At 37.1% G+C, this 72,089-nt stretch overlaps 1 protein-coding gene and 1 non-coding gene across 2 annotated transcripts; one reads left to right on the top strand and one right to left on the bottom strand.

The window, feature by feature from the left end:
- Window positions 1–4,487: 4,487 nt before the first annotated feature.
- On the top strand, window positions 4,488–4,594 carry LOC127124504 (small nucleolar RNA R71). The gene has a single exon (XR_007803987.1). It is a non-coding gene; the product is annotated as a small nucleolar RNA R71 (small nucleolar RNA).
- Window positions 4,595–51,193: 46,599 nt separating this feature from the next.
- Window positions 51,194–52,747, bottom strand: LOC127121381 (cytochrome P450 89A2-like). The gene has a single exon (XM_051051881.1). It carries the CDS (start codon window positions 52,745–52,747, stop codon window positions 51,194–51,196), a length of 1,554 nt encoding a protein of 517 aa, XP_050907838.1.
- Window positions 52,748–72,089: the final 19,342 nt, after the last annotated feature.

The following is a 72,089-nucleotide window of genomic DNA, read 5'->3' as shown; positions in this document are numbered from 1 at the left end:
TGCGTTTATCATGCCATTTTTTCGTTCTTTCCTTGTAGATTCTGGCATTTTCGTATGCGTCTTGTCTAAGTTCCTCTAATTCGTTTATATCAAGAATTCGCTTTTCACTGGCGACCTTATAGTTTAAATTTAAATTTTTTATAGCCCAATAGGCCTTATGTTCTAACTCCACTGGGAGGTGGCAAGATTTACCATAGATAAGCTTAAATGGGGTTGTTCCTATGGGAGTTTTGTAAGCGGTTCGGTATGCCCATAAAGCTTCGGGTAATTTTGATGATCAGTCTTTCCTCGATGTAGCGACTATTTTTTCCAATATTTGTTTAATTTATCTATTAGACACTTCCACTTGTCCACTAGTTTGAGGATGGTAAGGTGTTGCTACTCGATGTTTTACACCATACTTAAACAGTAATTTTTCGAGTATCTTAGATATGAAATGCGATCCACCGTCACTGACTACTATTCTTGGGACACCAAATCTTGGAAAGACTATATTCTTGAAGAGTTTAATTACTACTCGTGTGTCGTTTGTTGGAGAAGCTATAGCCTCAATCCATTTTGATACGTAGTCAACCGCTACGAGTATGTACTTGTTACCGAAAGAGGGTGGAAAAGGTCCCATGAAATCTATTCCCCACACATCGAAAATTTCTACTTCCAAAATGCCTTTTTGTGGCATCTCGTCACGTCTAGATATGTTTCCTGTGCGTTGACACCTATCGCATTTCTTGACAACAGCATGCACATCCTTCCATATGTTTGGCCAATAAAGATCGGCTTGTAGGATTTTGGAGCAGGTTTTGGATGTACTTGCGTGTCCACCGTAAGGAGCGGAATGACAATGTTGGATTATACTTTCTACCTCTTCTTCAGGTATACAGCGACGGAAAATACCATCGGGGCCTCTTTTGAAAAGTAAAGGGTCGTCCCAGTAATAATGTTTTATGTCATGGAAGAATCGTTTCTTTTGTTGGTATGATAAATCAAGTGGAACCACTCCGGCGGCTAAATAATTGACAAAATCGGCGTACCATGGTGTAACGCATATAGCCAAGGTGGTCTCTACCTGTTCATCAGCTCTATTTTCTTCCAAATTAGCTATAAGTTTATCGTACGAGAAATCATCGTTGATCGATGTTCTTTCCGGTTCCAGGTTTTCAAGTCTAGAAAGGTGATCTGCTACTACGTTTTCAGTTCCTTTTTTATCTTTGATTTCCAGATCAAATTCTTGTAGCAACAAGATCCACCTTAGGAGTCTAGGTTTAGCATCCTTTTTTGTTAAGAGGTACTTAATGGCAGCGTGATCAGTGTAAACGATTATTTTAGCTCCGACCAAGTAGGAACGAAATTTATCTAGTGCAAATACTACTGCTAAAAGTTCTTTCTCGGTCGTGGCGTAATTCTTTTGTGCTTCATCTAGAGTTCTACTCGCATAATATATGACGTGAAGTTTTTTATCCTTTCGTTGTCCTAAAACAGCGCCTACGGCGTAGTCACTTGCGTCACACATTATTTCGAATGGTTCATTCCAATCCGGGGTCTGCATTATGGGCGCGGAGATCAATGCTTGTTTAACTGTTTGAAATGCTTCTAAACATTTATTGTCGAAGATGAATTCAGCATCTTTCATTAATAATCCTGTTAAAGGTTTAGTTATTTTAGAGAAATCTTTAATGAATCGTCGGTAAAAACCGGCATGTCCTAAGAAGCTTCGTATTTCTCTCACAGTTTTCGGAGGTTGAAGGTTTTCGATTACTTCTATTTTTGCTTTGTATACTTCAATTCCTCTATTTTATATGATGTGTCCTAAAACAATTCCTTCTTGTACCATAAAGTGACATTTTTCCCAATTAAGTACTAGGTTCACTTTTACACATCGTTCTAGAACTCTTTCTAGGTTTTCAAGACATTCTTCGAAACTTTGTCCGCATACGGAAAAGTCATCCATAAAGACTTCCATGATGTTTTCGAGAAAATCGGCAAATATTGCCATCATGCACCTTTGGAAGGTTGCAGGAGCATTGCACAAGCCAAATGGCATTCGTCGATACGCGAAGGTACCAAAGGGACATGTGAACGTTGTCTTTTCTTGGTCATCAGGATGAATTGGTATTTGAAAGAAGCCTGAGTAACCGTCTAGATAGCAGAAATGAGAATGCTTGGCTAATTGTTCTAACATCTGGTGTATAAATGGTAAAGGAAAATGATCTTTTCGGGTTGCTTTATTTAGCTTCCTATAGTCAATGCACATTCTCCACCCCGATTCAATTCGTTTGGTTATAGTTTCTCCTTTTTCATTTTCGATCACTGTTATACCTCATTTCTTTGGTACTACGTGTACAGGACTAACCCATTTGCTATCGGATATAGGATATATGATACCTGCCTCTAATAACTTCGTTACTTCCTTCTTCACTACCTCACTCAGGATCGGGTTTAGTCTCCTCTGATGTTCCCTAGAAGTTTTACAGTCCTCTTCTAGCATGATGCGGTGCATACAAATAAAAGGACTTATCCCTTTAAGATCGGTGATGTTGTATCCTAGTGCGGTTGGATATTTTCTTAAGATATGTAGGAGTTTTTCGGTTTCAAGTTTTCCTAGGTCTGCATTGACTATCACTGGTCGTTCAAGTTCTGAGTCTAGGAATTCATATCTCAGATATTTGGGAAGTGTTTTAAGGTCGAGGGTTGGTTTCTAGAGGCATTGTGTAGGATCCGATGTTATTGCTAAACATTGGTTCAGTCTGTCTTCTACACGATAGTTGGATAAATCGTCATTTTCTAAATCTGTTTCTTTTATGCATTCGTCGATGATATCCATGAAGTAACATGTGTCATCTATTGCAGGTGCTTTCAAAAATTTGGAAAGAATAAACTCAATTTTCTCTTCTCCTACTTCGAAAGTGAGTCGTCCTCGTTTTACGTCTATGATAGCACCGACGGTTGCTAAGAAAGGTCTTCCCAATATAATGGGGGTAACTTCATCTTCTCTTATGTCCATAATTATAAAATCGGTGGGAATGTAGAATTGACCTATGCGCACGGGAACGTTTTCAAGAATTCCTACGGGATATCTAACGGAACGATCTGCTAATTGCACAGACATTTTAGTTGGTCTTAATTCTCCCATTTCAAGTCTCTTGCATATGGACAAGGGCATAACACTGATACCGGCTCCTAAATCGCATAAAGCTTTGTCTATGACAAATTTTCCTATGTGACAGGGTATAGAGAAACTACCAGGGTCTTTAAGTTTAGGAGGCATATTTTGGATTATTGCGCTACACTCAGCAGTGAGTGTAACGGTTTCGCTATCTTCATGTTTCCTTTTATTAGATAAAATTTCTTTTAAGAACTTAGCATATGAAGGCATCTGCGTAATAACTTCTGTAAAAGGAATCGTGACGTTTAATTGTTTCAGTAGGTCAACAAATTTCTTAAATTGGCCCGCATCTTTGGTTTTAATTAGCCTTTGAGGGTAAGGGATAAGTGGTTTGTAAGGCGGCGGAGGTACATAAGGTTCTTTGTTTTCTACGGTTTCTTTATTACACTCTTCCTTTTCCTTAGGTCTACCTTCTTCCTCAGTTGACTTTTTAGAGTTTTGGTTCTCAATCCTTGGGTCAGACGGTCCTTCTACCTCTGTTCCACTTCTTATTATAATTGCATGAGCGTGGCCTTTCGGATTAGGTTGGGGTTGTCCAGGAAATGTACCAGTTGGGGAAGCAGTAGGCGCTTGTTGTTGAGCTACTTGCGAGATTTGTGTTTCCAGCATTTTGTTATGGGTAGCCAGGGCATCTACTTTACTTACTAGTTGTTTAATTTGTTCGCTAGTGTGTACATTCTGGTTTAAGAATTCTTTATTGGTTTGCTGTTGAGAAGCTATGAAGTTCTCCATCATGATTTCCAAATTGGATTTCCTAGGAACGTTATTGTTAGGTGTAGATGGGGTCGGCTTTTGATATCCAGGAGGTATAGCTGGGGCTTGACTGGGAGCTTGACCTGGTGCGTATAAAGCATTATTACTTTTATATGAAAAATTAGGATGGTTCTTCCAGTTTGAGTTATAGGTATACGAGTAGGGATTTCCTTTAGCATAGTTCACCTGCTCTTCTTGGATTCCTGTTAGGAGTTGACAATCTATAGGAGTCTGACCTTGAATTCCACAGACTTCGCAATTTTGAGTTACGGCAACCACGGTGGCTGGAGGTGATACATTTAAACTTTCAATTTTCTGGGCAAGAGCATCCACTTTTGCATTAACATGATCAAGGCTACTTATCTCGTACATGCCCCCTTTTGTTTGAGGTTTTTCTACCATTGTTCGGTCGCTTCCCCACTGATAATGGTTTTGGGCCATGCTTTCGATAAGTTGATAAGCGTCAGCGTAAGGTTTATCCATAAGCGCACCACCAGCGGCGGCGTCTATTGTTAACCTTGTGTTGTACAAGAGACCATTAAAGAAGGTATGAATTACTAACCAGTCCTCTAAACCATGGGGTGGACAAAGTCTCATCATGTCTTTGTATCTTTCCCATGCTTCGAAAAGAGACTCGTTATCTTTCTGCTTAAATCCATTTATCTGGGCTCTTAACATAGCTGTTTTGCTTAGAGGAAAATATCGGGCAAGAAAGACTTTCTTCAACTCATTCCATGTGGTGACTGAGTTGGAGGGAAGAGACTGAAGCCATCTTCTAGCTTTATCTCTTAACGAGAAAGGAAAGAGACGAAGTCGAATTGCCTCTGAAGTGACACCATTAGCTTTAACAGTATCAGCGTATTGGACGAATACGGATAAATGAAGGTTTGGATCCTCGGTAGGATTTCCAGAAAATTGGTTCTGTTGCACTGCCTGCAACAGCGAAGGTTTAAGTTCGAAGTTGTTTGCTTCGATTGCGGGTGGAGCAATACTCGAATGCGGCTCATCTTGCGATGGAGCAGCGTAATCTCGAAGAGCACGAGCTGGTTCTGCCATCTCGGGTATCGGCGAAGGAAGGAGATTTTTGAGATCAGGAATTTCGATTGGAAGAAGATTGTTTGCAGCACGATACTCCCGAATTCTTCGTAAGACTCGGAGATATCGTTCAACATCGTTGATTCGTAAGTAGTACGGTTCGCCTTGTGAGCGAGTGTGTGGCATACAAATCAACGAAAGACAAGGGAAAAATAAAAATTACCTTAGTCTCTACAGCGTAACAGAAGAGTTACGATATCGACTAAATAAAAATCCCCGACAACTGCGCCAAAAACTTGATCGCGACTTTATGAGTCTATTGGGGTATTAACTGCAAGTGCACAGTCTAATCGTGTAGTTTTAAAAGATATCGATCCCATAGGGACTTAATGAATCGATATACCGTTTTTCTAAGGTTACTTTGTAAAGCTAAGGCGGATGATCCTTTGATGATTAGGGGGAAAAGTAAAACTAAAATTGGATCTAGATTAAATATCAAATAACACGGATATCGGTATGTAGTTTGTCGTAATTAGGGAATCAAATCTTCGTTGGTTTCTTAGTTTTAAAATAAGTCTTTTCAGTAGACACTATTAATTAAAAGTCTTTACTCAAACTATTGCTTTGTTGAATCAGACTATGACTTTATATTAACGTACGCTCTCACTATTTTGTTAAATCTAAAATCCCTTTTTGAAAACAATAGAATCTATAGAAACTCTTTTTAAGAAAATACTAACCGTTTAAACGCCCTCGTCTCAAACTCTCGCTCTGTTGACTTAGACTATATGATTAAACTTAAATGCTTAACTCTCGTCCTCACATTTAACCTTTAAAAATAATTTTTGAAAATGATTAGGATTTAATTAACTTTAAAAATTGCTTTCGCCCTGATTTAAAGTTAATGTTCAATTTACAATGTCCAATTAAAAGCTCAAACTGTCGTTCTATTGATTTTAACTTCTTTATATCTTTTACTCTCGTACAAAAACTTTGGTATTAACTCTGTAAATTGAGACCATAAAAAGAGTGACTAAATTTTGAAACAAATTTAAACCAACTAGTTTTGATTCCTTTATTCCGCTTACTTTACATACAAATATCTAAATTAATTAGTCGGACATGGCAAACACGCATAAACAATAATCATGCATAAATACAGCCATATCAAACAGACAATATATATAAACAGCATCACAGAGCATATGTAAATTAAAATAATAACTCAATTAATTAATGAACCTGGTAAATTACTAGAAATCTTGGTTTTGTTCCTAGCTTCGATGCTCGAACACTCCACCACAAGTCGGTTGGATTTGTTCTTCACAATTCTTGAGCAGACAGGTAAATAAAACAAGGAAATAAAAATAATGTGATCCGACGTAAGGTTAGATCCAGTGAAAAGTACACAATAGTTTCCGGTGTAGAAACTATTGTGAGAAAATAAATTGAATGCTTAGTAAATTAAGCTAGCAAATGAAAGAAAATAAAAAGCAAAGAAAATAAAATGCTGAGAAAATATATTGCTGTAAAACTATTGCACGACGTGGAGAGATACGACAGAGAGAGGAGAGCTTCAATTGGATCCCTTGAGGTCTATTTATATTCCTCCATAAAGTAACTGTTTCCCAAAAGTTCCTTCAGTATGGTTTCTAACGCGTCAACGAGTCAAGCGGAGAAATAGGGGAGAAGTGCTTCTGTTACGCGCGTCAAAGGCAGAAAAATAGGAGTGGGGGGTGTGACGTCCGTCACACCATGTGTTACGCTCGTAACACTAAGTAGAGGGGCGTGACGCTCGTCACATGAGTGTGGCGGTCGTCACAGGCCCTTTTCCTTGTAGTTGGCGTGGGCTGGGCTTTAGTGAAATGCTTTTCCTAGAGAATCCTCTTTTTGCACCCCTTTTCTTTCCTTTTCACACATGCTTCAGTTTATGTTACCTGAAATAAATAATAATAGAATACCAAGTAATATCGAATAATATAAAATAAATCGAATCAAATAACACTATAATTTAATTAAATCAAGTCCAAAAGTGTGATATTATTTCATGTTATCAAAAATGAAGTCCAATTCTCAATCTTGCTTTGTGTGGGCTCCTTCTGTTAAGGAGTGATCGATCAAAACCTGATCTCCATGTCACTAATGCAGTATGCAATGAGTATGACCTAATATGATGCTAATGAAGTGTAAAACATAATCCCATGCTTCCAGGAAAAATGAAGGGTAAATTTTGGGGTATTACAGCAAGAATCACTAAAGGAGAAAAATTTATTTCCGCTGCGTTTTGGATCGCAATTTTCCTTCACTAGTTGCCCCCAATTCCAACAAGATTTCGTGGCTAGCTATCAAAGCTCCATATTCAGCCTCATTGTTAGAGCAAGAACCCTTTATCCGGTACTTGAATTTTGTTGGAATTTTGTTAGGAGATTCGATTAGAACTCCAATCCCAGTTCCCTTTTTATGACTAGAACTATCGAAATATAATTTCCAAGGTTCAAGTTCCACAAAGGGTTGGGGCGTTTCAGCCATAGTATGACAAACGATAAAATCTGCAACTACTTGCCCTTTCATAGCTTTAAAAGGCATATAGGTCAAAGAATACTCAGTTAAAGCAAGTGCCCATTTCCTAATTCTACTATGTAAGATTGGATTAGAAAGAATATGTTTTATTATGTCAAAATGAGACAAAACATACATATCAACTGACTTTATATATTGGTTTATCTTAGTGCAAGAGAAGTACATCATAGGCACAATTTTTCAACCATAATATACCTAGTTTCTGCATCATTAAGGACTTGAATAAGATAATAAATGGCTCTTTCGGTGCCATTTTCATCCTCTTGATCAAGCATGCTCCCTATAGTTACATCAGATTTAGAAATATATAACCTCATACTTTTACTTCTACAAGGAGGTGATAGAATTGGAGGTTGAACAAGATACTCTTTAATTTTGTCGAATGCTTCCTGATGTTCTTGTCCACATTCGAAAACTTCCTTTGTCAGTCGGAGAAAAGGCGAAAAGGCTTGAGTTTTTCCACTTAGGTTCGAGATGAACCTCCTTAGGAAGTTAATCTTTCCCAGCAACGATTGCAGTTCCTTCTTCGTTGACGGCGCTTTCGCTTTCATTATGTCCTTGGTCTTATTTTGGTTGATTTCAATCCCCTTTTTATGGACCACAAAGCCTAAAAACTCTCCCACCTGCACATAAAACGCACACTTGAGAGGATTCGTCTTCATACCATGTTTCCTCATTCTTTTGAATGATTGTCGGAGATGGTTAATATGACTTTTGCTTAACAACAATATTGTCATTGTAAATCTGCATAAAAGTCTCAATGAAATCATGAAAAATAGAATTCATTGCTCCTTGATAAGTTTCCCTAGCATTTTTCAAACTAAAAGGCATGACCACCCACTCATAGGTGCCCAAGGCTCCTGGGCACCGAAACGCGGTTTTAGGGACATCTTCGTCAGTAATGACAATTTGATTATATCCAGAATACCAAAAAAGCATACTAAGATACTTGAAACCTGCGGTGGAATCGGCTAGCATTTCTGCCACTGGCATTGGGTATTCATCATTTGGGGTTGCTGCATTCAAATCTCTGAAGTCAATGCAAACCCTCAAAGTTCCGTTCTTTTTTATAACAGGAACAATATTTCCAATCCATTCGACATACCTTGTTCTTCGGATGAACTTACATTTGAGAAGCCTTTCAATTTCTTCTTTGATTTTTGATAGGATTTCTGGTGCGAAATGCCTTGGAGTTTACTTGACTGGCTTTTTTCCAGGCTTTATAGGAAGTTTTAACTCCATTAAATCCCTATCCAATATGGGCATCATGCCGTAATCCCAAGCAAAGCAGTCTTTGTACTCTTTCAAGAGTTGAATCACATTGACCTTGAATTATGGGCTAAGGTTGGTGCTGATATATGTTGGCCTTTTGCTTATTCCATCTCCTAAGTCGATTTCTTCTAGGGGATCCTGCGCCAAAATTTTGATGTTAGGTGTTACGGGATCCTTCTCAAAACTCAAAGGCTCATCATCATAGATGGCCTCGAGCCTCTGACTAGTCACCTCGCTGTCTCGTTTATCAAGGGGCTCTAGTTCAAAATGCATACCAGGACCTTCAAGGTGTACTTCGGTCTCTTTGGCTTCGACAACCATGTACTTTACTTCGGCCTCTAAAATATTGGGCGTGCCAATTTGTTTACATTGGATTTTGGTAAACAAGCGTTAGTCTTCCAAAATTGATATTTTGGTTACTTATAGGATCGACTAGATTGATCCTAGGACATATGTGTATAGTTTTTGTTCAAGGCTTGTTCTACTAGTACGTTCTTCGACGATAATGTTATAATTAAAAGTAATGCAAAGAAGATTTATGGAAAATATGAAGAAAGAACATAATTTCGACAGGAGGGTAAATGGCATAAAAAATGACTTCAATGTAAATAGATTGACATTGAATAAATATATGGTATTTCATACGCATATATTCTCAGAAAACTCTTTCCTCAATAACACTTAGATACTTAGAGTGGTTTTGAGTTTGATACAATATTGAACACCCTGAATCCTAATGCTAAGACTCGTATTTATACTACTTTGACAGTAACGGTAACAAACAATCTTTTCTTCAGAAAATGAAACGTTCCGGCTTGCATGTGTTTCGCCCTTCATAGGCCTCCACACGTCCCTTGTAGGATTAGATAAGGCCAAAATATGGTTATCAACCTTACCTTGGATTTTGAATCACCCTCGTCGAACTCATCTTCAAACCGTTTCAAGAATTTCCAAATCCTATAACGTTATTTCGACAATATAGCAATTTCCTTGCCAAATTCCAATCGAAAAAGGCTTTTTCTGACTCCCGTCGAAGTCAGCTTGGATTTCTTCCAAATATTCCCTTAAGTTTTATACTTAACTTCTTATATATTTTGAGCATTAGATTTACAGTTAACATCCCCATCCCTTCTCGTGCTTAAGGTCACTTGTCCGACACTTATAAATATGTATCTCCATCTTTCTTGTCTAAACAACCTTTAGAACTTTAGAGCTGAAGACACCGACATGAGTTAAGGAATCCTACTGGTAATCTTAGAGAAAAAATGGTAAATTCCTAGTAGTGTGTTCCTAGAATTCGAGAAACCCTAGAAGATATCTACGGGGATTAAGAAACACATCTAAACACCTTAAGCTTATGTGATTCATATATAAAGACTTCGAGAAATTAGGAAACATTTAGGTAAAAAGTAAGTTTTGTTCTTGGGAACTTGGATGACTATTTCTTGTAACTCATTTGTAATATTTTTTAACAACTTTTGGAAGTATTGTGAATTAGAGAGCTTGTATGATCAAACTAGATAAATAAGTTATTATGTTTCTTGTATTTTATCTTTTTCTACAAAGTTAAGTTGGTGTCTTATTGCACCGAGATTTTTTTTTGCCAAATGTCATTTATGTTGGTTGCAATTGTTCTTTGTACCCACACATGAAATTTCCTCGTGTTATTGAACCTTTCAATTTCACAATATATTTGTTTACAATGGGGAAACATAATGGAAGATTTAAATGTTTTCCGAAGACAACAATTTTAGATGTTGAAAAGTGAAGATGCAATAAATTTTAACTCAAGATAAGTTTATTGAAGCATTTAAGGGTGATAAATTGATGCCTACATGCCTAATACAAGAAGAGAAAACTAATATGGTGGATAAGGCCATAAGTGTCATTATATTGTTCCTCGAGGAAAAAGTTCTAAGGAAATTCGCTAGGAGAAGACTGTGACTTTGATATGGAAAAAACTTGAATCATTGTATATGATCCAGTCTTTAGATCATATTTTGTCTAAAAAACAACAACTTTACTCATTCTGAGTGGTAGAGAGCAAATCCATAGTGGAACAGTTGGAAGAATTTCACATGAACATTGATGATCTTGAGAATATTGAGGTGAAGTTTAAAGAGGAGGAAATGGTTCTAATCTTGTTGAGCTCATTACCCAAATATTTTGAGCACTTTAAGGATGCCCTTATTTATGATAAGAAAGGTATTATTACTTTGTATGAAGTCTAGGTGGCTATGAGATCCAAAGAATTTTCAAAGATGAGATATTTGAAGATTGGCAATAGTGGCGAAGCCTCGAGTTTCTCAAGAGGAGGAATTGAGCATAGAGGGATGTTAAAATTAAATAGGTTTGACAAATCAATGTTAAACTGATTTATTTGTCAAAAATCTGGTCAAGTTAAAAGGGATAATTCTAAGAGGGATGACAATGGATATTTTGTTCAGATTGTTGATGCCTTCCATGAAATTTTTTATGAGAGTGTTGGTGAATTTGTGGTGCCAAGTTTAGAGAATGGAGAGGGTTGGGTCATGAACCCAGGTTCCTCTTATGACATGTGTCTAAAAAAGTAATACTTTAAGATTTTGAAGCTGGAGGAAGATGGAGTGGTTCACCTTAGTGAAAATAAGGCTTGCAAGGTTCATGGTATTGGTAAAGTCAAACTTAAAATGTTTGATGATAATGAGTTTCTTCTTTATAACATGAGGTATGTTGCAGATCTCATGGGATTTTGTTTTCATCCATAAGTATGTTTAATGATATAAGCCATTGCACTAGAGTTGAACATTGTGTGTTGAAGATTTCACATTGTAAAGTGATCATAGCTAAAGCGTCTAAAACACGTGGCTTATATATTAGAAGGTTCCAATGTTGTTTTCATTCATCATCATGTAGTGAATACTTTCATAAAAAGAATAGGTATGTGATTGTGGTCAAGACATGGTGGATGCTTTGAGGTTATTTCATAGCACTTTAATGATTTTTGCCAAAGACAAGAGATAAAAAGGCATTTGACCACTCAGTTATCGTGGAGTTTTGGGGGTAAGATTGTTGGTAAAACACCTTACTTGATCAATGGGTATTCATTTACAAGAATATACTTCCAAACACTTATGGAGGTTTGGAGTAGAAACATTGTAACCTACTCTATTTTAAAGGTCGTTTAAACTTTTCTTATTGATCAACTCAAGCCAATTCGGCTTGATGGTAAAATTGTGGATTGTGTCAATAATGTTTATCCAAGAGGTATGAAGGATTATGAGTTGTTAGGAGTGAAACCTCGAGGATCAAAGTTCATCAATCACAAATGTATTAATTTCAACGAGTCCAACCAAAGAATGAAAAGTAAATACATGGGGATGAAGCTTTTGAAAACTATGGCGAATAAGACTTAATTTAAAATGGAGGTTTCTACTATTGATACTAGTAGTGGTGAGGGAAGAATTACAAAGGCCTCTGATGATCATTTGACTAGTGATTAGGTAAGGAAAGAAATTGTACAATCTCAAAGGGACGGTTATGCATGCCTTAGATGACATGATTTAATTGTGGCTGAAGGTTGTAAAACTCGGAGACATGGACCTTTAGGAAGGCATTCAAAAGTAGGTGAAGTCAAAGATGGTTGAAGAACCGTACTTGTGGACTTATTAGATAATTTAAGTAGAAAAATATGGTTAAGTGCAAGTGAATACAAGTTGTAAGATCAAGGTTCAAGCGAAGCCTGAACTTGATAAAAAATATTTAATGGATGTTGAATTGGAAAAGAGCAGCGAGATCATTGATGGATAAATTGTCATCATTATGGTTCCATGTCAAGGTGGATATTGTTGAAGTATGCCTTAAAATAAGTGATGAAGAGAAAATAAGTATGTCTCGAGACTGTAGAGACCATAAATGAGTCATGAAGTCGATGAAAGTCGACGACATGGTTGATGTGACGACGAAGCCGATGCGGAAGGGTCGTGGGAAGATTAGAATGTTGACGTGCGGCAGTAGTCGGCAGCAGTCAGACTGGTTTTGGCGGGCGATCGAGTCATGTGGGTATCATATATGGTTCATGCAGTTTTCTATATCATACTTGGTTGTTTTGGTTTGTGGATTTGTTTGTTAATTGATCATGTTTAACATTTGTTAAGTATCGTTTGAATTTTAGAATTTATAAATATGTATCTTCACGATTCTTGTCTAAATAACCTTCAGAAATTTAGAGTTGAAGTTAAAGATAAGAGTTTAGGAATCCTAGTGGTAATCTTAGAGAGTTAGAGAGATTGAGAAACACTTGGGTAGAAAATAAGTCTTTTCTCGGGAACTTGGATGACTATTTTCTCGTAACTCATTTGTAATATTTTGTAACAACTTTTGGAAGTATAGTGAATCAGAGATTTGCTCTCTCATGCAAAGTAGATCATTTAATCGAACTGTGTAAATAAACTATTGTGTTTATTGTCTTTTATCTTCTTTTATCAAGTTAAGTTGACGTTATAGTGCAAAAAGATTTATTTTTCTGAAGATCATTTATTTTGTTAATCATTGTTCTTTGTTCTCACACATCAAATTTTTGTGTATGAGAAAATCTTTCAATTTCACGAGCAAGAATGACAACCATCAATCACACATAAAGAGACTTAGAGATACCAAAGTTATTAGCAAAAACTCTTATAAAAGAACCTTCAAAGTCTCTAAAAATCCAAAACACAAGTGAAGAGTCCAGATAATCTTTTAGATGCACCATCATTGTTACATTAACCCACACTTAGGAGGAGCCAGTTAGTTAACTTAAGTGGTTTTAGAAAAAAAATGGAGCATGACAAGTATTACCAATTTTTCAGATAAGTTGGTAGATAACAAAACATTTTACTCAATTTTATTCAACACATAGCTAGATTAGTTAATATTGTCAAACCGAATTTTATTCCTGTAAATCTAAACATATTAAATAATGTTAGTAATTACCAACACTATAAAATTATTAAGTTGAGATCTTCAATTTGCATTCATGCTAGAAAAAGATTAGACATCGAAATGAGTTTCAAGAGCATCAATTCTAAATGTAGAAAGCAAAAAAGCATTCGAAATGGTTTAGATTATGGTGTAACATATATTATGGTGGTATCTTGAGATGGAAACATCATGTTAGGCAGCATGAAAAAGAACATGTCCCACATTAATTGTCCTATTCCTATTCCTTTACCTTCTCTTTATTTATTATTAGTGAATGAGTACTAAATTAAGAGATAGACGTACATTAACCTTAGAAGTAGTACTATAGCTAGGAGCCAATGGGTTGAAGTGAGTAGTCACTTTCCTTCGGCAACTCTAAGCGACGTCAAAGGTCGTGAATTGTTGAACCAACATGTACTTATATTAAAGGACCCTCACCAAACCATCCCTCTAGAATAAGCATGTGACTTCAACATGATACTATTACCATGCATCATACTTTTTTAGTTATAAAAGGTTTAGAATACTTGGGCTCCAAGAACTTGCTAGAGTTAAAGTAGATAACAAAACTCAAGGAATTCTTCGAGAAATATTTATAGATTATCGGCTAAAAATGTCCTCACATCAAAAGCAGGAATTGAACTCATAATCTCTCAATCTCTTAATGTATGAATTAGTTATTTATTTGACAACATTCATCAATATTAATATGGATTAAATATAGACATGACAACATAATCCGTATCCACGAGTATCCATTAAAATTCGTCTCGAAGTTGATGAAGAAAATCCGTTTTAAATCCGTTTTAAATGGGGTTGGGTTTGGATTTAAATTTTTTCCGATTATAAAATATGGAAACGAGTCGGATAATTGAGACACTAGTATCCATCTCGAACCCGTCTCGCTCACTTTATTATGTATTTTATTATTTAGTTTTGATAATTTAGAATATTAAATATGTGATTAATATTTTGATATTTTTTTTATTTATATTTATTATTTAAAACATTTAAAATATATGTATACATTTTTTTGAGATTATTTTTGTTTTATTATTTGTAATATAATTTGATGTTGATTTTTTTATTAAAAGAATTGATTTCATTAAATAATTTGTGACGAGACGATCCCATTTTTACATATATAGTCTCATGGTTGGAACAGATTTTGAGTCTCTTTGCAATTGTGTATGTGTGTTCATTCTCACTTTCATTGCGTCCGTACGATCCCCTTTTTACATGATTGACTATCAAATCTTGCATGATAACCACGTATCATCTCTTACACGAAAACTTTAATCTAGAAAAAGCTTTAAAAAAGTTTGGGCTTATATGTTTTGATTTTCATGGGCCACTAATGGGTTTATGAAACTCATGAATTGTCACTACCACACTTTCTCCTTTTCTAATATGTGATCCAAAACTTTGCAAAATGGAAACATTACGTGTGATTGTTGGTATTTAATCCGTACATAAATTAGAAATAAGTGGAGATGGAATGGACTTGAGCTCCGATAAAGTGGGATGAATATGTAAAGTTAACATTCAAACACCCGCATTAATCAATGAATGAGAAAATAGTTTGAATATGTCAATTAGATAATACTTAAAATGATGTATGTTGTGCTTTATATACGACGCACAATTATTAAATCGTCTCCATAAGATCCAACTTCTTTTACAGGTGGTCCTCCAATCATATGGAACAATGGAAAGTGTGTCGGAGGACGGAGTCACGTGTCCTCAATTGAGGTAAGCTCTAATCTATTCCACATATCTTTTTGTGCAATTCTTGTTGTTGGGTCTTTCGTCATGAGCCTTACGAACGACTCCGAACAATATCGACTATTCGACGTTGTGGAAAATTCAGAGAAGTCAGAAACAAAAAGCGAAGTCAAATGCTTCAAGATCACAAGAGACAAAAACATCACAACTCCATCCAAAATTTTAAGACATTAGATACTCGCATTTGAACTAAAAAATATCTCCTATAAGTATGAATCTTCGACCTCCTATAAAATAATCGAACACATGATTCGACCTCCTATCAAGCAGAACCAAAGACTTTGATACCACTTGCAGAAGAGTTTAAGAGTTAGAGCAACAATATAGCCATACTCCAGAATCACAAGAAAAGGAAAATGGCACATCTTAACACATTAATTTATAAGCCATTTCTCTTATAAATTTTCTCATATTCTATAACAAGATCAAACTTTCTTCCTCCACCAAGACAAACCAGATTTTAATATTAATTATTGAACGAATCTAGAGAAGTTGGGAGCAAAAACATGACCAAATATTTTAAGATCACGAGAGAGAAAAACACCACGTCCTTATCAATATTTTTAACCTTTAAAGTATATCTGTTATGATCCTAAATTATCTTTTTTATCCATTTGATACGTCATCTCATCTATCTATTTAAGTGTCACCTATTAAAAAATTGATGTGTCACTTCTAAAAATATGTCATTTTGTTTCTTACATATTGATATCACAATTTATAACACTTCTAATTCTTTTTTTATTACATTTTCTATCTTCTTTTTTTATTTTCCCTATCCTAATTATTAACTCTCTATTGATATCTCAACTAATTTAATCTATAAATAATATATATATATATATATATATATATATATATATATATATATATATATATATATATATATATATATATATATATATATATATATATATATATATATATATATATATATAAAGAAAGTCCGAAGCATCTACCAAAGTTCTAGATCTTGTAATGTCAGGCACTCCTTAGCCATGATGTCTATTTTATTTTCCTTTGTTAAGACAGACAAATAACAGTGCAAAGGAACAGCATATTTTTTGGAAAAAATATAATTTCAGGTCTATCTTAATTGACTAGCTACTCAACTATATACTAGTACAAAAAAAATGATGTAACTGTTGATAGATAGGGACCAAGCACAACACTTTATTGTGTCGTGTTCCAACTATTACAAGTAAGTAGCAAAATTATCTTCCCTACTCTTTCAACTATGCTCTTCCCATATAGTTTTATTTTACTATATAGACCACTACTTCATTCCCAATATATTCATCTAACATTTTATTAAAGAGACTGAACCTTAAGAGTGTCCCACATTTGTACTATAGTTTAATGGAAAGTGTTGACATGTAGTTAGTTATTAACAGATTTTTGTGACTTTGATTCTTGTTTTCCTTTGGTGGTATATGCCTATTAGTCTATAGGTTGATAACTTTTGCAGATATATGTTTAGTTGTAATTGTGAAAGTGATTTCAATTATTGATATCTATTTTGATTTTGGTTAAAGTTGATTGTTAACTTTAGAGATGAATTTGATTTTTGTAATGTATAATTTTGGTCTCTGATTGCCTAATTTTCTATTTTAATAATGAAGTGAAGTATTGTAATATATACTTTTTTTTGAGTGAGATGGTTTATGCATAAATTCAATGTGCTGCTATATTATATTATTTGTGTCAACATATAATTGTATATATCACATGTTTTTACTAACAAAAGTTTGGTTTAACAAAATGAGTTAAACTGATGAGGATGAGACTTCTTCTACATATATGAAGCGTGGAACTTTAGGAATCATAATTGTTTTGGAAATAAAATTAGTAGTGCTAATATTGGTCTAAAAAATATAGATAACATAGTTTTCAGGTGTAGGACCAAGCCTAGTCTTAGACACATATGCGTAGATTAATATTATCTTAGATTGTGGCTTTGTTTGTTTGGTTACTTAGTTGTTTGGAGGGTTGGGTCTTTTAATCGCCTTGATGTGTATTATTTTTGGATTCTAATTATATTTTATTAAAATTATAAAAGAAAATTAGACTTTTTCTAGATTCTAAATAGAAATAAAACTTCTTGATATTTGTTACATTTATTTAATTATTAGTATTTATTTTTAAATTAATAAATGCATAATAATTGAATAGAATAAGAATTAATTAATGATTAATAGGATTCAATTAATAATTTATTAGATTATTTTTTTACTCTTATTCATGATGAATAAGAATTAATTCATAATTGATTAGATAATTTTGTTAATGCCATAATGTTGTATGAATTCAATTTGTTATAAACTACTATTATTATTTCCAATAAAACTATAGACAATATAACTCCTATCAATTATGGTGGTATGTTGTTGCATTTGATAATCTCTTACTAATTTTTTTAAATATATTTTTAGTTCTGATTTGATTAGTTTCAAAATTTTATATTTATTTTATTTTTAAGATAAAAACAAGATTTTAATCATATTATATAGATGTGAATAATCTTTATCACTCTATTATATAGTTCTAAATATTTTTTAACACTCTAAATAAGGGTAACATGGTACAAATGTTTGAAATTCTAAAAAAAATAAAAAAAATAAAAAAAATAAAAAAAACATATTTAAAAAAAAAAAAAAAAAAAAAAAAAGATTTAAGGGTAGGCGCCACTCCTAGTGGCGACTTGCCCTACCCTTTAAGGGTAGGCGCCACTCCTAGTGGCGACTTGCCCTACCCTTTAAGGGTAGGCGCCACTCCTAGTGGCGACTTGCCCTACCCTTTAAGGGTAGGCGCCAACTAGGGTGGCGCCTAGGTGTATATTAGGGCAAAAATTGCCCATTTTGGTAATTTTTTGGAAAAAATGGGTATTTTTGAAATTTTTTAAAAAAATCTGAATATTAAAAAAAAAAATTCCAAATTCATTTACTTAAATTTAAGGCATTTTTAAGATTATAATTATGTGTACTAAATCTAACACCTATTTTAAATTCTTATAGTAATGTCTTAAAGTTTGCAAGGAGATAGAATCTTCTAGATGTTACAACTATTTTGGAGGATAAATGTCCAAGTCTTTGTTATCTAACACTCTACAAAGGTTGATTAGACATGATCGTATGTGCAAGTCCTTGTTATCAAGTACGAAAATTATATAGAAAATTAAAATAGCTCATGTTTTAAATATTTTAAAATTGTTTAACATAAGGAGTAAGATATGTAAAATATGTGGTAAGAGTAAATTCGTGTAAATCATGTTATGCAATATATGTGCGCATGAGAACACATGCATGGCTATGGAGATCATGCACACTCATATACCATCATCATGTAAACTTTATATATAGGCATGTTATTCATTGTAAACAATCAATCATTGAAGAAAAGTTGGATATGATTCACCCAAGATTCACTCAAAATCTATTATAATGAAGATCCTCCCCAACTGCCACCGTTGGCTCGCTTGCACCACCAATACCGATATTTGTCGACAATAATTCTGATTAAAACTCATGTCAACATTTTGGCTTGAAATCCATATCAAGCTTCAGGAGAACAAATACCTCATATGGAATCATCTAGTCAAAGGTATCATACTCACTCATAGAGTGCACAAATTAGTAGTGAACCCTCAGATTCTAACAAAGTTCAAAAATGGACAAGATTGCATTGATGACAATATCTCGGTAGAATATGAAGCTTGGATATTGCAATACCAGGTCGTGTTCATCTGGATCCTTTCAAACATCTCAAAATTTGTATTGTCAAGGGTGTTATCTTGCAAACATGATTTAGAAGTATGGGAAAAAATCCATTGCTACTTCAATGCTCATATGAAAGCTCTTGTTAGGCAATTGCGATTTGAACTAAAATCTATGAAGAAAGGCAACAAATTTATAACTAAATATGTTCTTGTTGTGAAATCAATAGCTAACTTGCTTTTGGCAGTTGGTGATTCAATAATTGAACAATATCAAATTAATTTTGTTTGTGATGGCTTACCTAAAGAGTATAACTTGCTTGTCATGCAAATGTATGGTAGCCAAGAACTCTCTCTCTCTCTCTCTCTCTCTCTCTCTCTCTCTCTCTCTGATGTTGAAGAACTTCTCTATGTGCAAGAAGCACAATTTGACAATTTCAGGAAGGAGATAACTATCTCTAATGTCTCAGTAAACTTGGTTCACACAAATTCTGAAACAGGCGGTGTGCGTAAAACTTCAACATCTAATTGTGGTAGAGGACAAATGTCTCGTGGTAGAGGGCGTGTAAAAGGACGTTCTTCCTCAGGCTCTAGACCTACTTGTCAATTGTGTGGCAAATATGATCATGTCGTAGTTGATTGTTGGCATAGGTTTGATGAAACCTTCACTCCATCAAGTACCTCGTCAACCATGCATGCAATTTCTTCTTCAAATGATAAAGATGAGTCCTCCACATTAGACACACAAGATCTAGACATGATGGCTCACACTCATGAGTATTCATTACATGAGGCACTTGAAAAGCAAGCATGGTTCGTTGACTCAGGTGCTTCTCACCATCTTACTCCCTATGTTCATTTCTTGCATGTTAAGCAATCATATGCAGGTCCAAATAGTGTTTGTGTTGCCAATGGTCAGTCCTTATCTATTACATGCATAGGTTCCTCTTGTTTTATCTCTAAATATTAGCATTAAATCCCTTTAATTTTAAGTGAAATTCTTCATGTTCCGTGTGAGACACGAAACCTGCTATCAGTTTCAAATTTCCTAAGGATAACGATGTGGTGTTTGATATTATTTATAATAAGTGCTTTGTAAAATCTCAGGGTTCTAAGAACATTCTTATTGAAGGATTTCTTGATTCAACTAGCCTCTATTGCTTTCTAAACCTGGTTGTGGAACCTCCTAATTCTGGATTTTCCAAGCAAAAAAGCGTCTTTTGCTTTCCTAAGCATGTCAATTCTAATTCATGTTCAGTAGTTTCAAGTTCTAATAAGCCTAGTCGTAGTTTATTATGGCATTCTAGACTAGGACATGCAAACTTTCCAGACATTTTGCTTTAAAGTATTATAACATTCATATATCAAATAAAAGTTCCATTGTATTTCAAAAATCATGTTGTCTTGGACAATCACATATAATTCATGCACTATTATCCTCTACCATCTATAATTCTCCTTTTCCATTGATTCACACTGATCTTTAGGGCCTTGCACCTCAACCTTCAAGCTTCAACTTCTTTTATTACATAGAATATGTGGATGCTTTCACTAAATTTACATGGATATATTTCTTGCATAACAAGTCATAAGCAATTCAAGCCTTCAAGTTACTCCTCACCTTTGCCAAGACACGATTTAACACACTCATTTAAGCATTTCAATAAGATAGTTGGGGAGAATTCAGGTCATTTACCAATTATCTTACTGAATTTGGCATATCTCATGGGCTCACTTCTTCACATACCTCACACTAAAATGGTACAATTGAGATAAAACATCGACATATTATGGAAATGGAACTCACACTTCTTGCTCACTATTTTATCCCACTCAAATTTTGGGATCATATCTTTGTAACATCAACTCACATCATTAACATGCTTCTTTCCTCAGGCCTTCCCAACTTTGATTCACCATATCATTCGTTGTGCAAGAAGCTACCATGGTATTAATCCCTTAAGTTTTTAGGATGTGATTTCTTTCCATTCACAAGACCATATAATATGCACAAACTTGAATTCAGTAGTCAATAATGCATATACTTGGGAGTATCATCTCAACACAAAGGACACAAATGTCTTAACAAAGTTGGTAAAATCTTCATTTCAAAGGATGCATTATTTAATGAACTTCACTTTCCTTATCCGACTATGTTTCCTTCAAAGTCAACCTACTTAAGCCAAGTCCCTATTATATCTAAGTATATTCCTTTGCCCTTTATGCCAATACCTTTTGTGTCACTAGATCCCACTTCACATTCAATGGCCAGTCCTATTTTCCAACCGTTTGTATCTAATAACTTGCCTATTACCCGATCTCCAATGGCCAGGTTTTGTTCTCAGTTTGACATCATCCCCTCATAACATGTCTTGTCTCATAATCTATATAGCAGTCATACCTCATATAGATTCCACTCTTCCCACTGATACAATTGCATTTGTACCTCAAAGCACTTTAGTTAACTCACCCACCCTTGTAGCTCAAAACACTTTAGCTGACTTACCCATGTCTCAACGTTATCAAAACACTCTAGCTGACTAATTTATGTCTTAGCATCCTCACTCTTAAGACATCACACTATTAATTTAGCCTGCATGATCCTTGTCTCCTTCCATAAAAGACTCAGTTGTCCCTGAAGTTATTCTTCTCATTAGTCATTCTATACTGACAAATGCTAATACATAACACTTTAAACCAAAAGTCCTACTGGCACATGTAGAACCTTATTCAGTTAAGTAATCACTCTTTCATCCTGACTGGTTCAAAGCAACGCAAGATGGATGCCAAGCTCTCTTAGGTAACCAAACTTGGTCACTAACAACCCTCTAACCTCTCAGAAAACATGTAGGTTGTAAGTGGGTCTTCAAAGTTAAAGATAACCTTGATGGCTCAGTGAAAAAAATACAAATCCAAGCTTGTAGACAGGGGCTATCACCAACAATTTAGCCTTAATTTCAAATAGAATTTTTCCCAATTAATCAAGCCTACCACAATCATAATCATTCTCACTCTAGCCTTGACTTACAACTAGGACATGCATGCAACAAATTGACATAAACAATGATTTCCTGGATAGTTCTCTTCAAGAGGAAGTATTCATGACTCAACCAGTTGGCTTTGAACATCATGACTCAACCCTGGTATGACTTAACCAGATGGCCTTAAGCAAGCTCCTCGATCCTGGTAAGAAAAGTTATCCCTAACTCTTCTCAAATTTGGGTTTCTGCATAACAATTGTGATCACTCACTATTCATTTACTCACATCATGACATTAACATGTATGCCTTAGTGTATCTAGATGATATTTTGCTCACAAGCTCCTCTTATCTTTTGATTCATAAACCGGTTGACTCACTTCATGCCACATTGGCACTCAAGAAACTTAGCCAACCTGAATACTTACTTGGAGTTGAAGTAAAAAATCTACCTAATAGAAGCTTACTTCTCACTCAAACAAAGTACATTCGTGACTTAGTAAATAGAGCCACCATAACAAATGCCAACGGTGTAGCTACTCCCATGCTAAGAACGTGTCAAATTAGTAAACGTGACTCAAACACTATATCCAATCCTCATGAACACAAATCCCTTGTTGGTGCGTTACAATATGTTACTCTCACCAGGGCCGATATTGCTTCTAATTTTAATAAGGCTTTCCAATTCATTTCCCCACCTTCTGAGTCTCATTGGGTTGATGTCAAACGCATATTGCGATATCTCAATGGAACCATCACTCATGGCCTGCATCTAGCACCTGCTACCTCATCTCACAACTTCTCTCTCAGGGCGTTACTCTGATTGGGCTAGTGATCCTAACGATCATCGTTCAACCTCTAGTTCATGCATTTATCTTGGGCCCAACCTTGGGTCATAAAGGTCAAATAAACAGCCCCTTGTTGCACATTCCAGCACTGAAGTTGAGTATCGAGCTCTTTCTCACACGACATCATAACTTTTATGAATATAATCCTTACTTGCTGAACTTTTGATCTCCTTTCTTCCTCCCATTCTATTGTGTGATAACATGAGTTCAGTGTTGTTATCCGACAATCCAATTTCACACGCTAGAACCAAGTACATTGAATTGCAAATTCACTTTGTTTGTGAGCAAGTCATTGCAAAGAAATTGAAAATTCAACATGTTCCTAGTAGTGTGCAGGTTGCGGACACTACAACTTTCCAGGAATTAAAAACCAAGCTCAAAGTCGTTTCTTATAATCCTCCTTGAGCTTGTGGGGGAGTATTAGGAGTAAGGTGAGAATAGGCTGGGTCGAGTTAGACTTTTCCAAGCCTGAGTCTGACCTACTAAAAAATCCAAAGCCTAAGTCTAGCTTGTAGTCTATCATAATCTTATTTTTAGGTCCGGGCTAGCCTTTTCGAATGCCTGATTGACATACTAACCTACTTAAAAGCCTATTCCATTTGAACATTTGTAAATAAGCAATTCAAGTAGTATTAAATAGGCTAAAAAATTAAAAGATCAATGTGACTAAATCTTTTTTTTCATTGACTCATTCAAATTTATCTACTAGCATGTGCTTTGTGATACTATTTATTTGAAAGAACTTATGCAAACAACTTATGACAATAACTTATGACATTATTCATAAGAGTTTTTCAATTTATTTTTATAAGTTTTTCAAGATAACTAAATGTTATTTTCCTAATTTTATTAAAAATATAAAATTATTCATATCAATTTAAGAGAGAGATTTGCTCGATAGACTTAAAAGGCTTTTTTTATGACATGTGACATAGCCTTTTAATTAAATAGATTTATATAAAAACATAAGTTTTTTTATTTAAAAAATTGACATAACTTAGCCCAGTGTTGACTAAGCCGTAAATTCCAATTAATTAGTCTAAAACGTTTTCACCCTCAATTAAGAGTAAGATAGGTAAAATATGTAATAAAAGTAAAGTCATGTAAATCATGGTATGTAATATATGTATGCTTGAGAACACATGGCTATGACGATCATGTACATTCATATACCATCATCATGTAAAATCTATATATAGGCATCTTGTATATGGTAAACAATCAATCATTCAAAGAAAGCTGAATATGATTCACCTAAAATTCACTCAAAATCTATTATTTAACTAGTGTAGTAAAAGTAAAAACTATTTACTCCATTAAGGGAAAATCCATTATGATTAATGACAAACATCAAAATTTAAGTAATGACAAACACTTAAAACCTTAATACTGTACTTCTGACAAATCTATGTTGTTGTAAGTACATGTCTACTGTTCACTAAGTTACTACGGCATTAAGGTGATATTGTTCCTCTTCCCCTCTCTGCAAAATCTCATGACTGCAATAATTCTATCTCAAAATGATAGTGTTTATATATATACGCCTGATATATCTCTTTGGTTGTGTATTGCTGTATGTGGTGTTAATTATGCATCAAACTGGTCATTGCATGTACTGAGTAGTGAAAAATGAAAATTTTAAACTGTATGAGTCGACCGCAGCAGGGCTATGGTCGACGCATGATTAAATAACTTTTGCAATTTCTTTAAAATCAAACAGTATGCGTCGACGCATACAGGGGTATGATCGACGCATCGCTCAAAGATTTCGTTTTTCTGCAGAAAAATTTTAAATCATCTCTCATGCATTCACATCATTAAATGTGCAATTACATTCCATTATCTTTCAAACTACCCACTACTTTGTAACTTGCATCTACCTAGTGGCTATTGCTCTTTGATCTTCCATCTTCCCAAAACCCTAACCTTTCCACTATAAATTGGGAAAAACCCCTCTCTAGAGGAATCACTCTCAAAACCCTCATTAAACCCTCTCTCTGTATCCAAACACTCAATCTCAAACCCACTCAAATGGCTTCCTCATCACGCAGACCCTCCGGCAAAAGACCCAGAGAATCATCCGGTGCATCTCTTCCCGTATTTGCTGTATCACTCGTTCCACCTGCTCGTGTCGAAATGTTCAACAAAGACATCGGTAAACGAGGAGTTGTGCAACAACACGCGTTCTATAGACTTGAAGCTGAACGCATGCACTTACCGGAAGTCCTGTCTCTGCTGCAGCATCAAGGTCTCATCAACTTCTTGGAGTGCAACACTCAATACAGTGAAGACCTTGTCCGAGTCTTCTACTCCGGTCTTCATGAGAACTTTCGCGGACACAAGCTTTCCTCCAAAGTTGGCTCTACAAAGGTATCAATTAAATCAAATTTCTGGAACAAATATTTTGATTTGTCTGTGGATGATGCTGGAAATCCCCTGCCTGAGGTGACTAATTCTCACCACATAGATGGCTATGAGTTTAAGAGTGCATTAAATGACATGTTGGAACGGCCATATTCTGATGATTTTATGCAGAGTGACTTGTTCCCACGAACCGTCACTGCGGGCAAACTGAGCGCCGGGGAAAGAATTCTCCAATGGATTGTCTCACGCATCCTGCGGCCCAAGAAGGGCGGTCTCTCCAGAGTCGAACAGTCGGAGGTGCATTTGATCTACATTCTGAAAAATAAGATAAAAATCAACTGGCCATACTACATTGCTAGTAGAATGTATAATCTTCGGGATTCCGGACGAGGAACTGCTCTCGCCTACGGATCCTTCATCCAAGAAGCCCTTACAACAGCCAATGTTAGTCATCCGTCTTTCCCGTTAACATCAATCACACCTGACAAAGAATTTAGCACAAAAACCATGTCTATGATGGGATATATATGGTGCAAGGAGCGGAAGAAATATAAGTTTGTTAGAAGAGGATACGTTCCTCCAAGGGCTGACAGTGATGAAAGCGAAGAACAGGACGATGAAGTGGAAAATGAAGAAGAAGAAGAAGATGAAGAAGAAGAAGCAAGGCACGATAATGCTCACAATGGTGGAGACGACAGTCCTTCACCCATTGGCACATACGACTACTCCAGCTCTGCTTGGGTACAGCAGCCGGATACATATGAAGAAGCTGTTCCACGATGGGGTGGCTGGGGTGAATGGCAACATACGGGTTGGACAACTCGACGTGAATCTTACCAACCGTATCACCATCCTGAGGAAGAATTTCTTCCATCCCCTCCACATCCTGTTGACTCTTCAGAGCTGTTGGAGATGATGCAAAGCATGCAACTTGCCCAACAAACCTTCATGGAATCCCAGGATGACCGACTTGCTCAAATTACCAGTCAACTTCAAACCCAAAATGAGCGGATCGAAAACTTCTCCACAAGCCTAAATGAACGATATGCAGATTTGGATAGGCAGGTCACAGGGAGTCTTAGGCATCTGGAAGGTGTTTGTGATTACCTAGAAACTCTGGCTGACCCTAGCAGAAACCCAGGCGTATGCTACCATCCCGGCCACCGTCACTTAAGACAATAGCCATTCATATGCACTTACATGTTGCTTGTTGTTTTTGCATGTATTTTGTTTTGCTTTGCCCGTTTATGCACCACAACTTCCTTATGTATTTTCTCCTTCTTAATTAATGACTATTGTTAAGAAATGATATTTGTGTGATATTATTTCGTTGGTATCTATATTTCTACTACTGCCTGTGAATTTATCGTTGCAATCTTGAATAATTACTCTGTCTCTCTTTTTGATGTTGTCAAAGGGGGAGAAAAATGCTGACATGCTGACAAACTATCAGTCTGACAAACTGCAAATGGCCTTAGATTACAAAAGAAAGGGGGAGTGTGCAAAATGTGTCAATACTGCATGATGTTCGTCACGCTGAGCTATACGGGTTGTCATCATCAAAAAGGGGGAGTATGTAAAGACAAAGTGTCATACAACATACGATATCAAGTTTCGATGATGACAACACGTCTACGAACAAATGCAACACATTACCCACCATATCCTTTTTCACGTTATCCTAAAGCTACTATAATCATCAAAAACATATAGACAAAGTGTGATCATGACCAAATACATGAAAATCACTAATCACAGCTTTTTTGCAGATTTGAAGGCTTTGAGTCGACCATAGGGGTCAGCTCAAAGCTCACGGGTCGGCGCAAAGGCTCTGCCCAAACTGGAGGGAGTCAGCGCAAAAACCCCTTGCGTCGACGCATAGGGTCGACGCTTAACTCACGGGTCGGCGCAAAAATCCCTGCGTCGACGCATGCAGTCGGCGCGTGCCCCACGGGTCAGCGCACGCCGACCCTATGGTCGACCGTTCGCGCGCAAACTCAGCTTTCTGAGTTATTTCAAAGTTTAAATTTCTGTTATGTTTGTTTGGTTTTGTCTGTTACTATAAATAGAAGTCAAAACACTTCTATTAACCAACATTTTGCTATTTTTGAGTACAAGTGTTCAAGGAAACAAGAAAGAGTGAAATAGTTGTCAAAGATTCATCATCTTCATCTTCAACAGTCCACAATACATCAACTGCACACAATAACTTTTGATGCGATTTGTGATAGTTTGAAGGTGATAAGGTTCGAGGTAGCGATTGAAGAATCGGGTTCGAGTTGAAGTCTTGGCAGGTTCTTTCTTGAATAAAACCATTAGGGTTTTATCCTCCAATACCGGTTTGCGTTTGGGGGTTTTTGGACGGGTTGCTTCATTATCTTTCAGCTGAGCGAAGGTAACTGATAAGAGAAAGTCTTCATCAGTTTAGTAGCGGAGTCGGTGTTTGAGTAGTGAAGAATCCGGGTTTGATTCGTTCGTGTTCGTGATCAGCCGGGCCAAGGGGTTGAAGAACGGAAGGTTCATCAACAAGTGGCAGGAAACGGAGGTCAAGCATCAACAATCAAAGGTCTTGATTCATCTTGAATCAAGGGGCAAGGAAAAGAAGTATCATTCAACATATTGGAAATTCTGTTGTTTACATACTTTGCACTCCTTGTAAAAACGAATAAATCTCACAGGTGATATCTAATTAATCATCTCAATTCTATTTTTAGAATTGAGGCCAGACGTACCCCGAAGCGAGGACGGCGGGGGAACTGCCTCACCAAATCTCTGTCTCCTTTAATTTTCTGCATAATCTGTTTTTCAGCTTAAAATTTAAGTGATTTTAGTTTAAGCAATTTTTGCCAAACTTTGATATAAGTTGAGTAAGTGATTAAAACAGCTGTTGAAATACTGAGTACAATAACATATTGTACTAGGATAAATTGACTTACTTACTCAACTCAAATATCACTTGGAGTGTTTATGCACACCAAGTGTTTGTAAAATTGCCTAAGCCAAAGTTGCCTTAAGTTTGCACTGAGTTTCAATTTGGTATTTTGGTTCATTGGAACTAGGCTTGCTAGTAAGTGAACTCTATCATTGATTGTGATACTAGTGTAGCGAATTGTATCTCGTTTTATCTCTTATCCATTAGCTTAACGCATATCCGGTTTTCCAATAACGGTTCGTTTTTAGACTAAATTTTCCTCGGTCGCTTCCGCACCTAAAACATTTTTAAAACCAATTTTTCGTTTAAATTGGTAGCGCCGACTCAAGTTTTTAACTGGGATCTATTCAACCCCCCCTTCTAGATCCGTGCCATAGTCTAACAAGTGGTATCAGGAGTTCCGGTTCACGCCGTGCTTCAAAATACAACGTTGATAGAAAATGGCTAACGAACCTAAAGGGGCTTACAATAGAGCTCCCGTTTTCAATGGTGAAAATTATAGTTATTGGAAAGACTGTATGCGGGTGCACATAAATTCCATAGATAGAAAAATATGGAATGTTATTCTCAATGGTCCAATTGAAATAACCATGACCAATGAGAATAATGAAATAGTGCCTAAGCCCGAAGCACAATGGACCGATGATGATGAAAAGAAATACAACTATGATTGGAAAGCCAAAAACATCTTAATCTCCTCATTAGGGGTAGACGAATACTATCGTGTATCCCATTGTCCTACTGCTAAGGCCATGTGGGATTCACTTCAAATTGCCCATGAGGGGACGAACGATGTTAAATTGGCTAGAATCAATACACTAACGCAAGAGTTTGATCTCTTTTTCATGGAGCAAGGGGAAACCATTGCCGACATGCAAAAGAGATTCACTCATCTAATCAATCGATTACATTCACTAGGTAAACCTATTTCCAATGATGTTGCTACTAATAAAATCTTAAGATGTCTTAACAGGGAATGGCAGCCGAAAGTGACCGCCATCAAAGAGGCAAACGATCTTACCATATTGGACTTAACAACATTGTTCGGCAAACTACAAGAGCACGAACAAGTTCTATTAAGCTTGGAACAACATGAAAAGAAAGATAAGAAAGACAAAGCCAAGGTGAGCGAAAAGAAATCAATAGCTCTAAAGACTTCCTCCTCAAAGTCTCAAGCAAAAGAGCAAAGTGATTATTCATCAAGTGACGAAGAAGAAGAGGACAAGAGTGAAGATATGGGGCTGTTCGTCAAACGCTACAACCGTTACGTGAGAAAGAACGGCATCCAACATTCCGAGAAGAACTTAGTTAACTTCCGGAAGCAATCTAGGTTCTCCAAAAATGATGACTCCAAAGGAAAAACAACTAGAGGGTCGTGCTACAAGTGTGGAAAGCCGGGTCACTACAAACCGGACTGTCCGATGAACAAAAAGACAAAAGAAAAAGATTCATACAAATCACATAAGAAACCATCAAAGCCAAGGAGGGCATACATTGCTTGGGAAAGCGATAGCGACTCCTCCGATGATGAAAGCTCCAGTGATGAAGATGAAAATGCAAATCTATGTCTCTCTGCTCATCAAAAGAATAAGAAGAAACAGGTACGACATGCTAAATATGAAAATTCCTCTAGTATGTCTCATCATGAATTGCAAACTGTTTTTGAAACTTTACACTGTGAAGCAAAAGAGGCCTTTAAAAGGCTTGCCTCAAATAAGAAATTTTTTTCTCATTTAGAACAAAAAATTCAAGAATCCGAAAGGAAACTTGAGGCACTTAAGGCTTCTATAGTGGAAAGCACAAAAACTAGTTATGAGGACCTTAAAAGTAGAATGATGAACTTTGGGTGTGATACTTGTTACATTTGGCAAAGTGAAGTAAGGAACCTAAAAGCCAAACTTAACAAGGCTCTCGAGCCCAAGATTACTTTTGCTATTGATAAATCAAATTTTCGATCAAGTATGGTTAATCCATATCAAAAATATAAATATGTTATAAAGGATGAAGATAGCAAAAGTAATCAAAATGAAAAGTTCTCTTGTCTTTATTGTTGCAAGAAAGGTCATTCCATTGCTAAGTGTAGATTTAGGAGATTTTTGGTTCCTAAAGACATTTATCAATGGGTGCCCAAATGCAACCATCTTGTTCCTCACCACTCAGGACCCAATAAGCCATTGGGTACCTTCTTTTGTTAATTATCTTATCACAGGTACAATGCCTCGAGACTACCGAGAGAAGATGGGTTCTCGATAGTGGATGCTCAAGGCATATGTCAGGAGACATATCTCTCTTCATTGACTTCGTGGCTAAGAAGAAGGGGTATGTAACTTATGGTGACAACAACCGAGGAGCAATACTTGGTAAAGGTAGTGTAGGTAATCCCTCTTCCACTACTATTTCTGACGTATTGCTTGTCGAAGGTCTTAAACATAACCTACTTAGCATCAGCCAGTTATGTGACAAAGGATTCAATGTATCGTTTTCAAAAGATTGTTGCAAAATTGTGCATACTGATGATAAGAAGAGCATGTTTAATGGTCTTCGTGTGAACAATGTCTATATGCTTGACTTAAATGAAGTATCTTTAACAAGTGACAAATGTCTTGTAACAATGAATGAAGATTCATGGTTATGGCATAGACGTTTAGCACATGTTAATTTCGACTTAACAAAATAGTCTCAAAAGATCTAGTCCTAGGTCTCCCCAAAATTAAGTTCACCAAGGATCACCTTTGTGATGCTTGTCAAAAGGGGAAGCAAACGAGGATCTTTTTTAAATCCAAAAACATCGTTTCAACAACGAGACCTCTCGAGCTTCTCCATATGGATTTATTCGGGCCATCTAGGATTAAGAGTCTAGGAGGAAACTATTACGGTTTCGTAATAGTGGACGACTTTTCTCGATTTTGTTGGACTATTTTCTTAGTAAGTAAGAGTGACACATTCGCCGCCTTTGAACGATTTGCTAAGCTTTCCCAAAATAAACTAAATACAAACATTGTTGCGATTAAAAGCGATCATGGAGGTGAATTTGAAAATCACCTATTTGAAGAATATTGCGGTAACCATGGTATTGATCATAACTTCTCCGTTCCACGTACTCCTCAACAAAATGGGGTTGTGGAGCGTAAAAATCGAATTTTGGAAGAATTGGGAAGAACAATGATCAATGAAAGTGGCTTACCAAAATATTTTTGGGCTGACGCCATTAGTACGGCTTGTTACGTTTTGAATAGGGTGCTCATTCGCCCCATTCTAAACAAAACACCGTATGAACTTTTAAAAGGGCGAAAGCCAAATGTTTCTCACCTGCATGTCTTTGGTTGCAAATGTTTTGTGTTAAACAATGGAAAGGAAAGCTTAGGGAAATTCGATTCTAAGGCCGACGAAGGTATCTTCCTCGGATACTCTCAATCTAGCAAAGCATATAGAATATACAACAAGCGATTACTTACTGTAGAAGAGTCTGTACACGTTACTTTTGATGAATCCAATCCGAGAAATGTCGGAAAGGGTAGTGTTTTTCATGGTGCAGGTACATCTACCGAAGACATACTCAAAGGTGGCGAGCCGGGGATTGATCAACCCGACATAGTCAAAATTGAGGAGGACAAAGATGTACACCATGATGAAACAGAAGTAGATCATCCGCCTTCAAACGATGATCTTCCTCAAGCTTGGAAGTCTTCCAAAGACCATCCAATCGACAACATTATCGGAGATATCTCAAAGGGTGTAACAACTCGATCTAAGATAAGTAATTTCTGTTATCACTTCGCTTTCGTTTCGCAGATGGAACCTAAAAACCCTAAAGAAGCCCTACTCGATGAACACTGGTTTTTATCAATGCAGGAGGAACTTAATCAGTTCACCAGAAATGAGGTTTGGGACCTTGTCCCTCCTCCGCGAGATCATCGAGTAATCGGCACCCGATGGGTGTTTAGGAACAAGCTGGACGAAAACGGGGTAATAACCCGTAATAAGGCGCGTTTAGTCGCGCAAGGGTATAACCAAGAGGAAGGCATCGACTATGAGGAAACTTATGCGCCGGTTGCCCGACTCGAGGCTATACGCCTTCTCCTTGCCTTCGCTTGTGCAAAGGATTTTAAGCTATTCCAAATGGATGTTAAGAGCGCTTTCCTTAACGGTCACATTAATGAAGAAGTTTATGTCGCACAACCTCCAGGTTTCGAATCCCATGAGTATCCTGATCATGTTTATAAACTGAAAAGGGCCTTGTATGGTCTCAAACAAGCTCCTAGAGCTTGGTATGAGAGACTAAGCAAGTTCCTACTAGATCAAGGTTACTCAAGAGGAAAGGTTGACACAACCCTCTTCATTAAACGTCAAGGAAAACACTTGATATTAGTGCAAATTTATGTAGATGATATCATTTTTGGATCTACTAACATGAATCTTGTGAGAGAGTTTTCTGACCTTATGCAGGGCGAGTTCGAAATGAGTATGATGGGGGAGCTCACATACTTCCTCGGTCTGCAAATCAAACAGCTCAAAGAAGGAACCTTCGTGAGCCAGACAAAGTATTGTTTGGACCTTATCAAGAGATTTGACATGGCAAAAGCTAAGGCCATAGACACCCCCATGCCTACGTGTACCAACTTGAACAAAGATGAAGACGGTAAGGAAGTAGATGTGAAACGGTATAGAGGTATGATTGGTTCACTCCTTTATCTTACTGCTTCCCGTCCCGATATTATGTTTAGCGTATGCATGTGTGCAAGATATCAATCATGTCCCAAGGAATCCCATTTAAAAGCCGTTAAACGGATACTTCGATATTTATCCGGTACTCCGAAGTATGGTCTATGGTATTCCAAAGGAAATGATTGTTCCTTGGTAGGTTTTTCCGATTCCGACTTTGCTGGTTGCAAATCGGATAGGAAAAGCACAAGTGGCACTTGTCACCTATTTTCAAACTCTTTGGTTAGTTGGCATAGCAAGAAACAAGTTTCTGTTGCCTTGTCAACCGCCGAAGCGGAATACGTTGCCGCCAGTAGTTGTTGTGCCCAAATCCTATGGATTAAGCAACAACTATTGGATTTCAACCTCAAACTTGATCGTATTCCCATCTTTTGTGACAACACGAGTGCTATTAACCTGACCAAGAATCCTGTGCTACATTCCCGCACCAAACATATCGAAATTCGACACCACTTTCTTCGGGATCATGTAGAGAAAGGTGACATCGTGTTTGAACACGTAAATACTGAAAATCAACTAGCGGACATTTTCACAAAGCCGCTAGCCACTGAACCTTTCTTTCATATTCGCCGAGAACTTGGCATTCTCGATATTTCGGAACGGACACTATAATCTGCTGTTTACATTACTACACTTAAAACCTTAATACTGTACTTCTGACAAATCTATGTTGTTGTAAGCACATGTCTACTGTTCACTAAGTTACTACGGCATTAAGGTGATATTGTTCCTCTTCCCCTCTCTGCAAAATCTCATGACTGCAATAATTCTATCTCAAAATGATAGTGTTTATATATATACGCCTGATATATCTCTTTGGTTGTGTATTGCTGTATGTGGTGTTAATTATGCATCAAACTGGTCATTGCATGTACTGAGTAGTGAAAAATGAAAATTTTAAACTGTATGAGTCGACCGCAGCAGGGCTATGGTCGACGCATGATTAAATAACTTTTGCAATTTCTTTAAAATCAAACAGTATGCGTCGACGCATACAGGGGTATGGTCGACGCATCGCTCAAAGATTTCGTTTTTCTGCAGAAAATTTTTAAATCATCTCTCATGCATTCACATCATTAAATGTGCAATTACATTCCATTATCTTTCAAACTACCCACTACTTTGTAACTTGCATCTACCTAGTGGCTATTGCTCTTTGATCTTCCATCTTCCCAAAACCCTAACCTTTCCACTATAAATTGGGAAAAACCCCTCTCTAGAGGAATCACTCTCAAAACCCTCATTAAACCCTCTCTCTGTATCCAAACACTCAATCTCAAACCCACTCAAATGGCTTCCTCATCACGCAGACCCTCCGGCAAAAGACCCCGAGAATCATCCGGTGCATCTCTTCCCGTATTTGCTGTATCACTCGTTCCACCTGCTCGTGTCGAAATGTTCAACAAAGACATCGGTAAACGAGGAGTTGTGCAACAACACGCGTTCTATAGACTTGAAGCTGAACGCATGCACTTACCGGAAGTCCTGTCTCTGCTGCAGCATCAAGGTCTCATCAACTTCTTGGAGTGCAACACTCAATACAGTGAAGACCTTGTCCGAGTCTTCTACTCCGGTCTTCATGAGAACTTTCGCGGACACAAGCTTTCCTCCAAAGTTGGCTCTACAAAGGTATCAATTAAATCAAATTTCTGGAACAAATATTTTGATTTGTCTGTGGATGATGCTGGAAATCCCCTGCCTGAGGTGACTGATTCTCACCACATAGATGGCTATGAGTTTAAGAGTGCATTAAATGACATGTTGGAACGGCCATATTCTGATGATTTTATGCAGAGTGACTTGTTCCCACGAACCGTCACTGCGGGCAAACTGAGCGCCGGGGAAAGAATTCTCCAATGGATTGTCTCACGCATCCTGCGGCCCAAGAAGGGCGGTCTCTCCAGAGTCGAACAGTCGGAGGTGCATTTGATCTACATTCTGAAAAATAAGATAAAAATCAACTGGCCATACTACATTGCTAGTAGAATGTATAATCTTCGGGATTCCGGACGAGGAACTGCTCTCGCCTACGGATCCTTCATCCAAGAAGCCCTTACAACAGCCAATGTTAGTCATCCGTCTTTCCCGTTAACATCAATCACACCTGACAAAGAATTTAGCACAAAAACCATGTCTATGATGGGATATATATGGTGCAAGGAGCGGAAGAAATATAAGTTTGTTAGAAGAGGATACGTTCCTCCAAGGGCTGACAGTGATGAAAGCGAAGAACAGGACGATGAAGTGGAAAATGAAGAAGAAGAAGAAGATGAAGAAGAAGAAGCAAGGCACGATAATGCTCACAATGGTGGAGACGACAGTCCTTCACCCATTGGCACATACGACTACTCCGGCTCTGCTTGGGTACAGCAGCCGGATACATATGAAGAAGCTGTTCCACGATGGGGTGGCTGGGGTGAATGGCAACATACGGGTTGGACAACTCGACGTGAATCTTACCAACCGTATCACCATCCTGAGGAAGAATTTCTTCCATCCCCTCCACATCTTGTTGACTCTTCAGAGCTGTTGGAGATGATGCAAAGCATGCAACTTGCCCAACAAACCTTCATGGAATCCCAGGATGACCGACTTGCTCAAATTACCAGTCAACTTCAAACCCAAAATGAGCGGATCGAAAACTTCTCCACAAGCCTAAATGAACGATATGCAGATTTGGATAGGCAGGTCACAGGGAGTCTTAGGCATCTGGAAGGTGTTTGTGATTACCTAGAAACTCTGGCTGACCCTAGCAGAAACCCAGGCGTATGCTACCATCCCGGCCACCGTCACTTAAGACAATAGCCATTCATATGCACTTACATGTTGCTTGTTGTTTTTGCATGTATTTTGTTTTGCTTTGCCCGTTTATGCACCACAACTTCCTTATGTATTTTCTCCTTCTTAATTAATGACTATTGTTAAGAAATGATATTTGTGTGATATTATTTCGTTGGTATCTATATTTCTACTACTGCCTGTGAATTTATCGTTGCAATCTTGAATAATTACTCTGTCTCTCTTTTTGATGTTGTCAAAGGGGGAGAAAAATGCTGACATGCTGACAAACTATCAGTCTGACAAACTGCAAATGGCCTTAGATTACAAAAGAAAGGGGGAGTGTGCAAAATGTGTCAATACTGCATGATGTTCGTCACGCTGAGCTATACGGGTTGTCATCATCAAAAAGGGGGAGTATGTAAAGACAAAGTGTCATACAACATACGATATCAAGTTTCGATGATGACAACACGTCTACGAACAAATGCAACACATTACCCACCATATCCTTTTTCACGTTATCCTAAAGCTACTATAATCATCAAAAACATATAGACAAAGTGTGATCATGACCAAATACATGAAAATCACTAATCACAGCTTTTTTGCAGATTTGAAGGCTTTGAGTCGACCATAGGGGTCAGCTCAAAGCTCACGGGTCGGCGCAAAGGCTCTGCCCAAACTGGAGGGAGTCAGCGCAAAAACCCCTTGCGTCGACGCATAGGGTCGACGCTTAACTCACGGGTCGGCGCAAAAATCCCTGCGTCGACGCATGCAGTCGGCGCGTGCCCCACGGGTCAGCGCACGCCGACCCTATGGTCGACCGTTCGCGCGCAAACTCAGCTTTCTGAGTTATTTCAAAGTTTAAATTTCTGTTATGTTTGTTTGGTTTTGTCTGTTACTATAAATAGAAGTCAAAACACTTCTATTAACCAACATTTTGCTATTTTTGAGTACAAGTGTTCAAGGAAACAAGAAAGAGTGAAATAGTTGTCAAAGATTCATCATCTTCATCTTCAACAGTCCACAATACATCAACTGCACACAATAACTTTTGATGCAATTTGTGATAGTTTGAAGGTGATAAGGTTCGAGGTAGCGATTGAAGAATCGGGTTCGAGTTGAAGTCTTGGCAGGTTCTTTCTTGAATAAAACCATTAGGGTTTTATCCTCCAATACCGGTTTGCGTTTGGGGGGTTTTTGGACGGGTTGCTTCATTATCTTTCAGCTGAGCGAAGGTAACTGATAAGAGAAAGTCTTCATCAGTTTAGTAGCGGAGTCGGTGTTTGAGTAGTGAAGAATCCGGGTTTGATTCGTTCGTGTTCGTGATCAGCCGGGCCAAGGGGTTGAAGAACGGAAGGTTCATCAACAAGTGGCAGGAAACGGAGGTCAAGCATCAACAATCAAAGGTCTTGATTCATCTTGAATCAAGGGGCAAGGAAAAGAAGTATCATTCAACATATTGGAAATTCTGTTGTTTACATACTTTGCACTCCTTGTAAAAACGAATAAATCTCACAGGTGATATCTAATTAATCATCTCAATTCTATTTTTAGAATTGAGGCCAGACGTACCCCGAAGCGAGGACGGCGGGGGAACTGCCTCACCAAATCTCTGTCTCCTTTAATTTTCTGCATAATCTGTTTTTCAGCTTAAAATTTAAGTGATTTTAGTTTAAGCAATTTTTGCCAAACTTTGATATAAGTTGAGTAAGTGATTAAAACAGCTGTTGAAATACTGAGTACAATAACATATTGTACTAGGATAAATTGACTTACTTACTCAACTCAAATATCACTTGGAGTGTTTATGCACACCAAGTGTTTGTAAAATTGCCTAAGCCAAAGTTGCCTTAAGTTTGCACTGAGTTTCAATTTGGTATTTTGGTTCATTGGAACTAGGCTTGCTAGTAAGTGAACTCTATCATTGATTGTGATACTAGTGTAGCGAATTGTATCTCGTTTTATCTCTTATCCATTAGCTTAACGCATATCCGGTTTTCCAATAACGGTTCGTTTTTAGACTAAATTTTCCTCGGTCGCTTCCGCACCTAAAACATTTTTAAAACCAATTTTTCGTTTAAATTGGTAGCGCCGACTCAAGTTTTTAACTGGGATCTATTCAACCCCCCCTTCTAGATTCGTGCCATAGTCTAACAATTAGGATTTTTGTGGATTTATTTGATTATTCGGTGATATTAATTAAATAAATAAGGACAGTGGGGTGTATGACATTAAGGTGAGAGTGTGGAGAGTAATTAGAGGCTAGTAGAGTTTGATTAAATTATTAAAATTTATTTTAATAATTAAAATAATCGTATTTTATTAGGTTTATTTAAATTAAGGGAAAATAGAAAGTTTGGGGCCAAAGTATAATTTATGAGGAGCGGAAGGGAGGAAGGAGTAAGGAGAATAAAAGTTTGGGCCAGAATTAGAATTATAGTAAGATTTTCCCTAATGATATAAATTACAAGCATAACCTAGTTTTAGGGAGTTTTATTAGTACGTATAATCAAAATTTGGAGAATAGAGAGTATGCTAGAGAAGGTTTAAGAGAAAGCTTAGAACTTGGAGGAATTTAGAGAATCAAAATCAAAATTTTTGCACTGTTGTTAGGATAATCAGGTAAGGGGGAGAACTATCTTAATAATTGATATATGCGTAAAGGGTAGAATTAAGGAGTTCATAACCTCTAATAGGATATTGGGATTTTAACCTAATCATGTTATGGATGATTGATTTGATGTATGTTATGATGTTTGGTGATGAAATTCGTGTGCTTGATGTATGACAAATTTTGTTTTGTTGAGTTATCGTATAATCACCATTGTTGCTATTTTGAAGGTTTGGGGAATAACATGATTTTATGAAAACCATGAACTAAATGTGTTGATTTGATGAAATTAGGTATTGTTGATGAACATATAATATGTCGGTAATGTTTTTGGATCGTTTTTGGATGACTGTAATGAGAATTAAGAGTTATGCATTGAACTCCATGAAGAAGATGAAATTCTATAGATTTTAGGGCGCTGACATGCGTCACGCTGGTGACGAGTAACCCGTCATGCTGCCCAGGCTTGTCTTTCAAGCAGGTCTCACCTAAGTGGCGTTCTAGAGTGTTGGGGTCGGTGACAGGCGTTACTACAATGAAGGGTAACCTGTCATAAGTCTGCAGTGGGAAAAAATACTTACTTTGATGATATTAAATTGCAGATTTCGTTTGTTCAAATTTTGTGGATGTTTTTGATACTGTTATGCTCAGTTAAATCTATTTAAATGATGTGTTGGTATAACTTAACGATTAAACATGATTTTAATCGAATTTATGAAGTATTTGATGAATGATGGATATTTGCATACATGATAATGATGTTGTGTTACTTACTGTGAATTGTGATGATGATATGTTGCAGTATGAGCATGAATTATATTGTTGAACTACATGTATGTCATTGTAGGATGACAGATTAGGAGGTGAACTATTATCATTGGGTCAATGCATGTTTTGTTTATTATCGGGAAAGGACTTTAAACATTATGTTGTTGTTGCATTGACGCGTAGTGACATGCATTCATTATGTCGTTGTTGTTGATGAAAGAGGCAAGTTGTAATATGAGCAGGGTGGATTGTGGATTGTGACTTGTCCCGAATCCGAGCATGGTGGATTCAAGGTTTGTACAGGGTGAATCCAGTTCCTGAGTTAACCAGTTGATGATATGGAACCACATGCATATGAGTGTAGTTGAAGTCGTGAGTCTCATTGCACAATTTAAATGATGAATATATCATTACTTTGTGTTTGTTGATGGATTGAGTGTGAGAATGATGTTGTGTGATTGTTGATGAATGCATAAATGTTTAAATTCTATCTTGCAGCTTATGCCATTAAATTATTGATATGAATTCTCACCCTCATTGCTTTAATATTTTCCATTATGGACATCTTGCAGATACTCAGGAGTAAAGTTGTTGTTGCGAGTAGGAAATAGCTCTTGGAGTTATTTTCATTAGTTGTTGCATTTTTAGTTGTTATACTCTTATTTTGTAACACTGGGGGGGGGGGGGGGGGGGGGGGGAGAATAATGTTTTCTTTTATTATGTTTGTTTTGTTGAAGTTTAAAAACTATTATGTTGAATGATTTTGAAGTTGTTGGGAGTTGGATATTAAAATCTATTTTTGAATCATTTTTAGAAAGTTAAGTCTTTATAAGACCCATATTGAAGTTAATATGTTTTATTATTGCAATTAATGTGATTACGTTACGATTAATATGTTATATGTTGTTTAGTGTTTCGCTGCATGTTTTCATAATGTCTATGTTTTATTGATGGTTTGTTGTTGGTGACATCTTAAATTTTCGAGTAATCCTTTATTTATAAGTTTTAGGGTTTAGGGTGTTACATAATATGCTCCCTGTTTCATGTCGCCTCTCGCGAAAAAAGTATGTAATATGCCTATTCCCAAGGATGGAGACGTCCCATCTAAGGTTTCTAGGAATCTTAGGCTAAACAAGATCACTCATGCTCAAACCCTCACCTTGTAGAGCAGAAACTAGGGTTTGGGGGGAAGTGTTTTAGGCTGCCTGTAAGGCCAAAAAGTACAAAGCCCAATACCAATTAAGTGTAAAGCAACGATGCGCATAACAAGTGGATTTAATTTTCTATACTATAGAGGTGAATCCACTTGAAAATCCTATCATTTCCATCCTGATTGATCTGACAATCCATCGTGTTTCATGCCATCACACACGCATTCAATTGCTAATTAACTCTCCCATTTAAAAATAAGATCATTCCATTTCTCAAATATTCAAATCCTTCCCCGTTCAAACTCCATTTCTTACTCTTATTAATTTAAGCGTTGGAATGCTAACTTTGTAGGTCAACCCTTCTTCACTGCATCAAAATCCTCGATCAATCACCGCACACCGCGAATTCAACATCTCTAGTTGTCATCTAGTTCCAAAATTCAAATAATAATAAATTGAACACTTATTATAATCTAAGGCAATGGAGATTACTTCAGATTAAACTCACCTTTGAAAGATCAATCTCATAACAAGTTTATCACAATACATTACAACTAAATTTCAAAATGAAGATTTGTGTTTTTTTATTTGCAATCTAAACTATAGACAATATTTACCAATACATGGAAAAGATACGAAAAAGATTGATAAATAAATTGCAAAAATCCAAAAAAAAACTTACAAGTATTTTTTTCTTGATAATGAAATTATAATATTATGAGTGTGGATGTGAAAAAAATGGGATTGTGAGTGTGGGTTAGACCGCTCCTATTGGGCTTGGGTCAAAGAGTTACTCACCCACTTATGAAATGCAGGGAGTGACATGTCTTTACGCACCAATAGTATGGAAAGCTTAACCTAAGGGGGAAACCATGCTCTCTAGAATAATATGGGGAGTAACGGTATCCATGTGCCACACTCCTAAGAGAGAAGAATAATAACCACTCTCGAAGTCCAAAAATCCAGGCCTAATAGACCTCTATAATATACTCAATCGCATGATTGAGATATGGGCATCTATTCACTGATAAATTCGCATATACATAGCTTCTCACCATTATGCGTGAGCCCGCTCTAACACTATTAACAACCCTAAAATCTCACATTATTTGGTGGTGTATCTCTACATCGACATAGTAGGTGCAACAAATAACTATGGAACAAATTTCTAAGTCTCACAATAACATTTATTCATGTCTTTGTTGAGTTATGCTTTTCCTTATGGTTTTAGTTCTTTATCCCTAAAGTAACTAAATGGTAAATATTCCTATTTACTTATTTTTATCCATATTTTCATTATTTCCATTTATCAAAGGATTCTTCAACATTAAGAAACTTTTATCTATTTCTAAGATGGTCAGCCAAAGAAACAAATATGTAACGTTAAAACATATAACAAAATATATTACTAAAATCAAATCACATCACACAAAAATGTTACTTTTCATTAAACTTCACATTGCTCAACATAAAGAACTTATCTCATGGTGAGCAAAAGATATGCAACAAAATAGGATCTCAAGCTTAACATTTCTAAACAACAAGAAAAAGAAAAGAAAATGCCTAAGAGTGACACCTTTACTACTTGGAGTCTTCAACCATCAATAGGAAAGTTGTGTCGCATCTGATTGAGTAGTATTCTTTAAGAATGGTAGGATGAGAGTCGTGTTAGAATATTGTTTAACCTTCATTCTTCTTGATGGAATATTTTTCTATAAGTATTTTGAACTTCTGAACCTCTTTTTCATTCCCCAAGGCAAGTCCTTTTATAGTCCCCTTCTTTTGTAGGGTTTCCTTCAGACTTTTGATCTTGAGCCTTTTGATTATCCATTCATTTGGCATATTTCCTTTTTATATTCATTAGTAGTGGTACTAGGAGTAGTACACAACGCATGTTGGAGACAACACGCCTCACAACAGGCCTGTTGTGCAAGGTGGTTATTGCAGCGCTCTAAAACAACTTTTTTAGACTTATTTCTCTAGCGTTCATCCTTATCCTTTATCTTTTGATCTCATCCTTAATTTCCTTCCTAATTTTTTTTCCACGTCAGCCCTTAACATTTAGATTAAAAACCTCTATCAGAATCTTCTGGCTCAAAGCCTCCTGAGTAATGGCCATAAATTTATGATGCAATAGAACTTGTCACTAGAGTTAGTCCTACACGCACAAAACCAAATAAAACAACAAAAGAGCGCACCTAGTGTGCTCCAAACTATTTATGCTAAAGACATACAAAGTACAAATAAATAAATCTAATACACTCTAACTTTACCATTTCATTCAAGTACAAAAATCTTAAATATCTCAAAAATAATGAGTTATCAATCATTAAATCTTGCTTGGTTGCTCATTGATGACAGTCGTTCAGTGCATTAATTCAGTCGAAGAAACATATCAAAACAAGTTAAAGAAAAGCAAAAGTGAAGAAGAAATATCAAAGAATGAGGAAAAAATAGCTAAGCATGAAGAAATAGGGACTTAGTGAAAATCAGGTGAAAAAGGGAGCAAAAACGTGCAGCTACTGGAATAATCATGTAACATCGCGCACTCGATAGAGATGTATAAACTTCACCGCGCGCGATGCAAGTTATCTCGCGTGCGATAACCCCCTTTTCTGATGTGTTATGGTACACTCTGAAGGCTTTTTAAGGGGACTTTTTGACCTTTTTTAAGGGTTACGGAATTTGGCACAGAAAGTACGAGTTTTGCAACACCATAAGGGATATTTGAGAGCATTTGAAGCTATTGGAGGCTAATCCTTCAAGGGATCTCATATTCAATTCCTCTTAACTTTTTTTGGTATTGTATTTTGAATTATGATTAGCTAAACCTCTATAGGTTAGGTTGTTTTTGATGAACCTGTTTCAATATTGTTAGGACATATATTTGATATTGCAAGAGTATTTTGACTTATAATTCTATTCAATTACTTCTTGTTCGTAATGCTTTTTATGTGAGATACTCTTTTAATCTGACTTAGGGCACATAGGGAATATTGACCATTAGTCTATATGTTGGACCTAGGGTAATCGTTGTACTTACGCTGGTTGAATTACGATAGAAGACCCCGAGTAATGGCTAGTGAATTAATGCTCTGTTACATTTCCTAATTCTGCTTACGTTGGTGGACTAGGGATAGAAAATTCCAAGTAGTGATTAGTGAGCTATATCACAAAGGATTGGTTATAAATGTTTTGTTAATTCTTCATGGAATTATAGTGTCAATATCATTTATGTAATGCATCGAACAAAAAAAAGAGAGAAATAGGGGATTCTATACATAACTTGACCGCGTTCATAATTCTGTCTGAACACTTTGTTTTATTTTCGCATTTTAACCTGAACCCTCAGTTTACTATTTCCTATGCATTGCACAATTTTGTCTTGTTAAATAGTAGTCCCTATGGATTCGATCTTTTTATTATTGCGACATTATCAATACACTTGCCGAGAAGTCATCAAGTTTTTGGCGCCGTTGCTGGGGACAGTTGATATTTCAACAAGGCAATGCTTGTGCAACATTTTTCTTTTAGTTTTTAATTTTTTATTTTATTTTCTTGTTAATCATAGTGCTACTGAGGTATTTCCTATTTGTGTATGTGCACCTCAGGATCGGAGTTGACACCATTTGATTCAGAAATTGAAAGAACTGCATGTGTTATCGGGTGAGTAGTTAGAGAAGCAACTCTAGATCAACAACTAATTTTTTAGACATTGAAGAGGAGATCAACATGACAGTTGCACCACCCCAAACTATGGGTGATTACTGCAAAAGAACCAATGAAGGAAAGGTTTCTAGAGGTTTTGTATCGGCAAACCCAACTAACTTTGATATTAAAAATTATGTGCTTTCAGGTTTAAGAGAGAATCCGTTGGATGGGAACGCGATTAGAGACCCGTGGACACATATTGCGCACTTCTACGAAATAACTTCGATGTGCAAACCAAATGATGTCACGGAAGACCAAGTCAAGCTATGGTTTTTTGGTGTCTCACTAATTGGAAGGGCTAAGGATTTGTTACTTTGCCTTCCAAATGGAACAATTCAAACATGGAAGGAGTTGTCGGACAAATTCTTAGAGAGATTCTTCACTAATATGCAGTTTGGTGAGTGAAGAGCAGAAGTTGTAAATTTTGAGCAACATGAAACTAAATTGTTGTATGACTCTTGGGAAAGATTCAAACTTTTATTATGTAGGTGCCCAAATCATAATATGAACAATATGGAGCAAATACAAAATTTTATCAAAGGTCTCAAGAGTTAGACACACATGTTGTTAGATGCTTTTGCGGGAGGCACAATCAGATCAATGACTGAACTAAAAGTAAAATATCAGATTGAAAAGATATGCTTGAATGAGTATCGTTAAAAGAGAGACAAGTCAATAAAAATTGAAACAGTGGGCATGCCTAAGGGTATGTTAGTTGTTGATACCCATACTGCATTCTTAGCTCAAATTGAAATGTTAAATAAAAAGCTAGTTGAAAGCAACTTAAATAAAGCTAACGCGAGTCAGGTACAAGCACTTAGGTGTGGTTTCTATGGAGGAGGACATGAAAACGAAAGGTTCTCTTTGGAAGGGTCAAGTGAAGATGCCCACAGAAGAATAACCCTTATTTCAACACCTATAATCTGGGATGGAAGGATCACCCGAATTTTCGATGGAGCAATAACCAAAATTTAAGTGCTAATCAAGGTATGAAACAAGGCCAACAAGCTCCAATCTAAAGGAATCCTTCACAATTGGAAGAGACCTTGCATAATTTTATTAAGGTCAGTGAGAGTAGTTTTGATCAGGTGAATAAGAACCATGAGGCAATGAGTAGGAATCATGATGCGTCTATAAAAAAATTTGGAGATGCGGATTGGCCAGTTATCTGGACAAATAAGTCGCTTTACCTAGCTCGAGTGTATGATTTATAGGTATCAATGTTGATAATCCTAAGAATGAATCTTGAAAGGCGGTAGAAACAGGTTTTGAGGTGGCCACCAACAAGGATGAAAATGAAATAGTTGAAAATATTTTGATGGAAAAGGAAGAAGTGAGGATTGAAAAAGAGAAGAGTAGCAATCAGGGTGAATAAGAAGAAAGAGTAACGTCCATTGAACAATTAATAGATAAAAACTCCCCTTGGAGAAGGACCAAGAAACATATCCTAAACGAGCCAAATCCAGAACTACCTAATTACATCAAACCGCCTTATCCTATAATTAAGAAGAAACCATTAAAGGAAGATGAGGAAGGATTGTTTGCAAAGTTCAAAGAGGTGTTGACTACACTTCATGTAAGTATTTCGTTTCATGAGGTTTTAGAACTAATGCCCAAATTTATGAAATTTATGTAGGCATTGCTAAAGGTTACAAAAAAGAAGTTAGTCAAAGAACAAGTGAACATGACCAAGAAATATGAGACGACAGTGCCTCAAGCATTGCCACCAAAGATGAAGGATCCAGGAAAGTTCACAATCGCTTGTACCATTGGTGGAGTAAAAACCCCACACGTTTTATGTGATTTAGGGTTTAGTATCAGTGTCATGCCACTGAAGAAGTTTAAGGAAATGAAATTGGGAGAGATCATATCGAGTAATATGACTCTCACTTTAGTTGATTCATCTATTACTCATCCGTTTGGTATCATACAAGATGTGTTAGTGCACGTAAATGGTTTAGTCTTTCCTGCAAATTTTATGGTAATTGACATGAAAAGAGATTCAAGAGGGCCAGTTATTCTCGAACGTCCATTCTTAGCAACTAGGAAAGCTTTAATAGATGTGGAAACTGAAGAACTTACATTAAAATTCAACAAAGAAAAATGGTGTTTAATGTGTATGAATGGACACCATATATGGATGATCTAGATACATGCTACAAATTGGAAGAAAAAATTAGTAAGGTTGACAAAGGAAGGAAAACAAGTGACTTTACCGGCGTGAGGGTATCCCTTGCGCCTGATATGCGTTAGGCATGAACCATCAAGCTGGTGACAAAAAAGATGTGTTGGACGAGAGGCAACCCATTCATTATAACCAATTTTGTTTTCTTTTATAGAATTTACATTATATTATTCGAGACTTTCAATAAGAATAATTATCCATTCGAGCATGCCTTTGCATTACTATCTATATTGTCTTTAATGAACAAGTGTGTATTTGTCGTTAGACGGTGTGGCTAGTGATCGAGAGAGGGGGGGGGGGGTGAATAGATCACCTCTTTAAAATAAACGGATTTAAAAATCTTATCAGAGTTATTGAAACTTAGCGGAAAATTACAGTCCCGAATCGACTTCCGTCTATTCTCAACCGCTACTAGAAAACCGGACACGCGAATTTATTGCTGGATTTGAATTAGAAAGATAGAGATTATTAACACCAGAATCTAATCAAATTAAAAGCACTTATCACTAAATTCTATTTCCAATGAATAAAACTCAGCAAACAGTTTTGTCAAACATTTGGTGTGTATGTGATCAATGATGAACAATGGTGGAGTTTAGATAAAGAAGTTTTCTTGCCACTATTGTATCACTAAATGTACTGCCACAACACACCAACTGAAATCACAAAGCTGTTGAAAACGTAAAGAGAGATAAGGAAAGAATACGATACGCAGAGATTTGGTAAGGAAGTTCCCCACTATCATCCTCGCGTGTGGGTACGTCTCCCTCTCAATTTCAAATGAAATTGAGAACTGTAATTATCAATAATGCCGAATTCGTTGATACAAGGTTACAATACACAGACAAAAATCTAAGTCCCAAGATCTTCTTCTTGTATAAAACCTCCACTTGATCTGAGCTCAATCAAGAATTTCCTGCAAGAAATTGCAAACAATTCACCGGTTCCACGACCTGTTTGCGAAATTACCCAATTTCCAAACCTTACGCTACGGCTGAATCTGTTCTGCAAACGTGACTAACAAACCCGCAAGAACACTCCAGTTCTTGAAGGAGGTTTTTCCTCGAAACCCCCTTCAACCTTCAACTCAGTTAGATCCTCGATCGTTCCACTGAACATCTCAGCTAGATCCTTGATCGTTCCACTGAACGTTATCTCGTTGATCCTTTAATCCAAAGAACAAGAATGATTATGTGTTGATGTTCTTGAAGAAAAGAGATTGAGAAGATGAAGAAGATGAAGTCTCTTTCAGGTTTCTAATTGCTCAAACAATTGCTGCTACACACTCCTTTGATTTGTGTTCAACTGTTTTTCACTTGTGAATTCGTGTCTGTTCTTTGCTGTCAAAATACTTCTTATATGTGAAAGACAGAAGCTGTTAGTAGACAAAACAGAATTATGTATTGATACAAGAGGTTATGCATCGATACATACTGTGGCTTTGATTCAATTTAGAGAATTAATGTAAGCATGTATCGATACAAAGCTCGTATGTATCGATACATATAGCATTTTAACTAAGCATGAATCGATACGAAACTCGTATGGATCGATACATACTGAAGCAAAAATGTTTTGTGATTTAAAACACATTTATGGATCGATGCATATGAACATGTATCGATACATACTGACACAAAACAGTTTTTATGAGTTCTTTGAAGAGTTGTATCAATGTGGATCTTTATGTATAGACACGAAACAATAGTATAGGCTAAAAACACAATTGAAACATGTGAAATAATGCACAACCAACAATTGGACAATGATCACACAATTTGCTATCATTCAAAACTTATTCAAAGTAAAGAATTTGCTCACATTTGTTGTTTCTTTCAGATTTACAAAGTTTGCAACTTTAGCATTTAACAAATGAACTAAAAGAAACTTGATCATCAGGAAAACAACTTACAACATGAAGACAAAGGATGAGAAAAGAATCAAAGGACTTGTACTCAACCTTCAGATACCTCAACTAGTAAGGTTTGTGCCAAATAAATTTCATTGTTCACTATTCTTTCATATTTAGTGTATCCATGCATTATTGTTTTATTAGGTTTCATCTATTTATGATTAGATTTTTCATGATTGATTAACACACATCGAGGTAGCTGTTTGTTTATAACTTTGAGCCTTTTTAGCCACCCTATAGTAATAGGTAAATTCTCTGCTAACCACTTTGAGCTTAGTCATTCTTTCGATGACTTTGCCTTAATTCTTAGTCGTATGAATTGAAGGATCTTATCTTTCATCCTCTATTTTGAGTTAGGTAGAATTGTAGTTCTTAAGTGGTATGAAAAATATTAAGTGTGGAGTTGCTCTTGAAAGTGAGCAAAGTTCTAAGTTTGGGGTTTGTGTACTAGAGCAAATTGGTCAAAATTTCCAAAACTTAAGAAAATAAGAAGTGAAAAAAAGAGACTTCTTAAAAAAAAGAATTAAAATAATGCATATAAAAGACCACAATAGAAATATCTCTAGTACCATAAAGAAGGAACAAAGAGATATGATCATAGAAGGAGAATTAGGCACCTAACTCCAAAGGTTTAGACTACTTTCCCAAAAATATCCTACCCGAACATAAGCCAAGATACAACCTAAAAAATACTAAAATGTGTATGTTTTTACTTCTTTGATGAATTATATCAGAACATGATCAAGCTAAGTATAAACTATTTTCCATGTTGATTGCGATAGTATCTTATCCATTGAGCGAGTCAAGGTGAGATGAGAGACAGGTTGAGTACTCATCAAAGTTTGAGGATATTTTTTGAATTTGTCGGATGGAAGTTGAAAGCTAGAACGATGGTCAGATAAAGAAAAAATAATATGGTGACATTCAATTGTTATTGTGCGACTTGTTTTCTATTTGGAATGTGCAGAGGGGTGGCAAACGGGCACGCCCGCCCCGTTTAGGCCCGCCCCGCAAAAGCCCGCAAAAAAATGGGGCGGGGCGGGACGGTCATAGTTGAGGATGTGGGCCTAAAAATTAGACCCGCCCCGCAAAAAAATTGAGGGCGGGGCGGAAAAAGCCCGCGGGCACTGCACTTCTTAAGCCTAAAAATACAAAAATTTATGTAAAGACACGTGCCCGCAAAAGCCCGCGAAAAAAACGGGACGGGGTGGGGCAGACACATTTGAGGGTGAGGGCCTAAATCCTTGGCCTGCCCCGCACAAAAGTGCGGGCAAAATGGGCATGCTCAGCGGGCCGAGCCCGTTTTGCCACCCCTATGTGTAGTACAAATAAGTTATTTGAATACAATCAACGATTCAAGTTTGGGATTGTGATGATATTCTGTCAGTGCATTAATTCAGTCGAATAAAAAGATCAAAACAAGTTAAAGAGGAGCAAATATGAAGAAGAAAGACCAAAGAATAAGGAAAAAATAGGTAAGTGTGAAGAAATAGGGACTTAGTAAAAATCAAGTGAAAAAGGGAGTAAAAACGTGCAACTACTGGAATAATCAAGACCAACATCGAGCGCACTATATGGTTGTATCAACTACATCGCGCGCGATGATCCCTTTTATGGGTTTTTTTGCCGCGTTCTAGTCCATTCTGAAGACTTTTTAAGAAGACTTTTTGTACTTTTTCAAGGGTTATGAAATTTGGCACAACAAATACGAGTTTTACAACACCATAAGGGGTGTTTGAGAGCATTTGAAACAATTGGAGGCCGATCCTTCAAGGGATCTCATATGCAATTTTTCTTAATTGTTTTTGGTATTGTATTTTGAATTATGAGTAACTAAATCTCTCTAGGTTAAGTTGTGTTTGATGAACATGTTTCAATATTGTTGAGTCATATGTTTGATTTGATATTGCATGAGTATTTTGACTCATAATTCTATTCAATTGCTTCTTGTTTGTAATGTTTTTATGTGAGATACTATTTTAATCTGATTTTGGATACATAGGGAATACTGACCATTAATCTATGTGTTTGACCTACGGAAATTGTTGTGCTTACGCTGGTTGAATATGGATACAAGACCCCAAGTAGTGGCTGATGAATTAACACTATGTTGCATTGCCTAATCTTGCTTACGCTGGTGGACTAGAGATATAAACTCTGAGTAGTGATTAGTGAGATATATCGTAATGGATTGGTTGCGGTTTTGTTAATTCGTCGTTGGATTGTAGTGTCAATATCATTCATGTAATGCATCAAACATCAACAAAAGATAAATAAGAAATTCTATGCACAACTTAACCGCTTTCGTAATTCTGTCTGAACACTTTGTTTTATTTTCGCATTTGAACCTAAACCCCCACCCCCATTTACTATTTCCTACGCATTGCATAATTTTATCTTATTAAATAGAAGTCCTTGTGAATTCGATTTTTATATTATTGCGATATTATCAATATACTTGTCGAGAAGTCATCACTCACCCTCCAAATTCAATCCAAAATATTGATGAGAGATGCTATCAAGATAGTCAAACATCTTAGACCAGAGGTGTCTAAGGAGCTATTAGTAGCCCTCAATTGAAGTCACGGTAAGATTTATATTGATAATGTTAGATAACCAATCCCAAATTCTCCTCTGAATAAGGGAAAAGAAAGAAAAAATTCTCTAAGGTTTCAACATTAGTGTGGCAAAGATTGCCACGAAGTCATGTGAACCCGTCTCATGGAGAGTTTGTCATCAATTGACAGCTTTTCTTGAATCACACTCCAAAATAATAAACATTTTAAAGGTGGTATGATTGAATTTCATATGATTTCCCCTACTTCTTTTCCTGAGCAGTACTTGCTTTAAGAGATTAGGTTCAAGACACCAAACCCTCTTGTCACTAGAGCCATCCTTCAAAAGGATGCTAGAGCTGGTTTTAAATTCATTAAGAACAAATGAAACTGATATTCAAAATAAATAGATAATTGCTACTAACAATGACTAAACCCTAGGTATTAGATGAACCTTCAAAGGGTTCTTCATGACTATTGTAAATTGCAGCTTCTCCGACAAATCAACCTCAACTCCATCCACATTTTTCCACTCAAAATTCCAAACAAAATTCGCAACAAAATACTCCAAGTGCAACAATGATAAACCATATCCAGGACACATTCTTCTCCCCGCCCCAAACGGCATCATCTTTATCTCCTTACTCCCCATTATATCAAAACTATCGTTATTCATAAACCTCTCTGGCTTAAAACTCATCGGATCATCCCAAGCCGAAGGATCTCTCCCGATCTCAGCCACCAGAAAATTAACAGACGCAAAAGTCGGCACCAAATAACCATCTATAACAACTTCTTTTGTTACTCTATGAGGAGCAACATAGTGTAGTGGTGGATGAAGCCTTAACCCTTCTAAAATCACAGCTTTAAGATAAGGCATTTTTCGCAAATCTTCTTCTTTAATTTCCTTCCCTTCTTCATCACCAATCACACTTTTAATCTCTTCTACAAGCTTTTCTTGTATATCTTGGTACTTCACCAAATTCGCCATGATCCATTCTAGTGCAGTTGAAGTTGTATCTGTTCCGGCGTTTAGAAACTCCGAACATAATGTGCAGATTTTACCATCATCAAGTTTGGTATTTTTATTATCTTCCTCCAACAACTCCAAATCCAACAATGTATCAACATATGACAAAACAACTTCATCACATGACTCATTGACATTGTTGTCTATGTTTTTACTTAATCTATCTTCTTTGACTTTCCTTCTAGCGTTTATATAAGGAATCAGCACAGCTTCCTGATCAGTCCTCAGCTTCAAAAATTCCTTCCATCTGTTCCTAAACAATATTTTTGTAATTGTGGGCCAAAAATTTAAAGCATTGTATCTAGAAAAATTAAGAAGCATGACACGTTGGCTTTCCTCGATTTCTCTTATTTGATTCTCGTCTAGTTTGTCACCGAAGCACATGAGAGCCAATAACGAGAACATGCCATATCGAAAATGATCAACAACGGAAACAGATTTGGAGTTTGTTTCGTGCGAATTATATTCGAGACGTTGTAGAAGAATGTCTAACACCCATTTGCGCGCTTGAGCATACGATTTGATTTGCAAAGGGTGAAGTATTCTTGAAGTGAGGTTGCGTCTTAAAAGGCGCCAAATGGGACCGTAGAAGCTGAAAAGGATGTCATGTTGATTGCTGCTAATGATCTTCTTTGTTGGTTCGGCCTTAGGGCGATCCGCGAAGATGGTGCTATTTTGGATTAAAGCTTGATGTGCAAGAAACCTATTTGCAATGAAAATGTCTGTGTGAGAACCCATTTGAAGAGTGAAAATTGGACCATATTTGGCATGAAGATTTTGAAGAAGGGTTTTTGGATCTTTAAAATATTGTTGTAGCAATGTGAAGGTTCCTATGAAAGGTGCTCTTGGAGGTCCTGGAGGTAGGGGAGATTTAGGGGAGATAAAATTTCTTATGAATTTGAGAATTAATGAAAGAATAAGACACGAAATTGTTATTACTAACCAAGTTTCCATGTAACTATTCTGCATGAAAACTATTTTTTGTTATTGTAATTTTTGTAATATATGTTCAGTTTTACATTGGTAACAACACAGCATGACTAATAAAAATGATAGGATAAATGAAAATATGTGGGAGAAACTGTTTATGTTTTGGGATCCTGTTTTAATGAAATTTATATAAGATTTTGATAGATCAATACTTTGTCCTCGTTATTTTTCTCTTATTATTCTGTTATGTTACAATTTGTAAATGTCATTAAGAAAACAATAAAGTGTAATGATGTTTTACATGAATAACTGCAAAGAAAATGTAATAGGTAATTTAGTAAAAAAATTGAAATCTAATTGAGATTTAAAATAGGTTTAAATTTTAAAAAAATGAAAATATACTAAAAATATGTATGATAAACAATTCATGAACAATAAAATTGACCAGTATTATTTAAAAGAAAACAAAAAAAAACGGACAAGTATTATTAAAAAGAAAACAAAAGAAACTGATGAGTTAAAACTTAACTCCGCTTATTGTTATTATAAAAATTTAACTCCATTGTGGTTAGCACTTCGAAATAATGGATCAATAGTTTTTTAGAGTGCACAATTTTGTAGAGGGGTTACTCTTTTCACCCCTTATATTGCTACTCCAATAGGATGAAAGTCAAACATATTTTTAGAATTTGAAAGTTACATGAATCAAGACAAATAGTAATGATGTTTTCCAAAAAGAAATCTCTATTAGCGAACATCTTCTTCAGCTTGCTTTACTAACTATTGTTAGTGTAATCATCAAAGGCACCATCAAAGACTGAGCTAATATTGTTTGTCTATAAGATTTCCAAGACACATACATGTAATGATACTAAATATATAGCCATTAATTATTTTGGAATTATCTGATAAGGAATTCCAATTTACGTATATGTATCCTTCGGTGATAACATGAGAATTTTGATAATGTATTCCAAAATTATTGGTTCTTTTTAGGTATTTTAATAACTTTCCAGAAGCTTGACAATGCTCATTACTAGATTCATTAGCAAACTTGTACAATCGTCCCACCACATAGGCCATATTGAGTTTAGTGCAATTAGTGACATTTATGAGGCTACCAATGATGCTTTCATATTCTATCTTTCTTACACTTTCACTAGTGTTCTTAACAGTGAGAGAATTAAAAAAAAAACGTTGTTTCTAACATAGTAGTTTTAATACCAAGAATTACATTGTTTCTATGAGATTTTTCATATTGAAATTGTTAGACAATATTTACCGTTGAAATGTTTGAACCAAATATGATTAAGTTTATAAACATGAACATGTAATTGTGCTAAGGTTATTAGCATAATTAAAATAAATACAATTGTCACTTTCATTCACTTTGAACTCATTCATTATCATTAGGTTGTCAAATTTTTCATGTCATTGCTTAGGGGATTGTTTAATACCATAAAGAAACTAATCTAACTAGAAAACCTTTGTTTCTTGCCCATAAATTACAAAACCTTTAGGTTGTTTCATATAGATTTATTTTCCAAATCACCATTTAGAAAAACGATTTTCACATTATTTTGGTGTACTTCTAAATTATGAAAAAAAAAACAAGATAAATTGGTATTCTTACGCTAGTTAACCTTGTGACTGATGAAAATTTGTCAAAATTATTTATATTTTCTCTTGTCTAAAACCCTTGACTATAAGACGAGTATTGTATTTATCAATAGTTTGATTAATTTTTTTGTTTCTTTTTCAAAATCTATTTACAATTGAGAAGTTTGCAACCAGAACAAAATTCTACCAAATTACAGAATCTAGAAGATTTTTTTAAAAAAATAACCTAATTTTTAAATTAAAATTTCAAAATAACCATTATTTCAAGTTATTTACCAATATAAACACTTTTCACGCACCCCTCTAAAGCATGCGTCAGTTGGACTGGCGCATGCATCTTGACATTGAACTTAGGCGCCAATAGCATTGGCGCATGCATGCAGATGAAGCCAATGAAATTGACGCATACTTTATGATATGAAGTGTATGCGTCATTGCATGTGGCACATGCTTTGAATATTATTTTATTTTTTTAAAAGTTATATGTTATACTTATATAAAATTGAAATAAATAAAATAAATATGTAAATAAAAAAGAATTATTAATATTATGATATAAAGCTAAAATTCAAAACAATTGACAAGAAAATCAATGACCCGCCCGATTGAAACGCCCTCCTGTTTCACATCCCGGTGCATTAGTCTGCCTTCGAGGTCTCCCATGATTTTCCTGAGGTGTTTGAGGTCTTTGAGTGTTGGCATGACGCAATGGTGGCTGGTGTGAATGTCTGGTGGAAGGGCCAACGATATTTGTCAAATTTGTCATCATTTCTCCCCAATAGATAGGGGATTACCACCAACGGCGCTTCCGTAATTGAGTTTGGTGCCCATGTTGTCGTAGTTGGATCATTATGGTGTGGTGGTTTATGGACGATATGGTTTACCGAATTAGGATATTGAATCGTTTTGGAAACGAAGCAATGGTTCATGTGGTGTAAGAAAGTCAAACAATGGTTGGGTGTTGTGGTGATGAGATGTTTGAATGTTCATAAGTGGGGGCCTATGATGGGATGAGGTTGAATCGTATGAATCATTCGGGCTATAGACAGATGGGGTGGCTGCGTATGGTTGTTGGTGGTAAGGGTTTGGTTCCTAATTTTGAGTTTGGGTGTGTGGTATGAATTGGTTACTGTAATACCCCAAAATTTACCCTTCATTTTTTCCTGGAAGCATGGGATTATGTTTTACACTTCATTAGCATCATACTAGGTCATACTCATTGCATACTGCATTAGTGACATGGAAATCAGGTTTTGATTGATCACTCCTTAACAGAAGGAGCCCACACAAGGCAAGATTGAGAATTGGACTTCATTCTCTAAATACACAAGTCTCAAGGGTCTCAGAGGGTCCAGGTATCTTATTATGGTCCTCAATTCATCAGTGAAGGATTCAGAGCTATCAGTGTGTTCATCTGGATTTAATCAGAAATTAGGGTTTCATGGCTACTTGCAACAGGCAATGTTTGGTTGGGAGTAGAGGAGCTTATCCATGTCATGATTAGAGAGGCATCTTGGCCTAGGAAGACTCACAACTATCTCAGAAAGATCCATTGGCAATCGGTGCAATAAGTTCCTGATCAATTTTGCCCTAAATTAGGGTTTGGTATAAAATCAGTTTATTTCTGATTCTTTGGGTGAAACTCTTTTCCATGGCCCTCCATATGTCCATAAGGGTCTACATACAAAAAATCAGCTCTTTATTTGAGCCAGAGGTGCTTCAATTGATCATTGGAATCGGGAACCAGACAGTTTGGGAAAAGTCAACTGTGGGGCCAGAAAAGTCAACTCCTGACTTTTTAAGAGTGGAATCTCAAAATTCATGCCTAGGGGATCCTACATGTGAAATTTGATCAAGGTTGGATCATGGATTCGTCATTTAATCAGGAATTGGAAAAGTTACCTAATTTGGGAAATGGTTGACTTTCCATTTAGGGCAAGTTTTCATGGTTGTTGCACTCACTTTAAGCCCATTTTCCATCAAGATAAAAGATCCATTTGTAAATTTCTCCAACATGAAAGTTGTTCCTCTTGTTCCAAGCTTTCTAGAGATATAAAGTTTGCTCCATTTGGATAAAGACTGAGAAAGTTATGCTTAGTCAAAGTGAGACATATTTTTAGGATACTTAGAAAATTTCTAAGTCCAAAGATCTTCAAAGTTTGTCAAGACTTCTTGGCCAGTTTTCTTGCATTTCAAGGCATCATTTGAAAATATTTTCTTCTCAACAATTGTACATTGCCATGTCCTCTTTCACATGCTTTTGGAATCATCTCATTTGGATCCATGGTTTGAGAGATACATTCACTTAAAGTGGGCACCATGACATGACTTTCTAGGCAGATTTTAGGCCAAACTGGCCCAGCCAGTTCTGCATGATGAAACCTGAACTTGAGGCCCATTTTTCACCTTCTTCCATTCATCATTTCAACTTGTGCTTAACATGAAAGTTGCTAAGCTCCATGATATCTTGCTACTGTTTGCATTATTTCTCCAATTAATGACTTGAGCATCAAGTTACATGGCCATAAAGTCACCATCTTGGATTGTTTTCTTACTTGCCAAGCCATGCATAAAATCAGCACACGTTTTTTCCTCATGTGGCCATGCTTTGGATATTTAATCACTTAAGTTTGGCCCAAAATAACAACATTTCACACATCACTTGGCATTATTTTGGATTATGGATAAATCACTTATTAAAAAGCCCATGAGAACACCTAATCCACCCTATTTAAGAGGCTGAAACCCTAACCCTAAAGAGGCATTGGTGAACTTTCGAGCAAGACAAGGCAGAGCATTAGAGATCTGTTTCATCCAACATCCACTAGTTAATCATCTTGCTCTCTCTTCCATGGCCATGTATGGATATATTCCATGATTCATCATCATCATCATTACCATGCTCATCATTATTATCATTACTGTTTTGCCAAGGCCAATTATATGCTTGTGATATTGATTGTTGTTGCTGAATTTTTTTGCCCTAGCCATGTCCATGTTGACCTCTTGTGGTCAACTTTTCTCCATGATTAAGCCATTATTTTTACTAAAACAAGTCACCATGATGATCTACACATTTCATACTTGAATTTTGGTTTTTATTTCGTGGCATTTGGTGCACTATAGCGTTTGTAATCCTGAGTGGAAGTTTTGAAAAATCCATTGCATGGGCTGCATTTTCAGCATGCATGGTTAGGGTTTCTTGTTGCATGGAGAAGATGATGATGTGTCACTGTAAGGACCACTGGATCGTGTGCTTTTGTTTTAATCCTGGCTGTCCATCTCTATTTTGTCTTTAGTCACTTAAAATGACCTTGACCAATTGACATGAGGTCACATGATTTATTTTATAAAATGTTATTTAAAGCTTGTCACATGCTGGATTTAAATGATTTGGACTGGGCCTTCTGTTAGACTATGGCACGGATCTAGAAGGGGGGTTGAATAGATCCCAATTAAAATTTGAGTCGGCGCTACCAATTAAAAATTGGTTTTGAAAATTTGTTTTAAGTGCGGAAGCGGTCGAGGAAAATATAGTCTAAAACGAATGGTTATTGGAAAACCGGATATGCGTCTAGCCTATGGATTAGTGATAATGTGGAAAAAGAATCACTACACTAGTCACACTATCAATGATTTATTTCACTTGCTAGGATTCCTAGTTCCAATGATTCAAAGATCAAACCAAACTAGATACACAACTAGGACAATTTTAGTTTAAGCAAATTATCAAACACTTGGTGTGCAAAAGCACTCCAAGTGATATTTATGTTGAGTAAGTGATTCTAATTAGTCTAGCACAATTTCTTATTGTACTTTGGATTCAAAAACAGAGTTTTAACTTCTTACTCAATTAATACCAAGGTTTGATAAAAGTGCTTATACAAAAATCACTTATTTTAAAGCCAAAACAGATATGCTGAAAAATAGAGAAGACAAAAATTTGATGAGGCAGTTCCCCCGCCGTCCTCGCTTCGGGGTACGTCTGCCCTCAATTCTAAAACTAGAATTGAGATTGCTTTAATAGATATCACCTGTTGAGTTTAACCATTTATACAAGGATTGCAAAGCAAATATACAACAGAACTCTCAAGACGTTGAATGCTGCTTCCACTCCTTGTTCCTTGATTCAAGGTGAATCAAGTCCTTCGATTGTTGTTGATAGACCTCCGATTCCAGCCCCTTTGTTGAATAAACCTCAGTTCTTTAAACCCTCGGCCCGGCTGATCTCAACTATAACAAATCGAACCCGAAATCTTCCCTTCAATATCACTGAATCCGTTACTAGATTGATGAAGACTTCCTCTTCTCAATCACCTTCGCTCAGCTGAAAATTGATGAAGAATTCGTCCAAAAACCCCCAAAATCAAACCTATCTTGGAGGACAAAACCCTAAAGGTTTTATTCAAGAAAAAACCTGTCGCAAGCTTCAACCCGAACCGGATTCACCAATCTCGGCTTCGAACGTTATCACCTTTAACCAATCACAAAGCACTTCAAAAATGGTTGTGTGTAATTGATGTGTTGTGAGATGTTGAAGATGAAGATGAAGAATCTTGGACACCTATTTCACTTTTTCTTGTTCTTTGAACACTTGAATCAATTTGTCAAAATGTTAGTTGATACAAATAACTCAACTTCTATTTATAGTAACAAACCAACCAACCCACTTAACAGCTTTTCAAACACAGAGGGAATTGCTTAAAAACTGAATTTGCGCACGAACGGTCGACCATAGCAGGTCTATGCGTCGACTCATAGCCTACAGTTTTGGAGCGTGCGCTGACCCGTGGTTCATGCGCTGACCCCTGCGGTCGACTCAAGCATTTTGTGCGTTAACCCGTGGTTCATGCGCTGACCCTTATGGTCGACTCAAGAATTTTGTGCGCTGACCCGTGAGGAAATGCACAGAGTTATGCGTCGACCCTATGGTCGACTCAAACCCTGCAAATCTGCAAAAATTCAGATTTTTGTGGTTTTCATGCATTTTGTCATGACCACATTTTGTCCACATATGTTGTATGAAATATAACCGTTTAGATGATCATAGAAAAGGATATGATAGGTGATATGTTGCATTTGTTTTGTAGAGGTGGAATCGAGAATGCCGATTCATCCATGGTGGTAATTTGTCATCATCGAAACCTATGATCGTATGTTGTATGACAGTTTGCCCTTACACCTTCCACGTTCCGCTCCTCACACCCCCACGCCTGGCCCATCACTAACATGTCCACTTTTATTTTCTTTTTTTTAATTCACATCTATTTTTCTGTTTTGATTTTAATTATTTAAAAAATTTTGTTTGTCCATAAAATTACCCAAAAATATTTTTCACTTTTCTTAATGTCTTATTTAATTTTATTTAATTTTTATTTTCGTATTTATTTAATATTAGTAATTTATTTTAATTATTTTTTCCAAGTGGTCTATTATAGCACACTTTTTTTTCTTGATTTTATTTTTATGACTTAAAATTATTTTTAGCATTTGAGTTTTGGGATGAAGGTTGACCAATGTCCCATGGTCAACCTGACCTTTTCTTGGAATTTTATTTCCCATTTTCAATTTATTTTGGATTTATTTTTAACCTAGTCTTATTGGTTGACTTTTGTTTTGACCTTTGTATTATTTCATTTAATTTATGCACCAATTTTCATTATTTTTAAAATCTTTTTGGGGGATGATGATGTCCTGACCCCACCTAACTTAGTTTAATTTTTCATAATTTTCTTGATTAATTTGCTATTTATTTGATATTTTTTAAGTTGACTTGAATATTCAGTTGACTTCTTTATGATTGATGTTTGACTTAGGGATTGCTTAGGGCAATTGAAGAGATCTTTTGATCCTCCCTTGTTCATCTCATATGCCATGTATTAGAGGCCTGTATCTTGATTTTATTTGGTCCTTACCTCATTTCCTGATTAAATTATTTCAGTGGACCTTTCTTGTACATCTTTTCATTTGTCTGATCCATATGTCATTTGTGATACTTGTTTCTTTCATCCATGCTTTCTACTGCTTGATTGTTTAACATATTCATACTCACATGCATTGTTTAATGCTCCATTATTTGATTCTTTGATTTGATTACACACTTGTTTACTTATCTGATTAATAACTGTTGCCTACTTGTATGATGTATGAGGCATATATTCTTATTGTTTGATTGCCATGAACAATCCCCATTCATAACAAATGTACCCCTCTCCCATAAAGTGTATAATGCTTATTCTTTCATTCTTTATTCATCTGTTAATATAAGAATTAAAACGAACATTCGATAATCATTTCAAAACAAGATCAAAAGCTCGATCCAACGTCGAGTAATCATTTTCAAAACTTAACAGAACCAACACGTATTCATCCATCCTTTTGTAAGTCGTTTGCCTCAGGCATCGCCATTTCTCTTGTAAGTCGATTTCTTCATGCATTGCCATCTACCTGTAAGTTGATTGCCTCAGGCATCGCCATCTACCCTTATCCGTGGCTCCTCTCCTTGCTCCATCTGTCGACTCTTGCTCCATTTAGGTAGCACCCATTAGGTAGAACCCTTTGTATGATAACATGGGTAGAATTCCCTCATTATTTGCATGCTAACATTAGGTAGATGTTCCCCCTCTGTAAATCCTAACACATAGGTCCACATTGCATGACAACTCTAGGGCAGAGCTTCCCCACTTTTAGACCTTCCGTGCGTCTCCGATCCTATGGCATGTCAGTCTGTTCTATTGCAAAGAGGTAACGACCTAAGACTCGATTCAGCGAGCTGTGACACCTACTGCTAGGACATTGAACACATTGCCCACTTTCCTTTGACACAGCTGGTGTCCTCTTTTGTAAGTCCATGTTCAGATGGCAATCCTTAACCCCTAGTTAGGCGAACTACGACAACTCTGATTCTCATGTTCAGATGAGATACGTAGGCACGAGATGCAATGTCTTGCCGAGTTTAACTAACGACTAACAACTAATCCTTGTTTTCTTTCGCCCTTGCTGCGATTCTTTTCTCTCGCCCTCGTTGCGATCGAGACCTTTCCTTTTCTCTTTCCCTAGTTGCAATCGAGACCCTTGTTCCCGTAGTTAGCTGAACTATGTTTTGCTCTGATTCTCATTCCAGATGAGATACGTAGGCATAAGACGCGATGTCTTACCGAGCACACTTCTCTTTCACCCATAGGTAGCCGAGCTACAAAGACTCTGATTCTCATACTCAGATGAGATACGTAGGCAATGGATGCGATATCCTTGCGAGTCATTTTCTTTTAGCAGATAGTACCTTAGATATACACACACCCTTTCGACTAGAACAACAAGAGTGGATCCCGTAGAGTACTACGAATGCGTAGGGGTGCTAATACCTTCCCTTCGCATAATTGACTCCCAAACCCTAGATTTGGTTGCGAGACCTTGTCTTTTCCTTTTCTTCAGGTTTCTTTGATCGTTTCCTTTCCCTCTTTTGGGATAAATAACGAACGGTGGCGACTCTTATCCTTTTCTTTTTCTCGCCGGTTGTTTTTTCACCTTAGTTCCGACAGCTGGCGACTCTGCTGGCGACCCTGGTTTCCCTATGCGAGTCCCTCCTAGCTTTTGTGAGTTTCTTGTTTGTTAGGTGTTTACTCTTTTGTACAGTTATTTACTTTTAGCATTTATCTACTTTATCTTATTGCATTGTGTACATATGACTGTTGTATTTGCTGGATCTGTGGGGTTGGTTGTTTGTTGGGTTGGGTTGTTCTATGAGAGATAAGCCCACTACCCAGGCTTGAGCGTACACACAGGTTTTAGAGTGGATAGTCATGAGGCTTGCGTAGCATGTTTCTACGTTAAGTCGTTCATGAAGACCCACACCCAGACGAGGCTTCTTTTGGATATATTCTGTCCTACGGGTGTTCCGTAACGACATGATGTTCCTCTAGAAATCGTCGACTCTGGTGACCATTTCCCGAGGACTCAGTCGAGGCCTCTCCTCCGAGACGCAGTTATGTTAGCTCTGGTGGGCGCATTCTCGCTGCTCAGTCCGAGGACCCCGAGGCTGGGAACTTGCTTTTAGGATGCCCTGTTGAGGGGAGTCAGTGGAGGTATTTTGTCTCATAATAATGCCAAACCTTCAGTGGTAAACGTATTATTCTCGACTGAAGGGCTAGAAGTTGGCGAACTTCTGTTCTTAGAACCTACCAGTGAGGGGCGGGCTAAATTCAGGAAACCTTAACCTTCAACCAACCCGGTTTTCTGGTATTCTTGTTGGAGCAAAACTTTGATCTCTTATATGTTCCTCAGTGGTTTTCTCTTCAGACAGTGCAACCTGACAATTGTTCAAGCAAACACAGCAATCCTGATTCCCATGTCACTGCATTGCATCACATCATTTTGCATTCATATCATTTAACACATGTTTATCTATTTCTAGGGGTTTATATCTTCTTCTTGATTTTAGTCGGGGTTTTCTTCTTACACTTTTTATCTGATATGAGACTGGAATCTAGAGGTAGAATACCTTTTGGAATTGATAAACATGTCATTGCATTTGCATATCCATTAGCATGTCTTGCATAGCAGGTACCGCCGCAGTGTTCTCATTTTGTTTGGTATTCCACTAGCAGGATAGCTGACTCAGGCATTCACCGATACGGTACCCGTCGTCAGAGGCCGATTACTTTCTCCAGTGCTGGCATCATTCAGTACGGCCAGATCTCTGCAATCAACGAAGAAGATGGGGGTAGTGATTGCGACATTGACAACTGAGTGCGCTCCAGGGTCCCGGGTGAAGTTCTCCGCAATTGGTCTTCTGAAGAGATTATCCAAGTCACTCTTCTTGAAGAGTAATTTTCTTTGTTTATTCATGCATATCCAAGTCTTACGTTCCGCCAAGGGCGTAATGACTCATTGTAGGGCTCATCTATGTGGATACCTGCATTTTTTATCATAAATAAAGGACGTCTTTTTGCATTCAAATATTTTGTTCACTGTCTTTCTATTTTTGCAGTTTTCAAAAATCAAAAAAATATATTTGGGAATGTTTTGTTTAGTTTTCACTCCTTGTTCACACTCATAAGCACATAACACCACTCATGCAGATGCACGTCACCGGATCCTATTGATAACAGTTCTGCTATGGCTCGCTTCGACTTTGAAAATCCAATCTTTCAAGCTGAAGAAGAGGGTGATGAAGACTGTGAACTCCCTGAAGAACTTGCCAGGTTGTTAAAACAAGAGGAAAGGGTCATTCAACCGCATCAAGAGTCTATTGAAGTGATTAATCTCGGCACCGAGGACACCAAGAGAGAAATCAAGATAGGGGCTGCTTTGGAAGATAATATGAAGAAGGGGCTGATTGAATTGCTGCAAGAGTATGTTGACATCTTCGCTTGGTCTTATCAGGACATGCCAAGGCTTGACACAGACATTGTGGTACACCGTTTGCCTCTCAAAGAGGATTGTCCTCCGGTCAAGCAGAAGCTCAAAAGAACGAGACCAGAGATGGCTATCAAGATAAAGGAAGAAGTGCAGAAACAGTTGGATGCAGGGTTTCTAGCAGTTACGAATTATCCACCATGGGTTGCAAATATCGTTCCAGTACCTAAGAAGGATGGAAAGGTACGGATGTATGTTGACTACCAGGATCTGAACAGAGCTAGTCCTAAAGATGGTTTCCCATTACCTCACATCGACGTTTTGGTGGATAACACGGCTCAGTTCTCGGTATTCTCCTTCATGGATGGCTTTTCTGGCTATAATCAAATTAAGATGGCATCAGAAGACATGGAGAAGACAACTTTCATAACCCCATGGGGCACCTTCTGCTACAAGGTGATGTTGTTTGGTCTGAAAAATGCTAGGGCAACATATCAACGAGCTATGGTGACTCTTTTCCATGATATGATTCATCATGAAATCGAGGTTTATGTGGATGATATGATTGCCAAATCTCAGACGGAAGAAGAACATTTAGTGAATTTGCAGAAACTGTTTGAGCGTTTGAGGAAATTCAAGCTGAGCTTTAATCCGAACAAGTGTACTTTCGGGGTGAGATCTGGAAAACTGCTGGGTTTTATTGTCAGTGAAAAAGGGATTGAGGTGGATTCGGCCAAAGTAAAAGCAATACAAGAAATGCCTGAGCCAAGAACAGAAAAATAAGTCAGTGGTTTCTTAGGAAGGTTGAACTACATTGCAAGGTTTATCTCTCACCTAACAACCACGTGTGAGCCGATATTCAAATTGTTAAGAAAAGATCAGGCTATCAGGTGGAATGATGATTGCCAAAGGGCTTTCGAGAAAATAAAAGAGTATTTGCAAAATCCTCCAATCCTTATGCCTCCAGTCCCAGGGAGACCGTTGATTATGTATTTGACAGTACTTGATAATTCCAGGGGTTGTGTTCTCGGTCAATACGACGAGACAGGTAGGAAAGAGCATGCCATATACTACCTGAGTAAAAAATTTACAGATTGCGAGTCGAGATACTCAATGCTTGAAAAGACATATTGTGCACTTGCATGGGCTGCTAAGCGATTGAGACAATACATGCTGACACACACAACCTTACTGATCTCCAAAATGGATCCAGTCAAGTATATATTTGAGAAGCCAGCTCTCACCGGAAGGGTTGCTCGTTGGCAAATGGTACTGACAGAGTACGACATCCATTATACATCCCAGAAAGCCATCAAAGGGAGTATTCTGTCAGACTATCTTGCTCTGTAGCCGATTGATGATTATGAGCCGATGAAGTTTGATTTTCCGGATGAAGACATCATGTTCCTCAAGATGAAAGACTGTGAAGAGCCAGTTGTTGAGGAGGGACCTGATCCAGATGAAAAGTGGACTTTAATGTTTGATGGGGTCGTCAATGCCAAAAGAAGTGGAATTGGTGTTGTCATTACCACTCCGAAAGGTGCCCACATGCCTTTCACCGCTCGTCTGACTCTTGAGTGCACCAATAATGAAGCTGAGTATGAGGCGTGTATCTTGGGTATTGAGCAAGCCATTGATTTGAGAATCAAGACTCTGGACATCTTTGGAGATTCAACTCTAGTGATCAATCAAGTGAATGGTGATTGGAATACTCTTCATCCTAATCTGGTCCCTTATAGAGATTACACGAGAAGACTGTTGACTTTCTTCACAACAGTAAAGCTGTATCATATACCTCGTGATGAAAACCAGATGGCAGATGCTCTTGCTACTCTATCCTCCATGATCAAAGTGATTCGGTGGAACTATGTTCCCAGGATTGATGTTATGCGCCTTGATAGGGCCGCGTATGTGTTTGCTGCTGAACTGGTAGTTGATGACAAGCCCTGGTATCACGACGTCAAGTGCTTTCTGAAGAATCAAGAGTACCCTGCAAAGGCATCCAACAATGATAGAAAGACCTTGAGAAGATTGGCAGGAAGTTTCTTCTTGAACAAAGACGATGTGCTGTATAAGAGGAACTTCGACAAGGTTTTGCTCAGATGTGTGGATAGACACGAAGCAGACATGTTAATGCAGGAAGTTCATGAAGGCTCCTTCGGTACTCATGCCGGCGGACATGCAATGGCTAAGAAATTGTTGAGAGCGGGTTATTACTGGATGACCATGGAATCTGATTGTTTCAAATATGCTCGGAAGTGTCATAAATGCCAGATTTATGCTGATAAGGTGCATGTGCCGCCAAATCCTCTGAATGTGATGTCTTCGTCGTGGCCATTTGCTATGTGGGGCATTGATATGATTGGAAAGATTGAGCCGACTGCTTCCAATGGGCATCCCTTCATCCTTGTTGCCATCGATTATTTCACCAAGTGGGTCGAAGCAGTCTCATTTATGAAGGTCACCAGTCATGTGGTTGCCCGATTCATTAAGAAAGAAATCATTTGTCGTTATGGGATTCCCGAAAGAATCATTACTGATAATGGTTCTAATCTCAATAACAAAATGATGAAGGAGTTGTGCAAGAACTTCAACATTCAGCATCACAATTCTTCCCCTTATCGTCCTAAGATGAACGGTGTTGTTGAGGCAGCAAATAAGAACATAAAGAAGATTGTACAAAAGATGGTCGTTACGTACAGAGATTGGCATGAGATGCTACCCTTCGCCTTGCATGGGTACCGCACTTAAGTACGTACATCGACCGGGGCAACCCCTTACTCCCTTGTGTATGGTATGGAAGCAATCCTACATGTTGAAGTGGAGATTCCTTCGCTAAGAGTCCTACTGGATGTCAAGTTAGACGAAGCTTAATGGATTCAGACAAGGTTCAATGAGTTGAGTCTTATCGAAGAGAAGCGAATGGCAGCCATTTGTCATGGGCAGTTGTATCAAAGTCGGATGAAGAGAGCCTTTGATCAGAAAGTGCATCCTCGATGCTTCCAAGTCGGAGATTTGGTGTTGAAAAGGATCCTTCCTCCTCAGACAGATCACATGGGCAATTGTACTCCTAACTATGATGGACCATATATTGTTACCAAGATTTTTGATGGTGGAGCCTTAATGTTTGCAACTATGGATGGTGAAGACTTCACTTCCCCTGTGAACTCAGACGCAATTAAAAAATACTTCGCATAAAACAGACCCGCTGGACAATAAAAAGAATAGTACAGGCAAAAAAATGGGCATCCCGACGAACCAAGAAAATGAAAGAGGTTCGGGCAAAAGTTAGGCATTAAAAATGAAAAGATTGTAGACCCGGTAAGTTGAAAACCTGAAAAGGCAACTTAGGCAAAAATGGGTATCCCGGTGGATTGAAAACCCGAAAGGGCGATCCAGGAAAAAGTTAGGGATTAAGCGAATGACTGCGTTCTGAGTAGTTCTGAATCTCATCTCGAGTCGATAACTGGAAACTTCTGAAGGATAGGAAACAGTCCCATCTCCTTTTTTCAGAAAGCTGATCATCTGGAGGATCTTGAAGACGAGCGAGTCATAGCAGAATTGGAACCCGATAGAAATCCATTTCACATTGCCATTAGAATTAATTTCTGTTTTTATCTTTTGTGCGATTACCTCTTTCCAGAGATTGCTTCCTGATGTAAATGCCTATTCATAGGCCATTCAATCAATGAAATCATGTTATTCAGTATATCTCTGTGTTCATTTTCATTTTACTGTTTTGTTTGCAAAAATGACGTCCGAATTTTTGATAAACATTGCATCGTGAAACATAAGAGCTTTACAGGTACATGCTTAATAAACATTTAAAATTGCTGTAAATTTTAAGTGCGTTGGATCGTCTATTCAGAACAGGTACACTCGGGGCATTTCCTTATAGTCCCCAGCAGATGATCGCGGATGTTTTTTTTCAACAGTTGGTATTTGGTATCTTATCCCTGCAAAGCTGGTCCGAGCATTGGATTCTCCAATCCCCAGCAGGTTCTCACTAATGTACTTCCCCAAGCGTTTGTTTCAGATTATACATTCACCAGTAGAGTCGACAGTGTCAGACTGTATATCCCCAGCGGAGTTGACAGTGCCAGACTGTATCTTCCCAGCAAAATCGACTACTCCTCAGAGTTCGATGCCAGATCAATGATCTCGACGCTAGATCTGTGGTCTCTTTCCTTGAAGCAGAATCTCGGTACCGTATCGGTGTTTGCTTCCCCTGCTGAGTCGTTTCTCTCGTAGATTATGGTTACCAGAACCGCTGTCGCTTTCCTCAGCAGCAAGCTTTCAGTGCCATTCTCTCCCCAGTCAGAGTCTCGGTATTTTGTTATTTCCAGAACACCACGTGGCGGGTCATTTCCCCACAGAGTTCATTGTGCTGTGTGTCTCCAAGAGTATTGTCAGGGTCCAGAAGATTGTGATCATTTCCCCAGCAGGATTCTTTGCCTCAGCTTGGCATTCTCTCTAACATAGCATTTCGCATCCCTGCATGTAGAATCGTATCGCATTGCATCCTCCCAAATCGCGTAGCATTTCCATTTCCATGGAGCATTACTCCATTGAAAAATTCAAATATACGCATGTAAAGCATAAGGCATTTTCGGTATCCCAAGTGATGAGCCAGAAGTTTGTTTCTAGTACTCAGACTGAAGGTTGTTCATGACTTATCCTTTATTATTTCCAGCAGGGGTCGTTGGCCCACGTGCCGCCTCAATTATCATTTTCCCTATTTCTGCCGATACTGACAGGCATGACAGTTTTCCGGTATTCAGACCGAAGTGGCATTCAGGCCAGTTTTCCGATGTTCAGATCGAAGAAGTTTCCGACGTTCAGGTCGATACAACTTGTGGCATTCAGGCCAATTTCCGGTATTCAGACCGAAGTGGCATTCAGGCCAGTTTTCCGATGTTCAGATCGTAGAAGTTTCTGACATTCAGGTCGATGCAACTTGTGGCATTCAGGCCAATTTTCCGATGGTCAGATCGAAGAAGTTTCCAACGTTCAGGTTGATGCAACTTGTGGCATTCAGGCAAGTTTCCGGTATTCAGACCGAAGTGGCATTCAGACCAATTTTCTGATGTTCAGATCAAAGAAGTTTCCGACGTTCAGGTCGACGCAACTTGTGGCATTCAGGCCAGTTTTCGGTATTCAGACCGAAGTGGCATTCAGGCCAGTCTTCCGATGTTCAGATCGAAGAAGTTTCTGACGTTCAGGTCGATGCAACTTGTGGCATTCAGGCCAGTGTTTCGGTATTCAGACCGAAGTGGCGCTCAGGCCAGTTTCCCGGTGTTCAGACCGATGTTTGATAATCTCGTATCTTCCGATGCTCAGATCGAAGTCTTTTCCAGTATTCAGATTGATGAGCGGCATTCAGGCCATGGTTTTCTGTGTTACCATTTATTTTGGTATTCAGGCTAACATTCTTTTTTGGTGTCCAGACCGACTCTCACCGTACCAGACGGATTCTTTGTTGATGCTCAGATCAAGACCTCTCTGCCGATCCTGACAGGCATTATTACTTCATTTTTTACTTTAGTGTAAATTTTCGGGCTTTTATTGTATTCAATCACTTGATACCTCGAAAGTGTGAAAGTCGTCGGTATCTTCCTTTCGGATCTCCAGTTGATTGAATAGGGGCAGCTGTAATACCCCAAAATTTACCCTTCATTTTTTCCTGGAAGCATGGGATTATGTTTTATACTTCATTAGCATCATACTAGGTCATACTCATTGCATACTGCATTAGTGACATGGAAATCAGGTTTTGATTGATCACTCCTTAACAGAAGGAGCCCACACAAGGCAAGATTGAGAATTGGACTTCATTCTCTAAATACACAAGTCTCAAGGGTCTCAGAGGGTCCAGGTATCTTATTATGGTCCTCAATTCATTAGTGAAGGATTCAGAGCTATCAGTGTGTTCATCTGGATTTAATCAGAAATTAGGGTTTCATGGCTACTTGCAACAGGAAATGTTTGGTTGGGAGTAGAAGAGCTTATCCATGTCATGATTAGAGAGGCATCTTGGCCTAGGAAGACTCACAACTATCTCAGAAAGATCCATTGGCAATCGCTGCAATCAGTTCCTGATCAATTTTGCCCTAAATTAGGGTTTGGTATAAAATCAGTTTATTTCTAATTCTTTGGGTGAAACTCTTTTCCATGGCCCTCCATATGTCCACAAGGGTCTACATACAAAAAATCAGCTCTTTATTTGAGCCAGAGGTGCTTCAATTGATCATTGGAATCGGGAACCAGACAGTTTGGGAAAAGTCAACTGTGAGGCCAGAAAAGTCAACTCCTGACTTTTTGAGAGTGGAATCTCAAAATTCATGCCTAGGGGATCCTACATGTGAAATTTGATCAAGGTTGGATCATGGATTCGTCATTTAATCAGGAATTGGAAAAGTTACCTAATTTGGGAAATGGTTGACTTTCCATTTAGGGCAAGTTTTCATGGTTGTTGCACTCACTTTAAGCCCATTTTCCATCAAGATAAAAGCTCCATTTGAAAATTTCTCCAACATTAAAGTTGTTCCTCTTGTTCCAAGCTTTCTATAGATATAAAGTTTGCTCCATTTGGATAAAGACTGAGAAAGTTATGCTTAGTCAAAGTGAGACATATTTTTAGGATACTTAGAAAAATTTCTAAGTCCAAAGATCTTCAAAGTTTGTCAAGACTTTTTGGCCAGTTTTCTTGCATTTCAAGGCATCATTTGAAAATATTTTCTTCACAACAATTGTACATTGCCATGTCATCTTTCACATACTTTTAGAATCATCTCATTTGGATCCATGGTTTGAGAGATACATTCACCTAAAGTGGGCACCATGACATGACTTTCTAGGCAGATTTTAGGCCAAACTGGCCCAGCCAGTTCTGCATGATGAAACCTGAACTTGAGGCCCATTTTTCACCTTCTTCGATTCATCCTTTCAACTTGTGCTCAACATGAAAGTTGCTAAGCTCCATGATATCTTGCTACCGTTTGCATTATTTCTCCAATTAGTGACTTGAGCATCAAGTTACGTGGCCATAAAGTCACCATCTTGGACTGTTTTCTTACTTGCCAAGCCATGCATAAAATCAGCACACGTTTTTTCCTCATGTGTCCATGCTTTGGATATTTAATCACTTAAGTTTGGCCCAAAATAACAACATTTCACACATCACTTGGCATTATTTTGGATTATGGATAAATCACTTATTAAAAAGCCCATGAGAACATCTAATCCACCCTATTTAAGAGGCTGAAACCCTAACCCTAAAGAGGCATTGGTGAACTTTCGAGCAAGGCAAGGCAGAGCATTAGAGATCTGTTTCATCCAACATTCACTAGATAATCATCTTGCTCTCTCTTCCATGGCCATGTATGGATATATTCCATGATTCATCATCATCATCATTACCATGCTCATCATTATTATCATTACTGTTTTGCCAAGGCCAATTATATGCTTGTGATATTGATTGTTGTTGCTGAATTTTTTTGCCCTAGCCATGTCCATGTTGACCTCTTATGGTCAACTTTTCTCCATGATTAAGCCATTATATTTACTAAAACAAGTCACCATGATGATCTACACATTTCAGACTTGAATTTTGGTTTTTATTTCGTGGCATTTGGTGCACTATAGCGTTTGTAATCTTGAGTGGAAGTTTTGAAAAATCCATTGCATGGGCTGCGTTTTCAGCATGCATGGTTAGGGTTTCTTGTTGCATGGAGAAGATGATGATGTGTCACTATAAGGACCACTGGATCGTGTGCTTTTGTTTTAATCCTGGCTGTCCATCTCTATTTTGTCTTTAGTCACTTAAAATGACCTTGACCAATTGACATGAGGTCACATGATTTATTTTATAAAATGTTATTTAAAGCTTGTCACATGCTGGATTTAAATGATTTGGACTGGGCCTTCCACGTTTCGCTCCTCACACCCCCACGCCCGACCCATCACCAACATGTCCACTTTTATTTTCTTTTTTTTTAATTCACATCTATTTTTCTGTTTTGATTTTAATTATTTAAAATATTTTCTTTGTCCATAAAATTACCCAAAAATATTTTTCACTTTTATTAATGTCTTGTTTAATTTTATTTAATTTTTCTTTTCGTATTTATTTAATATTAGTATTTTATTTTAATTATTTATTCCAAGTGGTCCATTTTAGCACACTTTTTTTTCTTGATTTTATTTTTATGACTTAAAATTATTTTTAGCATTTGAGTTTTGGGATGAAGGTTGACCAATGTCCCATGGTCAACCTGACCTTTTCTTGGAATTTTATTTCCCATTTTCAATTTATTTTGGATTTATTTTTAACCTAGTCTTATTGGTTGACTTTTGTTTTGACCTTTTTTTTATTTCATTTAATTTA

Source organism: Lathyrus oleraceus, chromosome 2, assembly GCF_024323335.1.
Source record: "Lathyrus oleraceus cultivar Zhongwan6 chromosome 2, CAAS_Psat_ZW6_1.0, whole genome shotgun sequence".
Classification (NCBI taxonomy): domain Eukaryota; kingdom Viridiplantae; phylum Streptophyta; class Magnoliopsida; order Fabales; family Fabaceae; genus Lathyrus; species Lathyrus oleraceus.
The sequence above is the reverse complement of the archived record's forward strand: the minus strand, read 5'-3'. Positions and strand labels throughout refer to the sequence as shown.

Bases quoted from the DNA above. Each gene is read 5' to 3' on its own strand.
- LOC127121381 (XM_051051881.1), bottom strand. From the start codon at position 52,747: ATGGAAACTTGGTTAGTAATAACAATTTCGTGTCTTATTCTTTCATTA.